The sequence below is a fragment of the Vitis riparia genome, unplaced genomic scaffold (genome assembly GCF_004353265.1).
Source record: "Vitis riparia cultivar Riparia Gloire de Montpellier isolate 1030 unplaced genomic scaffold, EGFV_Vit.rip_1.0 scaffold393_pilon_pilon, whole genome shotgun sequence".
In the NCBI taxonomy this organism is placed as follows: domain Eukaryota; kingdom Viridiplantae; phylum Streptophyta; class Magnoliopsida; order Vitales; family Vitaceae; genus Vitis; species Vitis riparia.
This window is the reverse complement of record NW_023269674.1, coordinates 798-72,886: the sequence shown is the minus strand read 5'-3', so window position 1 is coordinate 72,886 and position 72,089 is coordinate 798.

Here is a 72,089-nt window from a genome sequence, read left to right as displayed (position 1 = left end):
CCAAGCTGAAGGACAATTTTGCAGGCTGCGAAATTAGCCTTTGGCTACGAAATCACAAGAGGATGGCTGCAAAATCAGCCTTTGGCTATGAAATGGTGTCCTTCAGGTTGAGAAATTTCGCAGCCATCTTGCATGCCTGCGAAATTCTCCTGAGTGCTTCCAGATATTTGCGATCGACATTTTTAGATTTTTTTCTTCAGATATTTGATGTCTAAATCCCCATTTTCTCCTTGTAATCCACCAATTATAGGATTTTTTAGTAATTAAGTAAGAACAAAGGGTAAATAGCCTCATATATATGGTTTGTAATTTCCATTATGGTGATATCTTGGGAGCTTGTTCTCAAAGACAACTTTTTGTATAGTTTTGCAAGGAAGTAAAATACAGAGCTTTGCTCTGCCTTACCTACTCAATTTGATTGTATTGTATTTATTTTTTCTTACTAGCCAAACAAACTCTGAGGATGTTTCCTTAGAGAATGAGTTGCTAGGCTTTTAATTCCTTAGAGCTAAGGTAGCTGGGTAAGGCCCTGAATGCAAGAATTGGTAGTTTTGTTGTTTCAGCTGTTAATGAAGAGAAAGTGTGACCCGTTAATGATTTCTATGTTTTTAGTTAACTTAAAATGCCTTCAATTCACCTGGGCCAACACTTGGTAAGGCAAGTGATCTCCATCCATGGAGATGCACTAGTTTATCTCTTGTGAGCCTTTGGGAGGTGACTTAAAGGTAGGATTTTCTAGAATTGCCAACACTTGGTAAGCTTTTGGACTCTACGGAGACATCCATTAGTTATCTCTTGTGAGCTTGAGAAGGGATGTCCAAGGTTAATGATCACCTTGAATGGCGAATGCTAGGTGAGAGGCACGAGCCATTGCAAGTTGTATTAGTGAGAGGGAATTTGTGCTGAAATCCATTAAAGGGAAACATCTATACAACATCGGTTAGAGAATTAACAATATGTTAATTCTCTAATGTGAGGAAAAGATTCAAGTGACTGGAGCTCTGTTTTTGCATGAGGAGCCTGACCCTAGTGAACCTAAAACTCCAAGGAACGCTTTTCTTCATAAGTATTTCCCATTACTTTCTTTTTAGTTAGCTTAAAACAAATCCTTTTTCAACTAAAGTTTATGTTTCCTTCTTAAGCTAACCTTGAAATGAAAAAGCACCAATTCAACTCTGAATTGGTATCAGTTGTAGGTTGAAAACCCTTCCCAGTGAATGATCCTAGAGCCACTATGCTATATTAGCTAAGGCTATCCTAGTGCATGGTGATATAGGTTATAAATTTTGTTGATTACTCCTATCTGAGGACCAAACTCAAGGTACACGAGCTAGGCACACAATTAGAACTCAGGGTTGTCAATGATATGAAAGATTATGGGTCATGAGCTTAGGGCTCTAGATACTATGAATGGCTCAGAGTTATGGTTGACACGAACAACTCTTGGTTATGAGCTCAAGAGACCTGTTGCTATAAATAGTTGAGGGCTATAGATCACATGGGTTACTTTGGGTCATGAGCTTAGGGCTCTAGATGCAATGAACAACATTAGGTTGTGGTTGACATGAAGGATTCTATGTCATGAGCTCACATCTTTAAATGTTATGAACAACTCAAGGCTATTCATGACACAAAAAACTTTAGGTCATGAGATAGGGCTCTAGATGTGATTACTACTCAAAAAGTGCTATTTGATAGCTTGTAATTAATCCTTTTAACCACTTTTGAGTAGTAGTTATTGACTTTTAACCCAATTAACATGTTAAGGACCCTTGCAATCAATTCTAATCAAATTGTGTTAAGTTTTGGTGTTTTGATAGCTTTTTGATCACCAAAGCAATATGAGATTGAGGAGAGTTAATTGGAATCCTTGGCAAAGCAATGGAAAGCTCAGAAGCATGAAGAACCAAAGCTTTGAAGTCCTTTGCCATAAGCAAATCCGGAATGCAAGGAGGGGAAGCAAAGAGAAATCTGCCATGAAGCATTCTTGATGACAGTCATGTCAGCTACTTTTGGAGCACTTCCCGAAGTCCAATTTATGCATGCTATATGTCATTTTAAAGCTTAGGAAGTCAACAATCCAATGCTTTGAATGGGGTACAATTTGGAGTTGAAATGAAGGAGTTACATCCATTGGAAACCGATCACTCCAAGCCGAAGGAAGACTTTTGCACAGTGTTGCGAAATCACCCTTTTGTTGCGGAATGATTTCGCAACCTTTTTGCACAGTACTATGGAATTCCTCTGAAGTTTCACGACGCGATGGAAGCCAAACACCACAAGATGAAAGCCAACTTCGCAGCGCTGCGGAATCAGCCTTTTGCTGCGAAGTAATTTCGCAGCCCTTTTTGTACATCTGTGAAATGTCGCAGACCTCATTTTCACCTGCGAAATGGTCCTTAGCGCTTCCCGATATTTGTAACCGACACTTGGAGATATTTTTATTTAGATTTTTGTTGTTTAAATCCCTAAACTCTCCTTGTAACCCACCAATGATAGGATTCCTTAGTTATTAAGTTTGGAAAAGGGGTGAATAACCTTAGATATTTTGTTTTGTAATTTTCTTTATATATAGCTCTCGGGAGCTTGTTCTCGGGGTGACGGATCCTTTGTACAAATTTGCAAGGGAGTAAAATATAGAGCACTTGCTCTGCTTTTCATATATATTTTTATTTTCTCATTCTTTTTCTTTCTAGCCAATCAAACTCTGAGGATTTTTCCTTAGAGGATGAGAGGCTAGGCTCTTCGTCTCTTGGAGTGAAGAAAGCCGGGTAAGTTTCCACATGCATAAATTGGAAGTTTTATTGTTTTAGTTTTTAATGAAGAGAAAGTGTGACCCGTTAATGGTTTTTATCTTTTTAGTTAACTTAAAACGCCTTTAAATCACCTGGGCCAACACTTGGTAAGGCAAGTGATCTTCGTCCATGGAGATGCACTAGTTTACCCCTTGCGAGCCTCTGGGAGGTGACTTGAAGGTAGGATTTTCTAGAATCGCCAACACTTGGTAAGCTTTTGGACTCCAAGGAGACATCCATTAGTTATCTCTTGCGAGCTTTTGACGGGTAATCCAAGGTTAAAGATTACCTTGAATGGCAAGTGCTAGGTGAGAGGTATGAGTCATTGCAAGATGCATCAGTGAGAGGGATTTAGTGTTTGAACCCATTAATGGGAAGCATCTGTACAACACCGGTTGGAGAAGGAACTATATGTTAATTCTCTAATGCGAGGAAAAGAAACAAGTGACCGGAACTCTCCTTTTTGTACAAGGAATCTGAGCCTAGTGATCTGAAACTCCAAGAAACACTTTTCTTTGTAAGTAAAATCAATTATTATTTTTGGTTAGTTTAAAATCGACCCTTTTTCATTCAAACATTTTTATGTTTTCTTTTAAAGCTAACCTTGAAATGAAAAGGCACCGATTCAGTTTTGAATTAATATCATTTGTGAAGTGAAAACCCATCCTAGTGAACGATCCTAGAGCCACTATGCTATAGTAGCTTTGTCTTTGCTACCCTAGTATATGGTGTAATAGGTTATAAATTTTGTTGATTACTCCCTCAATCAAGGAGCACCAGTTGGACACGAATCAGCTGAGACACCAATTAGGCATGAATCAAGATGCTATGAATAGCTCTTGGCTGTGGTTGACATAAACAACTCCAGGTCATGAGATTAGGACTCTAGATGTAAAGGATGGCTTAGAGATGTGGAAAACATCAGCTACTCTGGTTTGTAAGCTCAAGAGTCAAAATATTATGAACAATGATAGGTTATGGTTGACATAAATGACTCTAGGTTATGAGCTTAGGGCTTTAAATGCTATTAACATCTCAGGGTTGTCAACAACATAAAAGACTACGGGTTGTGAACTTAAGGCTCTAGATATTATGAATAGCTCAAGGTCATGTTTGACATGAACAATTCTGGGTCATGAGCTCAAGGCTTTAGATGCCATGAATGGCTTAAGGTTGTTCATAACATCGGCTCCTCTAGGTTGTGAGCTCATGGCTTTAAAAGTTATAAACAATGTTGGGCTATGGTTGACATGAACAACTCTATTTTACAAGTTCAGGGCCCTAAATGCTATGAACAACTCTGGGCGGTGGTTTACATGACCGACTCTAAGTCATCAGGTCAGGGCTTTATATTCTATAAGCAGCTCTTGGCAATGGTTGACATGAATGAGTCTGACTCATGAGCTGTGGACCATAGATGTTATGAACAACTCAAGGTTGTTAATGATAGGAAAGACTTTGAATCATGAGCTTAGGGTTGTGGATGACATGAATGACTTGGGGTTTTGAGCTAAGGGTTATAGATAGTATAACATATTAAGATTGTGGTTGACATGAACGGGTTTAGGTCATGCGTTTAGGCCTTTAAATGTTATGAATAGCTCAAGGCAGTCAATGGCATGAGCCACTGTAGGTCTTGAGCTTAGGTCTCTAGATGCTATGAATAACACTAGGTTGTGGTTGATATCAATCACTCCAGGTATTGAGCTCATGACTTTGGATGCTATCAAAAGCTTAGGGCTATGGATGACATGAGCTACTCTTGTTTGTAAGCTCAAGGCACTAGATGCTATCAACAACTCTTGCCTATGGTTGACATGAATGACTCTGGGTTGTGAGCCAAGGGCTCTTGATGCTATGAAAAGCTCAGGATTGTCGATGACATAAATGACTATAGGTTGTGAGCTTAGGAATATTAGTGCTATGAACAACTTAGGGCTATGAATGACATGAGCTACTATAGGTCATGAACTCAAGGCTTAAAAGGCTATAAACAGCTCAGTCCTGTGGATGACATGAACTCCTTTTGGTGATGAGTTGAGGTCCCTAAATTCTATGAATAGGTCAGGATTGTGGATGACATGAATGACTTGGGGTCGTGAACTAAAGGTTATATATACTATGAACATCTCAGGGTTGTGGTTGACATGAACAACTTAGGGTCATGAGCTTGAGGCTTGAGATGCTATGAATAGCTCAGGGTTGTCGATGACAGGTGCGACTTTGGGTTTTGAGCTTAGGGTTTCAATTGCTATGAACTACTCTAGGATGTGGTTGACATGAACAACTCTAGGGGGTGAGCTCAGGGTTCTAGGTACTATGAGTAACTTAAGGTTCCTGATGACATGAAATACTCCAGGTCGTGAGCTCAAGGCTCTAGATTCTATTAGCAACATAGGGTTGTAAATGACATGAATGACTCTAGGTTGGGAGCTTAGGGCCCTAGATGCTATGATCAACTCTGGGTTAGGGTTGACATTAACGACTCTGGTATTGAGCTGAGGGCTTTAGATGCTATGAACAGCTCAGGTCTGTCAATGACATAAACTACTCTAGGTCGTGAGCTCAGGGCTTTAGATGCTATGAAAAACTTTTGGTTGTGGTTGACATGAATGACTCTAGGTCTTGAGCTCAAGGCTCTAAATTCTTTGAACAACTCATGGTTGTTGATGACATGAAAAACTCTGGGTTGTGAGCTTAGGGCTCTAGATTCTATGAACAGGTTAGGGTTGTGGATGACATGAATGACTCTTGGTCATCAACTCTAGGCCTTAGATTCAATGAACACCTCTAGGTTGTGGTGACATGAAAGACTTTAAGTCATGAGCTCATGGCTCTAGATGCTATAAACAGCTCAGGGATATCGATGATATGAACCACTCTGGGTTGTGATCTCAAGGGTTAAGATGCTATGAAAAGCTCTAGGCGATGGTTAACATGAACGATTCCCAGTCATGAGCTCATGGCTCTAGATGCTATGAGCAACTTAGGGTTTTTATGACATGACAGACTTGGGGTTGTGAGCACAAGGTTCTAGATTTTATGAACCAGTCAGGGTTGTGAAAGACATAAATGACTCTTAGTCCTGAGCTCTGGGCTCTAAATGCAATGAACTCAGGGTCGTGGTTGACATGAAAGACTCCGAGCCATGAGCTCATGACTCTAAATGCTATGAACAACTCTAGGCTATGGTTGACATGAATGACTCTAGGTTGTGAGCTTAGGGCTCTAGATGCTATTAATAGCTTAAGGTTGTGGATGACATGAGGTACTCTAGGTTGTGACCTTAAGGCTTTAGATGTTATGAACAACTTTAGGTTATGGGTGATAAGAAAGACTCCAGGTTGTGAGCTTAGGGCTCCTGATGCTAAGTAAAACTCGGAGTTGTCTATGACATGAAAGACTATAGGTCATGAGCTCAAGACTGTAGAAGGTTGGGATTGACATGAACTACTATAGGTCATGAGCTCAAGGCTTTAGAGGGCTATGGATAACATAGGCTACTCTAGGTCATGAGCTCAAGGCTATGGATTCTATGAACAACATATGGTTGTGGTTAACATGAATGACTTCATGTGGTGAGCTAGATGCTATGAACAAGTTAGGGCTATTGATGACATGAACGACTTTGGGTCATGAGGTAAGGGCTCTAGATTTAATGAATAGCTATGGGTTGTGGTTGAGATGAATGAATTTGGGTCGTGAGCTCAGGGCTCTATATGCTAACAATGGCTTAGGGTTGTGGATAACATGAGTTAATCTATATTGTGAGCTCAGGGCTCTAAATGCTGTGAACAATGTTGGGATGTGGTTGACATCAACGACTTCAAGTTATGAGCTTAAAACTCTAGACGATATAAACAACTCAGGGATGTCCATGACATGAAGGACTTTGGGTTGTGAGCTCAGGCTCTAGATTATATGAATGGCTCAGGGGTCTTGAGGACATGTACGACACTAGGTCGTGAGCTTAGGGCCCTAGATGAAATAAACAACTCTAGGTTATGGTTGACATGAAAAACTCCGGGTTGGGAGCTTAAAGCTCTAGATCCTATGAACAACTTAGGGTTGTGGATGACATCGGCAACTTTAGGTCTTAAGCTCCGGGCTTGAGATGTGATTACTACTCAAAAAGTGCTATTTTATAGTTTGTAATTAACTCTTTTAAACACTTTCCAATAGTAGTTATTACTGATTGCGTGCCTAGCTGGTGTACCTTGATTTTTGACCCTCAGACAGGAGTAATCAACAAAATTTATAACCTATATCACCATGTTCTAGGATAGCCTTAGCTAGTATAGCATAGTGGCTATAGGATCATTCACTGGGAAGGGTTTTCAACTTACAACTGATAACAACTCAAAGTTGAATTGATGCTTTTTCATTTCAAGGTTAGCTTTAAAAGAAAACATAAACTTTGGTTTAGAAAGGATTGATTTTAAGCTAACCAAAACTAATAGTAACTTAAATTACTAATAAAAAAAGCGTTTCTTGGAGTTTTAGGATCACTAGGGTTAGGCTCCTCATGCAAAGACAGAGTTCCGGTCACTTGAATCTTTTCCTCGCATTAAAGAATTAACATATGGTTAATTCTTTAATCAGTGTGGTACAGATGCTTTCGTTTAATGAGTTCAAACGTTAAATCCCTCTCACTGATGCAACTTGTAATGGCTCGTACCTCTCACCTAGCATTTACCATTCAAGGTGATCATTAACCTTGGACTTCCCTCCTCAAGCTCGCAAGAGATAACTAATGGATGTCTCCTTAGAGTCCAAAAGCTTACCAAGTGTTGGAAATTCTAGAAAATCCTACCTTCAAGTCACTTCCCAAAGGCTCGCAAGAGGTAAACTAGTGCATCTCAATGGACGGAGATCACTTGCCTTACCAAGTGTTGGCCCAGGTGAATTAACGGCGCTTTAAGTTAACTAAAAACATAGAAACCATTAACGGGTCACACTTTCTCTTCATTAATAGCTGAAACAACAAAACTACCAATTCTTGCACTCGGGACCTTACCCAACTACCTTAGCTTCAAGAAACAAAAAGTCTAGCCACTCATCTTCTGAGGAAACATCCTCGAAGCTTGTTTGGCTAGTAAGAAAAATACAATCAAAATGAGTAGGTAAGGCAGAGCAAAGCTCTGTATTTTACTTCCTTCAAAACTATACAAAAAGTTGTCTCTAAGAACAAGCTTCCCGAGATATCTCTGTAATGAAAATTTCAACCAATATATATGAGGTTATTCACCCTTTGTTCTTACTTAATAACTAAGGAATCCTATGATTGGTGGATTACAAGGAGAAAATGGGGATTTAAACATCAAATATCTGAAGAAAAAAATCTAAAAGTGTCAGTATCAAATATCTGGAAGCACTCAGGAGGATTTCACAGGCATGCAAGATGGCTGCAAAATTTCGCAAGCTGAAGGTCGCAGCCAAAGGCTGATTTCATAGCCATCACCTTGTGATTTTGTAGCCAAATACTGATTTCGCAAGCTACGAAATTGACCTTCAACTTGGTGTGATTAGCTTCAAATGGCTATAACTTCTTCATTTCAGCTCTGAATTGCACAGTGTTCAAAGCATTGTATTGCTGACTTCCCAAGCTTCAAAATGACATATAGTATGCATCAAATGGGCTCTATAAAGTGCTCTAAAAGTGTCCAACAGTTGCTATCCTCTTGAATTCTTCATATTAGATTTCTCTCTTTGCTTTCCCTCCTTGCATTCATGATTTGCTTTTGGCAAAGGGCTATAAAGCTTCAAAGCTTAGGTTCTTCATGTTAATGAGCTTCCAATTGCTTTGCCATGGATTCCATAGAACTCTCCTCAACCTTGGATTGCTTTGGTGATCAAATTACTATCAAAAACACCAAAACTTACACAATTTGATTAGAAACGATTGCAAAGGTACTTAATATGCTAGTTGAGTTAAAAGGTAATAACTACTACTCAAAAGTGTTTAAAAGAGTTAATTACAAGCTACAAAATAATACTTTTTGAGTAGTAATCACTCTCCCTAACCGACATATTGCTAATCCATTAGCAATAAATGAGAGAAAAAGTAAAATAAATTGTAATATACTTTACAAAATCATGCCAATCACTTCAAAAAATTTTAAGTAGCATGATGATCAAGCTCTCACATGGGACACTAAAGATATAAAACTCAAATTTCAGCAAGAGTTATCAAATAGTTTGCTTAATCACCATTCATACAGAAAAGACATTATGCGAATTGAAGCTTTAAAATCATTTCCACTTCCAAAGGACCAAACCTTACTCTTCCACAAAAATCTAAGTGTTACTTGATAGTTTCCGAATATAGTATGCTGAAGTAATCTCTTCCCCCAACCTAGTTCGTTTTCAACACTTAGCAAACTGACAAAATTTAATAGGCTAAGAATGCACCCTTTTGTTTCACAATTTTTTTTCATTGTAGGAGTACAAGGCTTAAAGGTATTCTTTTCTAAATTGTCCATGTAACGGGGGTCCATCGATGACTCCCAACCAATGAAGGCTTAGGGCATCAAGCTTTAAGGATCTTTCAACCACTAACTCCTCAGATTTTACCCCGGACTTTTGAGAATGAATTTTAATACCCAAGCACCTATAGTATGTCAAACTCCACCTATTCACCCTTGTAACAAGCATTGAGGTCGATGAGTCCCAACCAATGAAGGCTTAGGGCACCAGGTTTTAAAGATTTTCACCATATACCCCTCAGACCTTGCTCGAGTTTCAAGGCAAGTAAAACATTTTTATTTTATTTTTTCAAAGGCTTATTGGCCTTTTATAAGGTGTCCTAACACTATTAAAATAAGGTCAAAGGTACCAAGTCTAAATTTTCCTAAGTCAAGAGGGAAATAGTTTTTCATCTTATACTCGGAACCTATTGTGCACAGTGTGTGAATAGCTTAAAGTGGAAGAACTAAGGTTGAATTCAATAGAAGTTTCAACAATTCATCAACTTTAGTAAGCATAATACAAACTCTAAGTCAAGTAAAAAAACAAAAATTCAATTTCTCCCATTTCATTTTGAAAATTTTTCCTTAATAACCATGGAGAGTAGAATAAAAAACTTTAAAATTTTTAAAATTAAACAAAAATCAACTAAATTACCAAAATAACTTAGCATTAATAACAAAACTTCCTTCCTCAACTCTCCTCCCTACCAAGCTGAACATTATCCTCAATGTGGTATGAGCGATTGAAATTACAGGGAGGAAGTGGTGCCTCCTGAATGATATGAAGTTCGAGTAGAATAGGAGAAACCACATGTTTCAAAAAATAATAAAAGATATGAGTAAATGAATTAAAATAAAATAATGCTAAGAGTACTCAAAAATTGATAGATTTGTATTACTTCATGAAAGTACACTATAAAGTAAAACAAGTAATACAACCAATCCCAATATATAAAATCTCAAAAGTGTGGGATTACAAGTTCTACTATAGTAAGGAAATACAAAAAGAAAAGTATGCAAATGATTAGATAGTAGTGGGAGGATCATGTGAAGATGATGGCTTGGCTGCAGAGGTCGGAATGCTCGGGGTGGATGCCTCTATCTCTCCTATAGTCGGCTTGTCAGGGGGCATAGTTTGCTCTACGAAAGGAGGGGCCTGTGATGGCTCTATGGGCTTTGATAGGATAGGAATGGGGTGCTCAGGAGTCGATAGAATACCTAGATGGTGCTAAATCTGCCTCAAGATGGTAGTATGTTGGGTCTAAGTGGCGATAATATGCTCCTAATGAGCACGAAGACCTGTCATCTACTGAGTGACGATGCTCTAAGAAGTGGTCAATGCCTGCAAAGTGTGACATAGGCCTTTATACTCGGAAATGGATATGGCGATCCTAGGCTCAGATGAAAGAAGGGGCTCTAATATAGATGGAATAACAGGGGGAGTTCGTGGTGTGGCAAGAGGAGCAGGGGGTGCAACCTCAGGTATAGGCTCTATAGAGGGCACTGCAGGGGTAGGTGCTCTCATGTCAACTGGTATTTGAACCGGTTGTGGCTCCTCTGGCTGCTCTGGATGTGGAATATCTGGATGCTCTTGTCCAGTTGGGGCTCCCGACTTTACACCATATGCTGTCATACTCGTCCATTTGTTGAGAGTGAATATCTCTCGGCAAATGCGTCTACGCTCAAGCTGAGGCTCAGATGGGTATCCTAAGTGCTCCAAAATCTGGCATAACAATCTGGGGAAGAGAAGTGGAATAGCATCCGCTTTGAGCAGCTTCTTCCTATGGACCTTCTCTTCAAAGTACAGAACAACGGCCATAATGAGATGATGAGGGCTAAAGAAGAATCCCTTAGATATCCTGAACAATGCCTCTAGCAAAACTCCTCTCCTTTGCACCCAATGCTGAAGTGGAAAGATGTTATGGCGCAGGAGTGCATCTATAAAGAACATGCTGGGAGGGAGCTCCTTCCTCAACAGATACTGGCATGTGGATGTCCTTCTGGACAGAATATGAACTATGTCGCTCTGGGAAGGATGAGTCCAGACTCGATAATCCTTTGGACGTGCTGGCTTGTAGGGAATGCGCAAGGCCTCTGCTATGTGTCTGGCTCCCAGAATACCATGGCGTCTGTCTATGGTAAAGTGAATGACAGTAGGATCCCGAACCTGCTGTGTACTCATGGACTGATAAAAGTCCAATGCTACACGGGGATAGAAAAAATCCCTGGTAGTCATCAAGTGCTTCATATGGTACCTTTGCAGCAAATGGAAGGAATCCCTAGGGTCATACTTTAAAGCGGATGTTTTCCCAGAGGATGTGTGGCTAGGCTTTTGGTTTTCTTGGAATGAAGGAAGCTAGTTAAGGTTCCGAATGCAAAAATTGGAAGTTTGTTGTTTCAGTTTTTAATGAAGAGAAAGTATGACCCGTTAATGGTTTTTATATTTTTAGTTAACTTAAAATGCCTTAAAATCACCTGGGCCAACGCTTGGTAAGGCAAGTGGACTCCGTCCATTGAGTTACACTAGTTTATCTCTTGCGAGCCTTTGGTAGGTGGTTTAAAGGTAGGATTTTTCTAGAATAGCCAACACTTGGTATGCTTTTGGACTCCAAGGAGACATCCATTAGTTATCTCTTACGAGCTTTTGACGGGTAATCCAAGGTTAAGGAACACCTTGAATGGCCAATACCAGGTGAGAGGTATGAACTATTGCAAGATGATTTGATGAGACGAATTTAGTGTTTGAAACCATTAAGGGGAAACATCTGTACCACACCGGTTCTGGAAATAACTATATGTTAAATCCCCAATGCGAGGTAAAGATTCAAGTGACTGGAACTCTCTTTTTGTATAAGGAACCTGAGCCTAGTGATCTAAAAACACTAAGAAGAACTTTTCTTTGTAAGTAATTTCCGTTACTTTATTATTAGTTTCACTTAAAAACCAACCTTTTCAAACATATTTATGTTTTCTTTTAAAGCTAACCTTGAAAAGAAAGGGCACCAAATCAGCTTTGAACTAATATCAGTTGTAATTTGAAAACCCATCCCAGTGAATGATCCTAGAGCCATTATTCTATGCTAGCTAATTGTCACAGGATGCTTCAAATGACCCTCCCCATGGGCTTATATAGGAGAAGGGAAGCTTCTGGAGACTCCTGGAGCCATCTACACTAAGCCATTGGTGGGAAGAGTGTGGAAGGTTCTAGAAATGCCTAGAGATGTCCACACATCTCTACACTATGGAGGAAGGCATGGGAGGAGTCCAAGGCTTTCTAGAGACTTCTAGGAATATCTTGTATATTCTTGTACATGGGGTTGTACATAGAATAGGGTAGGATGTTCTAGAATATTCTTGATTTGTAAGGAACCCTCCAAGGTTCTAGAGAGTTCCCTTGGTGCCTATAAATAGGTGAGGGCCTCATTTGGCCAAGGCACCACCCAAATCACTTCCTAACCAAGCAAGTGAGCATCCAAAACACTTGTAAAGGCTTTCTTGAGTTAATAAAGCTTCCATTCTTTAAGGAGTTGCCTACCAAGCTTCTTGAGCTTTTGAGTCGCGAGTGTCTTAGCCTAGCAAGCTAAGCATTGGGAAGAAGGCTGACTTAGCAAGATCAAGGGTCTTGGCTTGTCTAAGTGCCGCACGAGCTTAGTGAACGACTAAGTCCGTGACAAGTGGTATCAGAGCGTGGTTAAGAGGTGGGCATATCAAAGGAAGCATGTCGGGCTCTAACGTGGAGGAGAGTAGCGAGCAAACCCGTGGGAGGGAGACCGAGCCTACTGCACGGGGCAGGGGCAAGAAGGATAAATCTCGTGATGCCATTGCCAACATGGAGGCAAGGTTAGCTAAGGTGGAGCTAGCCATGGCGGACACTCGGGAGGGGTTGGACTTGATCGAGCAAGGCATGGAGAAGGGCTTAGAGGATCTAAGGGAGCAGATCCAAGACCTTCGTGAGGGGGTGCAAGTCTCACAAGTTCATCCAGTGTCACACGAGGAGTTCATGTCCTTCCAAGGAAAGGTCTTGAGCATGCTTGCTAGCATGGAGTCAAGGATAGAGGCCTTGGCCACTCGGATGGAGTCCCGAGACCAGGAAGTTAGGCAGGAGTTGGCCATCTACAAGGCCGCTGTGTCGGCACGGGTCATGGCCACACATGAGGCATCTAGGGTGGAGGTGCCGAAGCCACATGGGTTTAGTGGCAAACGAGATGCCAAGGAGTTGGATAACTTCTTATGGCATATGGAGCGATACTTCGAGGCTATCGCATTGACAGATGAGGCGACTAAGGTGAGAACTGCGACCCTCTACCTTACTGACACAGCTACTCTATGGTGGCGTCGAAGGTTTACCGATATGGAGAAAGGCATTTGCACCATAGAGACGTGGAAGGACTTCAAGAGGGAGATCAAGAGGCAGTTCTACCCTGAGGACGTGGCTTACCTGGCTAGGAAAAACATGAGGCGTCTCAAGCACTCAGGCTCGATACGCGACTATGTCAAGGAATTCTCTTCACTCATGCTTGAGATTCCTAACATGACTGAGGAGGAGTTGCTATTCAACTTCATGGATAACCTGCAAGGGTGGGCCGAGCAGGAATTAAGACGCCGAGGTGTTCAAGACTTAGCCACTGCCATGGCAGTAGCAGAGTCTTTAACAGATTATAAGAGGGAAGACTCCCCCAAGGTTGAGTCTTGGGAGGATAGCCACGCCATGGGTGGGGGAGACGAGGCTTCAAGGGACCACAATGCTCCTAAAAAGGGATCAGGCAAGATGCCTAACGTCCGAGAAGGAAGGGGTAAGACGGAAAGGAAGGAGTTCACGCCTAAAACCAAATGCTTCCTATGTGACGGTCCACATTGGGCACGGGATTGTCCAAAGAGGAAGGCGCTTAATGCCATGATCGAGGAGAGGGAGCAGGAGGACGAAGCACATATGGGCTCAATGCAGCTACTAAGTGCCCTCCAATTCAACCCAAAGCCTAGTACGCCTAAGACCTCCTTACTAGCAGGGGTGCAAGTAAAGGAGGAAAAAGGGGAGCGAGCTGAGGTAGCCCGCACACACATGGAAGAGGTCACCAAGGGAAAGGTGAACTCAATGGGTAAGAGGAAGCAGCACTCTAAGCATCGAACGTGCACGGGTCTGCATCCATCTGGAGCCTCACGGGAGAAGGAGGTGAAGAATATCCTGGCTGAACGGGTCACCAGGAGACAAGGGGTCCCTCCTGTGATAGAGTATCTAGTCCGATGGAAAGGACTACCCAAGAGGCAGGTAAGCTGGGAACATGCAGATGCCTTGAGAAAGTTCTGGAAACACATCGAGAGGTTTCAGAACGAGGCAACGACGAGGACGTCGACGGCATAGGTGGGGGAGAGTGTCACAGGATGCTTCAAATGACCCTCCCCATGGGCTTATATAGGAGAAGGGAAGCTTCTGGAGACTCCTGGAGCCATCTACACTAAGCCATTGGTGGGAAGAGTGTGGAAGGTTCTAGAAATGCCTAGAGATGTCCACACATCTCTACACTATGGAGGAAGGCATGGGAGGAGTCCAAGGCTTTCTAGAGACTTCTAGGAATATCTTGTATATTCTTGTACATAGGGTTGTACATAGAATAGGGTAGGATGTTCTAGAATATTCTTGATTTGTAAGGAACCCTCCAAGGTTCTAGAGAGTTCCCTTGGTGCCTATAAATAGGTAAGGGCCTCATTTGGCCAAGGCACCACCCAAATCACTTCCTAACCAAGCAAGTGAGCATCCAAAACACTTGTAAAGGCTTTCTTGAGTTAATAAAGCTTCCATTCTTTAAGGAGTTGCCTACCAAGCTTCTTGAGCTTTTGAGTCGCGAGTGTCTTAGCCTAGCAAGCTAAGCATTGGGAAGAAGGCTGACTTAGCAAGATCAAGGGTCTTGGCTTGTCTAAGTGCCGCACGAGCTTAATGAACGACTAAGTCCGTGACATAATGCTACCCTAGTACATGGTGAAATAGGTTTATAAATTTTATTGATTACTCCCTTCTGAGGACCAAAATCAAGGCACATTAGTTGATTGAACACCAATCAATAGGACATACACCAGCTGGGTACGAATCAAGATGCTATGAATAACTCGAGGCTATGGTTGACATGAATAACTATGGGTTGTGAGCTTAGGACTTAGATGCTATTAATAGCTTAGGGCTGTCACTAACATGAGTTACTCTATGTCATGAGCTCCAAGCTCTAGATGTTGCGAATAGCTTAGGTATATGGATGACATGAAAAACTCTAGGTGGTGAGGTAAGGGCTCTAGATGCTATGAATAGAATTGGGTTGTGGTTGACATGAATGACTCCAGGTCATGAGTTGAGGACTATAGATGCAAAGAATGGCTTAAGGATGTGGATGACATGGCCTACTCTAGGTCACGAGCTCAAGGCTTGACATGCTATGAACAATGCTAGGTTGTGGTTGACATGAATGACTTCGGGTTGTGAGCTTAGGGCTCTAGATGCTGTTAAGAGCTCAAGGATGTCGATGACATGAAAGACTATGGGTTGTGAGATTAGGGCTCTAGACACTATGAACAACTCAGTGATATGATTTACATGAACAAGTCTTGGTTTTGAGCTCAAGGCTCTAGATGCTATGAATAGCCAAGGGCTGTCGATGACATAAAATACTGCAGATCGTGAGCTCAAGGCTCTTGATGCTATGAATAGCTTAAAGTTGTGAATGACATGAGCTACTTTAGGTAATGAGCTAAGGGCTTTAGATGTTATGAAAAACTCAATGTTTTGGATGACATGAGCTCCTCTAGATGGTGAGCTCAGGGCTCTAAATGGTATGAACATGTTAGGGTTTTAGATGAAATGAATGACTTGAGGTCATGAGGTAAGGGCGATAGATACTGTGAACATCTCAAGGTTGTGGTTTACATGAATGACTCTAAGTCATGAACTCAAGACTTTAGATGCTTCGAACAACTTAGGATTGTCGATGAACAGCTGGGTCGTGAGCTCAAGGCTTTAGATGCCATGAACAACTTTAAGGTGTAGTTGACATGACCGACTCCGAGGCGTGAGCTCTTGGCTTGAGGTGCTATGAACAACTTAGGGTTATCAATGACATGAAAGACTCCAGGTCATGAGCATAGGGCTCTATAATATATAAGAAGCTTAGGGTTGTGGATGACATGGATGACTTTAGGTCATGGGCTTAGGGCCCTAGATGCAATGAACAACTCTAGGTTATGGTTCACATGAAAGACTCCACATGAAAGACTCCGATTCGTAAGCTCAGTGCTCTAGATGCTATGAACAACTCTAGATTGTGATTGACATGAATGACTCCAGATCATAAGCTTAGGGCTCTATATGATATGAATAGCTCTAGGATGTGGTTGACATGAACGACTCCGAGTCATGAGCTTAGGGATCTAGATGCTATTAATAGCTCAGGGTTGTGGATGACATGAGTTAATTTGGTTTGTTAGCTTAGGGCACTAGTTACTATGAACAACTTTGGGTTGTAGTGTACATGAACGACTTCGGATTGTGAGCTTAGGGTTCTTAATTCTACAAATAGCTCAAGGCTATTGATGACATAAAAGACTACAAGTTGTGAGCTCAAGGCTCTTGATGCTATGAATGGCTCAGGATTATGGATGACATGACCTACTCTAGGTCATGAGCTCACTATTCTAAATGCTATGAATAACTCAGGGTTGTGGATCACATGAGCTTATTTGGGTCATGAGCTCAAGGTTCTATATGCTATAAATAACTTTTGATTGTAGTTGACCTCAATGACTCTAAGTTGTGATCTTAAGGCTCTAGATGCTATGAACAACTCAAGGTTGTCGATGACATGAAAGTCTTCAAGTTATGAGCTTAGGGCTCTAGATGCTTTGAATAACTCAAGGTTGTGGATTACATGAATGACTATCGGTTGTGACCTCAAGGGTCTAGATGTTATAAACACCTCTAGGTTGTGGTTCACATGAATGACTTTGAGACATGAGCTCAGGGCTCTAGATGCTATAAATAGCTTTGAGTTAGGGTTTACATGAATGACTCCGGGTGGTGAGCTTAGGGCTTTAGATGCTATTAGTAACTCAGGGTTATGAATGACATGAGCTATTGATTACTACTAAAAAATTGCTATTTTATAGTTTTTAATTAAGTCTTTTAAACAATTTTGAGTAGTAATTATTACCTTTTAACTCAATTGGCATGTTAAGGACCCTTGCAATCGTTTCTAATCAAATTGTGTTAAGTTTTGGTGTTTTTGATACCTTTTTCATCACCAAAGCAATCCAAGAATGAAGGAGAGCTCTATATAGTCCATGGCAAAGAAAATAGAAGCTCATTTACATGAAGAATCCAGGCTTTAGAGCTTCATAGCCCTTTGCCAAAGCCAAATCAAGAATGCAATGAGGAAAAACAAAGAGAGGAATTTAACATGAACCAAGGAGAGAAACTTCAGGACACATTTTGAGCACTTCTTGGAGTCCATTTTAACTTGTGAATCCACCTGTGTAATCCCAGATATTTGCAACCGACTCTGTTAGATTTTTTCTTCAGATATTTTTTGTATAAATCCCTATTTTCTCCTTGTAATCCACCAATCATAAGATTCCTTAGTTAGGAAGTAGGAAGGAAGGGTGTATAGATATTCTATTTAATCTATTATAATTTTATTTTAAAAGGAGGCTTGGGAGTTTTTCTCAGAGACGAACACTTTTTGTATTGTTTTTTCAAGAAAGTAATACACAGAGCTTTGCTCTACCTTACCTACTCAATTTGTTTTCTCTTTTATATTTTATTTCTAGCAACTCAAACTCTAAGGATGTTTTCCCAGAGGATGAGTGGCTAGGCTTTTGGTTCTTAGAGTGAAGGGAGTTGGGTAACGTTCCGAATGCAAAATTGGATGTTTTGTTGATTCAGTTTTTAATGAAGAGAAAGTGTGACTTGTTAATGGTTTTTATCTTTTTAGTTAACTTAAAATTCCTTAAAATCACCTGGTCCAACACTTGGTAAGGCAAGTGGACTCCGTCCATTAAGTTACAATAGTTTATCCCTTGTGAGCCTCTGGGAGGTGGTTTAAAGGTAGGATTTTCTAGAATAGCCAACACTTGGTAAGCTTTTAGACTCCAAGGAGACATCCATTAATTATCTCTTGTGAGCTTTTAATAGATAATCCAAGGTTAAGGATCACCTTGAATGGCCAATACTAGGTGAGAGGTATGAACCATTGCAAGATGCATCAGTGAGAGGGATTTAGTGTTTGAACCCATTAAGGGGAAGCATCTGTACCACACTAGTTCGGGAAATAACTATATGTTAAATCCCCAATGCCACGAAAACATTCAAGTGATTGGAACTCCCTTTTTGTATAAGGAACTATAGCCTAGTGATCTGAAACTCCAAGAAACACTTTTCTTTTGTAAGTAATTTACGTTACTTTATTATTGGTTTCACTTAAAACCAACCTTTTCAAACATCTTAATGTTTTCTTTTAAAAGCTAACCTTGAAAAGAAAAATCATCAATTCAGTTTTGGAACTAATATTAGTTGTAATTTGAAAACCCATCCCAGTGAACGATCCTATAGCCACTATGCTATGCTAGCTAATGCTACCTTAGTGTGTGGTGAAATAGGTTTATAAATTTTGTTGATTACTCCCGTCTAAGGACTGAAATCAGAGAACACTAGTTGATTGAACACCAATCAACAAGGCATACACCAACTGGGCATGAATCAGCTACTTTGGTTTGTGAACTCAAGGCAATAGATGCTATGAATAGCTCTAGGTTATGGTTGACACAAACAACTCTAGGTCATGAGGTCATGGATCTTAATGCTATGAATAACTCAAGGTTGTGGATGACATGAGCTACTCTGAGTCATGAGCTTAAGGATCTAGATGCTATGAACAGGGTTGTGGATGACATAAGCTCCTCTAGATTATGAGCTCAGGGCTCTAGATATTATTAACAATTGTGAGTTATGGTTGACATAAAAGACTTCGGGTTGTGAGCTCAAGGCCTTAGATCTACGAATAAGTTATGCTTGTGAATGATGTGAATGTCTCTAGGTCGTGAGCTTAGGGCTCTAGATGTGATGAATAGATTAAGGTTGTGGATGACATGAACGATTTTGCATCATAAGCTCAAGCCTCTAAATGTTATGAACCACTTAGGCCTGTGGATGACGTGAACAACACTGGGTTATGAGCTCGGTGCTCTAGATACTATAAACAATTCAAGGTTGTGGATGACATGAACAACTTTAGGTCATGAGCTTAGGCCTCTATATTTTATTAATAGCTAATTCATGCCTAATTGGTGTCTCAACTGATTCGTGTCCAACTGGTGCTCCTTGATTGAGGGATTAATCAGCAAAATTTATAACCTATTACACCATATACTAGGGTAGCAAAGACAAAGCTACTATAACATAGTGGCTCTAGGATCGTTCACTGGGATGGGTTTTCACTTCACAAATGATATTAATTCAAAGCTGAATTGGTGCCTTTTCATTTCAAGGTTAGCTTTAAAAGAAAACATAAAGATGTTTGAAAAAAGATTGGTTTTAAACTAACCAAAAATAGTAACTGATTTTACTTAGAAAAGTGTTTCTTGGAGTTTAGATCACTGGGCTCAGATTCCTTGTACAAAAAGGAGAGTTCCGGTCACTTGTTTCTTTTCCTCGCATTAGAGAATTAACATATAGTTAATTCTCTAACCGGTGTTGTACAGATGCTTCCTATTAATGGGTTCAAACACTAAATCCCTCTCACTGATGCACCTTGGAATGGCTCATACCTCTCACCTAGCACTTGCCATTCAAGGTGATCTTTAACCTTGGATTACCCGTCAAAAGCTCGCAAGAGATAACTAATGGATGTCTCCTTGGAGTCCAAAAGCTTACCAAGTGTTGGCAATTCTAGAAATCCTACCTTCAAGTCACCTCCCAGAGGCTCGCAAGGGGTAAACTAGTGAATCTCCATGGACGGAGATCACTTGCCTTACTAAGTGTTGGCCCAGGTGATTTAAAGGCGTTTTAAGTTAACTAAAAAGATAAAAACCATTAACGGGTCACACTTTCTCTTCATTAAACACTAAAACAACAAAACTTCCAATTTATGCATGTGGAAACTTACCCGGTTACCTTAGCTCCAAGAGACGAAGAGCCTAGCCTCTCATCCTTTGAGGAAAAATCCTCAGAGTTTGATTGGCTAGAAAGAAAAAGAACGAGAAAACAAAAATATATATGAAAAGCAGAGCAAGTGCTCTGTATTTTACTTCCTTGCAAATTTGTACAAAGGATGCGTCCTCTCAAGAACAAGCTCCCGAGAGCTATATATAAAGAAAATTACAAAACAAAATATCTGAGGTTATTCACCCCTTTTCCAAACTTAATAACTAAGGAATCCTATAATTGGTGGGTTACAAGGAGAAAATGGAAATTTAGACAAAAATATCTGAAGAAAAATATCTCCAAGTGTCGGTTACAAATATCGGGAAGCACTAAGGACCATTTCGCAGGTGAAAACGAGGTCTGCGAGATTTCGCAAATGTACAAAAAGGGCTGCGAAATTACTTCGCAGCAACCGGTTAATTTTGCACCGTTGCGAAGTGGTCTTTCAGCTTGAGGTGATCAGCTTCCAACTTGTCGTGAAACTTCAGGAGGAATTCCACAGCACTATGCAAAATGGCTGCGAAATCATTTCGCAACAAAAGGGTGATTTCGCAGTCGGGCAAAATTCTTCCTTCAGCTTGATGCAGTTGTCTTCCAAAGGCTGTAACTTCCTCATTTCAGCTCCAAATCGTACACGGTTTGAAGTGTTGGATTCTTGACTTCCTGAGCTTTGAAATGGTATATAGTATGTAGAAAATGGACTTCGGAAAGTGCTCCAAAAGTGTGAAGGAAGACTGCAGCTGCTGTCCTCTGTTTTCTTCTTTGCTTTTCTCCTCTTTGCTTCTCTCCTTGCATTCCGGATTTGCTTATGGAAAAGGACTTCAAAGCTTTGGTTCTTCATGTTTCTGAGCTTTCCATTGCTTTGCCAAGGATTCCAAATAACTCTCCTCAATCTCGGATTGCTTTGGTGATCAAATTACTAACAAAAACACCAAAACTTACACAATTTAATTAGAATTGATTGCAAGGGTCCTTAACATGCCAATTGAGTTAAAAGGTAATAACTACTACTCAAAAGTGTTTAAAAGAGTTAATTACAAGCTATGAAATAGCACTTTTTGAGTAGTAATCAATAGCTAAGGGATGTGGTTGACATGAATGACTTTGATTTATGAGCTTAGGGCTCTAAATGATATACAAAACTTTAGGTTGTCGATGAAATGAAAGACTTCGGGTCATGAGCTTAGGCCTCTACATGTTATAAGCAAGTATGGGCTATTGATTACTACTCAAAAAGTGCCCTTTTACTCTCCTCAATCTCGGATTGCTTTGGTGATCAAATTACTAACAAAAACACCAAAACTTACACAATTTAATTAGAATTGATTGCAAGGGTCCTTAACATGCCAATTGAGTTAAAAGGTAATAACTACTACTCAAAAGTGTTTAAAAGAGTTAATTACAAGCTATGAAATAGCACTTTTTGAGTAGTAATCAATAGCTAAGGGATGTGGTTGACATGAATGACTTTGATTTATGAGCTTAGGGCTCTAAATGATATACAAAACTTTAGGTTGTCGATGAAATGAAAGACTTCGGGTCATGAGCTTAGGCCTCTACATGTTATAAGCAAGTATGGGCTATTGATTACTACTCAAAAAGTGCCCTTTTACAACTTGTTATAAACTCTTTTAGACACTTTTGAGTAGTATTTATTACCTTTTAACTTAATTGGCACATTAAGGACCCTTACAAGTGTTATTAATCAGTTTTTGGCAAGTTTTGGTGTTTTTGATAGCTTTTTTATCATTAAAAGAAGCCAAGATGAGAGAGAACTTGGTATAGTCTGTGGCAAAGCAAGATTGAAGCTAAATTACATGAAGAATCCAAGTTTTGGAGAGCTTCAAAGCCTTTGCCAAATCAATCAAGTATGGAAGGAAGAGAATCAGAGAACGAATCTAACATTCAAGAAATTTGCAACCCTTTGCGAAATATTCGCAAGCTTACAAATTGCCCAAGAAAGAATTTCGCAACCCCTTGCGAAATTTTCACAACCTTGCAAAATCTTCCTGTAATCTTTAGATATTTTTGCACCGACTCCGTTAGATTTTTATCTCAAGATATATAGTGTAATTACCTATTCTCTCCTCGTAATCAGCTAAAGATTTTTTTAGATAATTAGGATATCTAATTGAGGGGTTAAAAATATCTCTTTATATATGTTTTCAGATATCTCTTTTTGTTATCTTGGAATCTCGGAAGAAAGTCTTAGGGATCACTTGTACATTTTTAGTAAGAAATATACAGAGTTTTTGCTCTACCTTACCTACTCATTTTGATTTTATTTTCTTTCTAGCCAAACAACCTCTGAGGATGTTTTCTCAGAGGATGAGTGGCTAGGCTTTTTGTTTCTTGGATTAAAGGAAGCTAGGTAAGGGATCCGAATACAAAAGTGGGAGTTGTCCTTGTTTCAATTTTAAATGAAGAGAAGTTATGACCCGTTAATGGTTTTTATATTTTTAGTTAACTTAAAATCCCTTATAATCACCTGGGCCAACACTTGATAAGCTTTTCGGACTCAATCCATAAAGATCCATTAGTTATCTCTTGCGAGCCTCTGGGAGGTGGTTTAAAGGTAGGATTACCTAGAATATCCAACACTTGGTAAGCTTTCGAACTCCTTGGAGACATCCATTAGTTATCTCTTGCGAGCTTTTGAAGGGTAATCCAAGGTTAAGGATCACCTTGAATGGCCAATACTAGGTGAGAGGTATGAACCATTGCAAGATGCATCAATAAGAGGGCTTTAGTGTTTGAAACCATTAATGGGAAGCAATGTAACACACCGGTACGGGAAATAACTATAGGTTAAATCCCCAATGTGAGGAAAAGATCCGGAATCTCCCCTTTTGTATAAGAAACCTGAACCTAGTGACCTGAAACTCTAAGAAACCTTTTCTTTGTAATTAATCTCAATTACTATTTTTGGTTAGCTTAAAACCAATCTTTTTCAACCAATATTATGTTTTCTTTTAAAGCTAACTTATAAAAGAAAAAACATCATTTCAGTGATGTAACTAATATCATGTGTGAAATGAAAACCCATCCATGTGGACGATCCTATAACCACTATGCCATGCTAGCTATGCTACCCTAGTATATGTGAATTAGGATTATAAATTTTGTTGATAACTCCCATCTTAGGATTGAATCAAAGGTACACCAATTGGGGACGAATCAAATGGCGTTGTTGTTGGGGATGATGCCACTTCACAATGATATAACCTTTCCAGAACACTTGTGATCTTCATCACAAGTTTTGTGATTTTTTTTTTCTTTTAGTAACTCTTTATTTTTTTTATTTGTTTTTTTTTTAGTTTATCTTTTATTTAACTTCTAGTTAACCTTAAATTTTATTTTTTCTTTCAAGAATTATTTTTCTTTATTTTTGTTTCAGTTATTGCTAGTTGCGCATGCCATATTGGATATGAGACAGTGAGGGAACACTTGTGAAAATAAAAAATCCTCATGAAACAGAGTTGGAATTGTGTGTGAAAGTCATGGAAGCTACACCTAAAGATCAGCATAGTCAACATGCTCAAGAGGAGAATATCAACGCATATCGATCCATGAAGGACCACATGCATCCACCTCATATGAGTGCACTATCATATAGAGTGCCACCTACAGAGTAGCTAGTGATTCGACCACATATTGTGCCACTTCTACCTATTTTCCATGGGATGGAAAGTGAGAATCCCTACACGCATATTAAGGAATTTAAGGACATTTGTAATGTTTTTCGAGAAAGAGGAGCTTCAATTGACTTGATGAGGCTCAATCTATTTCCTTTCACTTTAAAGGATAAAGCTAAGGTCTGACTTACTTCTTGAAGGCCAAGGATTATCTAATCTTAGACTGATTTGCAAGCTGAATTCCTCAAGAAAATTTTCTCGACTCATAGGACCAACAACATGTAAAGGAAAATCTCAAACTTCTCAGCTAAGGAGAATAAGAAATTCTATGAGTGTTGGGAAAGATACATGGAAGCTATCAATGATTGTCCTCATCATGGCTTTGTTACATGGCTATTGGTGAGCTATTTTTACGATGGTATGTCTTTCTCAATGAAGCAACTCTTAGAAATGATGTGTGGAAGAGACTTCATGAGTAAGAATCCAGAGAAAGCCATGGATTTCTTGAGTTATGTAACTGAAGTTTCAAGAGGATGGGATGAGCCCAATGCCAGAGAAGTGGGAAGAATGAAATCTCAACCTAATGCTTCTAATGCTAGGGCTGGGATGTACACTTTCAAGGAAGATACGTATATGAAAGCAAAATTTGCAGCTATGGCAAGAAGATTGGAGGAGCTTGAAGTGAAGAAGATACGAGAAGTACAGGCCATTTCTGAAACACCAGTGCAAGATATGCCATGTTCAATTTGTCAATATTTTGAGCACTTAGTGGCGGAGTGTCCTACGATTCCAGCTGCGAGAGAAATGTTTCGGGATCAAGAAAATGTTATTGGACAATTTAAGCCCAATAACAATGCTTCATATGGCAACACCTACAATTGAAATTGGAGGAACCATCCGAATTTCTCATGAAAGCCAAGGGCACCTTAGTACACGCAACCTGGCCAAGCATCTCTGTAAGCCTCGAGTTTTGAACAAGCCATTGTGAATCTTAGCAAGGCCGTGGGAGACTTTGTTGGAGACCAGAAATCCATCAATGCTCAGCTCATGCAAGAAATTGCCAATCTAAACAAAATGATGGATGGGAGGCAAAATGATCTATCTTAGAAGATAGATAATCTCCAGTACCAGATCTCAAGGCTCACCAATCTCAACATAATGCATAAGAAAAGAAAATTTCCTTCTCAACCTCATAAAAATCCCAAGGGTATCCATGAAGTGGAGGCTCAGGAGTGAGAATCTTCACAAGTGAGGGAAGTCAAAGCATTGATCACTCTAAAGAGTGGTAAAGAGGTTGATCTGCCTACATCTAAGCCAGAACATGAACCAGAGAGTGAAGCAGAGAAAGAGAAGAGGGTGGAAATTAAAGGAAAGAGGAAAGGTAATAGTGCAAAGAAGGAGAACCTTGAATCTACTGTGAATGAAGAATCGGAGAGGACCATCAACCAGGAAGATCTGATGAAGAAACACACGCCTCCACCATTTCCACAAGCTTTGCATGGCAAAAAGGGAATCAGCAACGCATCAGAAATTCTTGAAGTGTTGAGGTAAGTGAAAGTTAATATCCCTTTGCTATACATGATCAAACAAGTTCCGACTTATGCAAAATTCCTGAAAGACTTATGCACTACCAAAAGAGGGTTGAATGTGAGTAAGAAGGCCTTATTAACTGAGCAAGTAAGTTCCATTATACAATGCAAGTCTCCAGTGAAATACAAAGATCTGGGTTGTCCTACCATCTCAGTGATGATTGGAGAGGCGTGTGTGGAAAAAGCTTTGTTAGATTTGGGAGCAAATGTGAATTTGCTACCCTACTCTGTCTATAAGCAATTGGGACTTGGAGAGTTAAAGCCAACATCAATCACTCTATCTCTAGCAGATAGATCTATGAAAATTCCAAGAGGTATGATTGAAGATGTCCTAATTCAAGTTGACAAATTCTACTACCCATTGGATTTTGTTGTTCTTGATACGGACCCGATTGCCAAAGAAACTAACTGTATTCCTATCATACTTGGAAGACCATTCCTAGCTACATCAAATGCTATCATCAATTATAGGAATGGAGTCATGCAGCTTACATTTGGCAACATGACGTTAGAGCTCAACATCTTCTATATGTCCAATAACAATTCCCTCTGAAATAAGAAGAAGAAGGACCAGAAGAGGTGTGCATGATAGACAACCTAGTGGAGGAGCATTGTGATCAGAAAATGCTAGAAGATTTGAACGAGAGTCTTGGGGATCTTGATGAAGGGTTACATGAACCCTCATATTTACTTGCTACTCTACCCCCTTTGAAGATGAGGGAAGAAATTCTTCCTTTATTCAATGGGGATGAGACACAAGAAGCTATTAAGGAGGAGTCCCTAAAGCTTATTCTGAAGTCATTACCCACAGAGTTGAAGTATGCATACATGGAAGAGAACAAGCAGAGCCATGTTGTCATTTCTTCATCTCTTACAACTATTAAGGACGATTGTCTACTTGAAATCCTCAGGAGATGCAAGAAGGCGATAAGGTAGAAAATTTCTAATATGAAAGGGATCAGCCCTTTAGTCTGTACTCGTGATATATACATGGAAGAAGAAGCTAAGCCAGTTCGTCAACCCCAGAGAAAGTTGAAACCTCATATGCAAGAGGTGGTACGATCTAAAGTGCTTAAGCTACTTCAAGTTGGTATTATGTACCCCATATCAAATAGCCCATGGGTGAGTCCTACGCAAGTCCTGCCAAAGAAATCGGGAATCACAGTGGTGCAAATGATAAGGGAGAAGAAGTTTCTACATGCCTCACTTCAGGTTGGAGGGTGTGTATTGATTACAAAAAGTTGAATGCTATAACAAGGAATGACCACTTCCCATTGTCGTTTATTAATCAAGTGCTTGAAAGGGTCGTAGGCCATCCATTCTACTGTTTCTTGGATGGCTACTCTGGGTATTTTCAAATAGAAATTGTTGTTGAAGATCAAGAGAAAACCACTTTCACATGTCCATTTGGAACCTACACATACAAAAGAATGCCTTTCGACTTATTCAATGCACCAGCCACATTCCAATGATGCATGTTAAGCATTTTCAGTGATATGGTGGAGCATATTATGGAAGTCTTTATGGACGATATCACCGTATATGGAAGTGCGTTTGACGAATGCTTAGTCAACTTGGAAGCTGTGCTGAACCGATGCATTGATAAAGACTTGGTGCTTAATTGGGATAAATGCCATTTCATGGTACCCCAAGGGATTGTCCTTGGGCATATTATCTCAAAGAAAGGTATTGAAGTGGACAAAGCAAAGGTTAAACTTATTGCCAAGTTGCCATCGCCTACAACTATCAAAGGAGTAAGGCAATTCCTTGGCCATGCTGGGTTCTATAGGAGGTGTATGAAAGATTTCTCTAAACTTGCAAGACCTCTTTGTGAATTATTGGTAAAGGATGCTAAATTTGTTTGGGATGATCGACGTCAACGGAGTTTTGAAGAACTGAAGATATTACTGACTATTACTCCAATAGTGAGAGCTCCCAACTGGCAATTGCCCTTTGAAGTGATGTGCGATGCCAGTGACTTTGCTATAGGAGCTATTGTTGGGTAAAGAGAAAATGGAAGGCCCTATGTGATCTACTATGCAAGAAAAACATTGAATGAAGAGCAAAGAAACTACACAACCACAAAAAAGAATTGTTGGTTGTAGTTTTTGCCTTAGAAAAATTCCGCACTTACTTGGTGGGGTCTTTCATTGTGGTTTTCACCGACCACTCATCCTTGAAATACTTGTTGACTAAACAATATGCAAAAGCGAGGCTGATTAGATGGATTCTCTTGCTTCAAGAATTCAATCTTTAGATCAAGGACAAGAAAGGAGTGGAGAATGTGGTAGCTGACCATCTGTCAAGGCTAGCCATCGCACATAATTCCTATAGTTTGCCAATTAATGATGATTTTCCAGAGGAGTCACTCATGTTGATAGAAGGCGCTCCTTGGTATGCTCATATTGTTAACTATCTAGTTACCGGAGAAGTTCAAAGTGAGTGGAAAGCACAAGATAAGATGCACTTCTTTGCAAAAATTCTTGCCTACTATTGGGAAGAGCCATTTCTATTCAAATATTATGCGGATCAAATAATACGGAAATACGTCCCTGAGCAAGAGCAATAGGGGATCCTCAATCATTGCCACAAAAGCGCATGCGAAGGCCACTTTGCTTCTCAGAAGACAACTATGAAGGTATTGCAATTGGGTTTTTGCTGGCCATCACTTTTCAAAGATACCCACACCATGTGCAGGAGCTGTGACAAATGCCAAAGGCTTGGAAAATTAACACGTAAGAACATGATGGGTTGAAGTGATCCCGTGCAAACGAAATGGGTTGAATTATATCCTTTTCCTATGTCCTTTGGCTATTCCTATATTTTGGTGGGAGTGAATTATGTGCCTAAATGGGTTGAAGTGATCCCGTGCAAATGAAATGATCACAGAGTTATTCTCAAATTTCTCAAGGAGAACATCTTTTCTAGATTTGGAGTACCCAAAGCCATAATCAGTGATGGGGGTACTCATTTTTGCAACAAGCCATTTGAAACTCTCTTAGCTAAGCGTGGGGTGAAGCATAAGGTAGCTACACCTTACAACCCTCAGACATCTAGGCAAGTTGAGTTAGCAAACCGGGAGATAAAAAATATACTGATGAAGGTGGTGAATACGAGCAGAAGAGATTGGTTTGTTAAGCTTCATGGTTCACTGTGGGCTTACAGAACAACTTACAAGACCATTCTTGGAATGTATCCTTATCGCCTAGTCTACAACAAAGTGTGCCATCTTCCCGTTGAAGTGCAATACAAAGCTTGGTGGACAATCAAGACCCTCAACATAGACTTGAACAGAGCTGACATGAAGAGATTTCTAGATCTTAATGAGATTGAGGAATTGAGAAATGACACCTATAATAATTCAAACATTGCAAAACAAAAATTGAAAATGTGGCATGATCAGTTAGTCTCCCACAAAGAATTCCAAAAATGACAAAGAGTCTTGCTATATGACTCTAAACTCTGCATCTTCCCGCAAAAGTTGAAGTTAAGATGGATAGGTCCGTTTACTATCCAACAAGTGTATTCAAATGGAGTAGTGGAACTACTCAATGCCAACAGCGCTGGGAGTTTCAAGGTCAATGGCCAATGTCTCAAGCCATTCTTGGAGCCATTTTCTCGAGACAAGGAGGAAGTCAACCTCCTTGAGCCACATCAAGTTTAAACAGACAAATGGTTAAATGGACTTAGTCTATCGGAAGACATTAAGTCCATATTTTTTGTTTTTTGTTTTACTATTAATTTAAAGTTTCATTAATTTGCTATTTGTTTTAACTGTGATTTCTTGCTTAAATTTTATTTTGTTGTGATTTAATTTAATTTTTGATGATCAATTGCAGGTGGATTACAAAACAAATAGAGAAACTTTTCAAATTTTTTCTGAAGAAGGAAAAACAGAGCAATTTGCAAGGGCATGCGAAAAATTCACCTTGCGAAAATTTCCCAAACCCAAAATTCACCTTGCGAAAATTTTGCAAACCTAAAATTGACCTTGCGAAAATTTTTCAACCCCAAATTCACCTTGTGAAAATTTCAGAACCCCAAATTTACCTTGTGAAAAATTCGTAAACCAGCTATGACATGCGAAATTTAAAAAGCCTATGCAAACTCATTTTGGAAACTAGCTTTCCCTTGCGAATACATTGTGAAAGAGGTTGTGAACTTAGTTCGCAACTTAAAAACCCATTTTGCAACCTTGCGAATTCCCACGGTCTCTGTGAAAAATACCATCGATAAATGGGAAAGCCAAGGGTCACTTAAAAAGCCTATTTAAAGACCTCCAAAGCCTCTTTTCATTTCGCATGGCCCATTCTCCATTGCGAAAAACCCTCCACCACCTTGCGAATCAGTTTTCTCTCTAGTGGACATCCCACGGCCAACAATTTGAAGAAGCAACCTACACCTCTCGTTCCATTTTGGCCATGACACGCATCAGAGGAGGCCATACCGACCCTTCAGTATCTTGTGAAACCAGGCCAAGAGCCTCCTCTCCTCAGGAATCATCTCAGGCCCCTTAGGCCCTGACCGTTCCATCTTCTGAGGGTGGAGTGCCCTCTAGCCCTCCTCAGTGCCGATACTCAACACGGAGACCACCGACTTCTCCACCCCCTGAGTCATCAGTACGTCGCATTCCACCTAAGAGAGCTAGGACCTTAGGCCATGGAGAGACATCTAGGCATTCATAGCTTGAGCCTCAAGTCCTAGCCGATTCTCAGCATTCTTCCAGCATCTCACCGGAATCCATCATCAAGAGGCCTATGGTCACCGTGCCTCCATTGAGAGAAATTAAGATTGTAGAGCTAGGCCATTTCATTCTGAACTTTATTTTGACATTGAGGCCATGCGACAACAGCTGGAGCTTTTAGATTCATTTCAACTACTCCAGAGGTACCATCTCGAGTGCCTTATGACTCCCAAGGAGTTTTTCTATCCCAAAGTGGCAATGGACTTCTATCATTCCATGACTACTCAGGGCGCCCAGAGTCTTACCACCATTCATTTTAGCATTGATGGGCGCCAAGGTATTCTAGAGGCTAGGCATATTGTTGAGGCTCTCCACATTCCATATCAGCCAAAGGATCCAGCATATTTCCAGGAGTAGTCCCCTATATCTCAGCGGGACATGGTCCGCATCCTATCCAGGGGGACTTCTGAGATGCATTGCTTCTACGTAAGGAGCTTGCGTCTGGGATGCTCCTAGTAGATGTGATGCCGTGGTCCAACATTTTTCCTCTTCAGCACTAGTACAGAGGTGATGAGCCATCCTGGACGCGTTATTCATGATATATAAGGGCTTCTATTTTGGGCCACATCACCTGATTATGGCCGCTCTCCTCCACTTTGAGGACAAAGTTCATAAGAAGAAGCTACAGAGAGCCGACTTTATTCCACTATTGTTTTCAAAGCTGCTCTGTCATATATTGGAGCACATGGGCTATCCTACTAAGCCCCACCTTGAGCGTCGCCACCATTGTCGAGAGCATTTCACTCTCGACAAATGGACATAGTTGGCAGGCTATTCGGCACCTGTAGCAGCACCACCTAGGCCAGCATTTTTAATGCCACCACAGGTTGAGCAGCCACAACAGGACGAGCTTCCCACGGAGTCTACACCACCAGCCCTTGCTGCACCACCTATCCCTGCTGCACCACTTATGCCTGAGGCCACCTCTATTGATCCTCTTGCTACTCTTCCTATTCCACCAGCTACACCTCCTACATCGGAGGCCTCATTCACCATTTCTGCCATGGAGTTTTGTGCCATGGTACATTTGTTCCAGACATTGATCACTACACACAATGTTTTATTTCGACAGATAGCCGACATACGTGCTCAGTAGGACCAGCATATTGCTATTCTTCGCCAAATTCAATAGCATCTGAGACTCCTGCCACCACCTCAGACTGACATTCTGGGACCATTAGAGCCCATAGCTCTAGCTGAGGAGAGGATTCCAGCTGAAGAGACGGCCAGAGTCGATGTCCCGCTCCAAACCACTCATGAGGCAGCCACAAAGCCATCATCTCCACCAGAAAGAGGCCCGCTACTTGATCATGTCTTTCTTTTGTATTTACTTAGTTTATTACTTGTTTTGACATTTTATATTCTGGGATTGGATGTATTACATGATCACATCTCATTGTACTTTCTCAGAGTAATATATACACATCATTTTTGTTTATACTTGGCATTTTCCCTATTTCCTTTACTCATTACTCTTTAATTTTTTTTTAATCATGTGGTTTCTCCTATACGACTCAGGCTCAATGTCACTCAGGAGGTACCACTTCCTCCGTTTATTTACAATTGCTCTTTCCACATTGACGGCAATGTTGATCTTGGTTGGGGGGAGAGTAAAAGAAGGAAGTTTTGTTAATAATGCTAGGTTATTTTGTTAATGTAGTAGTACTTTTTGCTTAATTTTAAAAAATTTTCTTAACATTAAAAGTTTTTATTTTATTTTATTTTACTTTACTCTCCATGGTTATTAAGGAAAAATTCTCAAAATGAAATAGGAAAAATTGGATTCTTACCTTTTTGCTTGAATATTATAGTCGTATTATGCTTATGGAAGTTGATGAATTATTGAAACTCCTATTGATTTCAACCTTATTTCTTCCACTTTAATCTTACCACACACTATGCACATTAGGTTTTGATTATAAGATAAAAAACTATCTCACCCCCTGAACTTAGGAAAATTTAGACTTGGTACCTTTGACCTCATTTTGATAGTGTTGGGACACATTAATAAAGGCCAATGAGCCTTTGAAAAAAAGAGAAAAAGAACAAAGTGTTACGCTTGCCTTGAAACCTGAGCAAGGTCCGATGGGTATATGGTGAAAATCTTTAAAACCCGATGCCCTAAGCCTTAATTGGCTGGGAGTCACCGACCTCAATGCTCGTTACAAGGGTGAATAGGTGGAGTTTAACATATTATAGGTGCTTGGGTATTAAATTTCAATCTCAAAAGTCCAGCGTAAAATTCGAGGAGTTAGTGGTCAAAAGATCCTTAAAGCTTGATGCCCTAAACCTTGATTGGTTGGGAGTCATCGATGGATCTCCGTTACATGGACACTTTAGAAAACAATACCTTTAGCATTGCACACCTACAAGAAAAAAATTGTGAAATAAAAGAGGTGTGTTCTTAACCTATTGGAGGTAGGTCAATTTGCTTAAGTTTGAGTAAGAGCTAGGTTGGGGGAAGGGATTAGTTCAGCATACTATATTCGAAAACTAATAAGCTCAACACATAGATTTTTGTGGAAGAGTAGAGATTGAGCTTATGAGAGTGGAAATCCTTTTCATACTTAAATTTGCATAATGCCTACTCTTTATGAATTATGATCAAGTAAGATATTTGATATACTCTTGTTGAAGGTTGGGCTTTGCTTCTTTAATGTTCCATGTGAGAGTATGCTTTACATCATGCTTCTTATGATTTTTTTGAGTGATCAGCATGATTTTGTAAATTATTTTACTATCTTATTTTTTGCTTTTCTCTCATTCATTGCTAAGGGACTAGCAATATGTCGGTTGAGGGGAGTGATTATTACTCAAAAAGTGCCATTTTATAGCTTGTTATAAACTCTTTTAAACACTTTTGAGTAGTATTTATTACCTTTTAACTCAATTGGCACATTAAGCACCCTTGCAAGTGTTACTAATCAATTTTGGCAAGTTTTGGTGTTTTTAATAGCTTTTTAATCATTAAAACAAGCCAAGAATGAGGTAGAACTTGGTATAGCCCATGGCAAAGCAAGATTGAAGCTAAATTACATGAAGAATCCAAGTTTTGGAGAGCTTCGAAGCCTTTGCCAAATCAATCAAGTATGCAAGGAAGAGAATCAGAGAATGAATCTAACATTCAAGAATTTCGCAACCCTTTGCGAAATATTCGCAAGCTTGCGAATTGCCCAAGAAGGAATTTTGCAACCCCTTGCGAAATTTTCACAAGCCACAAAGAATTTCGCAAGCCTTGAGAAACTGATGAATTTTAAACCCCTTGCAAAATTTTTGCAACCTTGCAAAATCTTCCTATAATCTTTAGATATTTTTGCATTGACTCCGTTAGATTTTATCTCAAGATATTTTGTGTAATTACCTATTCTCTCCTTGTAATCAGCTAAAGATCTTTTTAGATATTTAGGATATCCAATTAAGGGGTTAAAAATATCTCTCTATATATGTTTTAAGATATTTCTTTTTGTAATATCTTGGAATCTCAAAAGAAATTCTTAGGGATCACTTGTACATTTTTAGTAAGAAATATACAGAGTTTTTGCTCTGCCTTACCTACTCATTTTGATTTTATTTTCTTTCTAGCCAAACAACCTCTGAGGATGTTTTCTCAGATGATGAGTGGCTAGGCTTTTTGTTTATTGGACTGAAGGAAGCTAGGTAAGGGATCTGGATACAAAAGTGGGAGTTTTCCTTGTTTCAGTTTTAAATGAAGAGAAGATGTGACTCGTTAATAGTTTTTATATTTTTAGTTAACTTAAAATCCCTTATAATCCCTTGGGCTAACACTTGGTAAGCTTTCCGCACTCAATCCATAGAGATCCATTAATTATCTCTTGCGAGCCTTTGGGAGGTGGTTTAAAGGTATGATTACCTAGAATAGCCAACACTTGGTAAGCTTTCGGACTCCTTGGAGACATCCATTAGTTATCTCATGCGAGCTTTTGAAGGGTAATCCAAGGTTAAGGATCACCTTGAATGGCCAATACTAGGTGAGAGGTATGAACCATTGCAAGATGCATTAGTGAGAGGGCTTTATTGTTTGAAACCATTAATGGGAAGCAATGTAACACATCGGTTAGTGAAATAACTATAGGTTAAATCCCCAATGCAAGGAAAAGATCCAAAATCTCCCCTTTTGTATAAGGAACCTGAACCTAGTGACCTGAAACTCCAAGAAACCTTTTCTTTGTAATTAATCTTAGTTACTATTTTTGGTTAGCTTAAAACCAATATTTTTCAACCAAAATTATGTTTTCTTTTAATGCTAACTTATAAAAGAAAAAACACCATTTCAGTGCTGTAAGTAATATCACGTGTGAAATGAAAACCCACCCATGTGGATGATCCTAGAACCACTATACTATGCTAGCTATGCTACCCTAGTATATGGTGAATTAGGTTTATAAATTTTGTTGATAACTCCCATCTAAGGACTAAATCAAAGGTACACCAATTGGGGATGAATCAACTATCGACGACATGAAAGAGTCCAGGTCATGAGCTCAGGGCTCTTGATACTATAAACAGCTTAGGGTTGTGGATGACATGAATGACTCTAGGTCATGAGCTTAGGGCTATAGACACTATGAATAGCTCAGGGTTGTAGATGACATGCACTACTTTAAGTCATGATCCTAGGGCTTTGGATGCTATGAATAGCTTAGAGTTGTGGATTATATGAATGACTCGGGATCCCGATAGCTTTGTCAACTAGATGCTATAAATTGCTCGGGCTGTAGATGATATGAATGATTCTATGTCATGAGCTTAAACCTCTAGATGCTATGAACTGCTCAGGGCTTTGAAAGACATAAACAACTTTCAGTCGCGAGTTCAAGGTTTTAGATGCTATGAACAACTTAAGGCTATAATTGACGAGAACGACTCTAGGTCATGAACTTAGGGATGTAGATGTTATTAGCAACACAGAGTTATGGATGACATGATCCACTTTAGGTCATGAGCTTAGACCTCTAGATTCTATGAAAAGTTGAGGATTCTAGTTGACATGAAAGGCTTTGAGTCGTGCGGTTAGGGCTTTACATGTTATGCACAACTTAAGACTGTCGATTACATAAAAGACTTGTGGTCATGAGTTGAGGGCTCTAGATTCTATAAACAGGCATGGGCTTTCGATGACATGAAAGACTCTAGGTCGAGAGCTTAAGGCTCTAGATGCTATGAATAGCTCAGGACCATGGTTGACATAAACAACTCTGGGTTGTGAGCTTAAGGGTCCAAATACTATGAATAATTGAAAGTTATCGATGATATGATCGAGTCAGGATCTTATAAGCTCAAGCCTCTAGATGCTATGAACTGCTAAGGTTTATGGATGATTTGAATGATTTTGCATCATGAGCTCAAGTCCTTAGATTCTATGAACTCCTCACTGTTATGGATGATATGAACAACTAAGGGTCGCATGCTTAGAGCTTTAGATGCTATTGACAACTCAAGGTTGTGATGAATGAGTTCAAATCATGAGTTCGGGCCTCTAGATTTTATGAACATCTTAGGGTTGTGGTTGAGATGAATGACTATGATTCATAAGCATAGGGCTCTAGATGCTATGCACAACTTAAGGTTGTCAATGATATGAAATACTATGCATCGTGAGCTTAGATCTTTAGATGCTATGAATAACTCAGGGTTGTGCATGACATGAACGACTCTAGGTTGCAAGCTTAAGGCTCTAAATACTATGAACAACTCAGGATTATGGTTGACATGAACGATTCCGAGTCTTGAGCTGAGAGCTCTAGATGCTATGAACAACTCAAGGCTGTGGATGACATGAGCTACTCTAAGTCCTGAGCTTAGGACTTTGGATGCTATGAACAACTCAAAGTTATGGATGATATGAATGGCTTAGGATCCCATGAGCTCAATCCTCTAGATGCTATGAATCGCTTAAGGTTATGGATGATATGAAGGGCTCTACTTCCTGAGCTCAAGCCACTAGATGCTATGAACTGCTCAGGGCTATGGAAGACATGAATGACTTGGAGTCATGATCTCAGGGCCCTAGATGATATGAAAAACTCAAGGTTGTGGTTGACATGAAGGTCTCCAAGTCATGAGCTAAAAGACATGGATGACATGACCAACTCGGGTTATAAGCTCAGAGCTTTATATATTATGAACAACTCAAGGTAGTGGTTGACATGAAAGACTCTAGGTTCTGAGCTCAGGGCTCTAAACGGTATGAATAACTTAGGGTTGTGAATGATATGAATGACTTGGGATCTCTTGAGCTTAGGCCTGTAAATGTCATGAATCGCTTTAGGTTGTGGATGATTTGAACCATTCTGTGTCATGAGCTTAAGCTAGTAGATTCTATGAACTGCTCTGGGCTATGGAAGATATGAATGACTCTAGGTTCTGAGCTCAAGGCTTTAAACGCTATGGACAACTTAGGGGGGTAATTAACATGAATGACTTTAGGTAGGGAGCTAAAGGCTCTAGATGCTACTAACAACTTAGAGTTGTTGATGGCATGAATAACTTTGGGTCATGGGCTCAGGCTTCTAGATTCAATGAATAGCCCAAGCATGTGATTGACATCAAAGACTCCTAGTTGTGAGCTTAGGGCTCTAGAAGTTATGCACAACTTAAGGTTATCAATGATAAGAAAGACTTTGGGTCGTGAGCTGAGGGCTCTAGATGTTATACACGAGTTAGAGTTATCGATGACATGAAATAGTCTGGGTCGAGAACTTGGGGCTCTAGATACTATAAACAACTCAAGGCTATGGTTGACATGAATGACTCTACATCTTGAGCTTAAGGCTCTTAGATACTATGAACAACTCTAAGAAATGGATTACATGAGCTATTCTAGGTCGTAAGACCAAAGCTTTAGATACTATAAAGAGCTCATAGTTGTGGATGATATGAATGACTTAGGATCCCATGAGCTCAAGCCTTTAGATGCTATGAACTACTCAGGGTTGTGGATTATATGAATTATTCTGCGTCATGAGCTATCGCCTCTAGATGATATGAACTGCTAAGGGTCATGGATGACATGAACGTCTTCGGGTTGTGAGCTCAAGGCCATAGATGCCATTAACAACTTAGGGTTATGGATAAGATTAATGACTCTGGTTCATCAACTTAGGCCTCTAGATTCTATGAACAACACAAGGTTGTGGTTGACAAGAAAGACTCCATGTCATCAGCTCAAGCTCTAAATGTTATGCACAACTTAAGGTTGTTGATGACATGATAGACTCTAGGTCATGAGTTCAAGGCTCTAGATGTTATGAACATCTCAGGACTGTGGTTGACATGAATAACTCCAGGTTGTGAGCTCAAGGCTCAAGATGCTATAAACAACTCAAGGTTGAGGTTAACATGAACAACTATAGGTCATGAGCTCAAGGCTCTAGATACTATGAACAACTTAGGGTTGTAAGTGTCATGAACGACTATGGGTCATGAGCTTAAGGTTCGAGATGTTATTAACAACTTAGGGTTATGGATGACATGAATGACTCAGGGTCATGAGCTCAGCCCTCTAGATTTTATGAACAACTCAAGGTTGTGGTTGACATGAAAGACTCCAAATCATGAGTTCAAGGCTCTAGATGCTATGTACAACTTAAGGTTGTCAATGACATGAAAGACTCCAGATTGTGAGCTTAGAGCTCTACATGCTATACACAGGTCTATGGTTGACATGAATGACTCCAAGTCATGAACTCAAGGTGCTAGATGCTATAAAAACTCAAGGTTATGGATGGAATGAATGAATTCAGGTTATGAATTCAGGGATTTAGATACTATGAACAACTCAATGTTGTGGTTGACATGAAAGACTTGAGGTGCTGAGCTTAGGGCTTTAGAAGCTATGAACAACTCATAGTTGTGGATGATATTGATGACTTAGGATCCCATGAGCTTAGGTCTATAGATGTTATGAACTGCTCTAGGTTGTGGATGATATGAATGATTATGTGTCATAAGCTCAAGCCTATAGATGCTATGAACTGCTCTGGGCAGTGAAAGACATGAACAACTCTGGGTTATGAGCTCAGGGCTCTAGATGCTACTAACAATTCAAGGTTGTGGATGACATGAATGATTCCGAGTCATGGGATTAAGCCTCTAGATTTTATGTAAAGCTCAAGGTTATGGATGACATTAAAGACTCCTAGTTATGAGCTTAGAGCTCTAGATGTTATGCATAACCTAAGGCTATTGATGACATGAAAGACTCCGAGTCATGAATTGAGGGCTCTAAATGCTATACATAGGTTACAGTTGTCAATGACGTGAAAGACTTCGAGTCGAGAGCTCTAGATGATAGGAACAACTTCGGGTTATGGTTGTCATGAATGACTCTGGGTCGTGAGCTTAAGGCTCTAGACATTATGAACTATTATCAGCTATGAACGACATGATCTACTCCTGTTCGAAGGCTTAGGGCTCTAGATGCTATGAAGAGTTTAGAGTTCTGGATGATATGAATGACATGGGATCCTATGAGCATAAGCCGGTAGATCTTATGAATTGCCTAGAGTTGTTAAAGATGTGAATGATTCTCCATCATGAGCTCAAGCCTCTAGATGCTATGAATTGCTCGGGCTATGAATGACGTGAACAACTCTAGGTCGTGAACTCAGGGTTGTAGATGCTATCAACAACTTAGGGTTGCGAATAACATGAATGAATCTAGTTCATGAGATTAGGCCTCTAGATTCTATGAACAACTCAAGACTGTGGTTGACAAAAAAGACTTCGAGTTATGATCTTAGGGCTCTAGATGCTATGCATAGCTTAAGTTGTCAATGATAAGAAATACTCCAAGTTGTGAGTTTAGGGCTTTAGATGCTATGAACATCTTAAGGCTATGGTTGACATGAACGACTTCGAGTCATGAGCTTAGGGCTCTTGATGCTATGAACAACTGAGGGTTGTGTTTGACATGAACGACTCTGTGTCTTGAGCTTAGGGCTCTAGATGTTATCAACTACTTAAGGTTGTTGTTAACATCAATGACTACAGGTCATGAGCTCAAGGCTCTAGGTGCTATAAACAGCATAGGTTTGTGGTTGACATGAAGACTCTAGGTTATGAGATTAGGGCTCTAGATGCTCTTAACAACTCAATGTTGTAGATGACATAAATGACAATGGTCATCAGCTAAGGCCTCCAGATTCGATGAAAAACTCAGGGTAGTGGTTGACATGAAAGAATCCAGGTCATGAGCTAAGGGTTATAGATTCCATACATAGGTCTTAACTGTAGATTCATGAAAGACTCTAGGTTGTGAATTGAGGGCTCTAGATTCTATAAATAGCTCAAGGTTATGGATGACATGAACGACTATGGGTTGTAAGCTATAGGCTATATATATTATAAACAACTTAGTGTTGTGGTTGACATTAATGACTTCGAATCATGAACTCAAGGCTCTATATGCTTTGAATAACTCAAATCTATGAACTGATCAAGGTTGTGGATGACATGAACGACTCCGGGTCGTGATCACAAGGCTCTAGATGTTATAAACTACTCACGGTGCTAGTTGACATAAGCGACTCTAGGTTGTGAGCTCAAAGCTCTAGATGCAATGTACACCTATGGGTTGTGGTTGAATAACTTTGGGTCGTGAACTCATGGCTTTAAATTCCATGAACAACTTAGGGTTATGGATGACATAAAAGACTTTGGGTCTTGAACTCAATCCTCCAGATACTATGAACAGCTCAAGATTGTGGTTGACATGAACGATTCTAGATCATGAGCTCAAGGGTCTAGATTCTATGAACTGCCTAATGTTGTTGATGACATGAACTACTTCGGATCGTGAGCTCAAGGCTCTAGATGCCATCAATAGCTTGGGTCTATGGTGGACAAGAACCACACTCCGAGTCATAACCTTAGGCTTCTAGATGCTATGAACAACTCAGGGTTATGGTTGATATGAATGGCTCTAGGTCATGAGCTTAGGGCTTTAGATGCTTTTAAAAACTCAGAGTTGTGGATGACTTGAACGACTCTAGGTCATGGCCTCAAGATTCTATGAACAACTCAGGATTATGGTTGACATACAAGGCTTCGGGTCCTAAGCTAAGGGTTCTAGAAGTTATGAAAAACTTAAAGTTGTGGATGATATGAACAACTTAGGATCCCATGAGCTCAGTCCTCTAGATTTTATCCATTGGTCAGGGTTGGGAAAAATACAAATGATTTTGTGTCATGAGCTCAAGCTTTTAGATGCTATGAACTGCTCGATGTTGTGGATGACATGAATGACTCCGGGTCGTGAGCTTAGGGCTCAAGATGCTGTCAACAACTTAAGGTTATGGTTGACCTGAACAACTTTGGGTTATGAGATTAGGGGTCTAGATGTTATGAACAACTCATAGTTATGGATAATATGAATGACTCAGTCTCCTATGACCTGAGGCCTTTAGATGTTATGAACCGCTCAAGGCAGTGAATGTTAATAACGATTCTACATCATGCACTCAAGCCTCTATATGTTATGAACAACTCAAGGTTGTGGATGCTATGAACAACCCTAAGTCATGAGCTCAAGGCTTTAGATGCTATGAACTACTCATGGTTATGGTTGATAAGGAGAAGTTTAGGTCGTGAGCTAAGGGATCTAGATTCTATGAACAATTAAGGATTGTGGATGGCATGAGCTACTTTGGGTCATGAGCTTACAACTTTGGATGCTATGAAGAACTCAAGGTATTGGATGATATGAACGACTTAGGATTCCACGAGCTTAGTCCTCTAGATACTATAAGCAGCTCAGGGCTGAGGATGATGTGAATGATTCTTGGGCGTGACCCCATAGCTCTAAATAATATGAATAGCTTAAGACTATGGATGACATGAACAACCCCAGGTAATGAGCTTGAGGCTCTAGATGCTATGAACAACTTTGGGCTATGGTTGACAAGAAAAACTCTGGGTTGTGAGCTCAACACTCTAAATGCTATGAATGGCTCAAGGCTATGGATGACATAAATGACTCCGTGTCGTGAGCTAAGGGCTCTAGATACTATGAACAACTTAAGGTTGTGGTTGACATTAATGACTCTAAGTCATGAGCTCACGACTCTAAATGCTATGAACAACTTAAGGTTGTGAATGATATAAACTACTATGGGTCATGAGCTGAGGGGCTATGAATGTTATGAACAACTAAGCATTACGGATGATATGAACGAATCAGAATCCTGTGAGGTCAAGCTTATAGATGCTAAGTATAGCTTAAAGCTGTGGATGATATGAATTTATCAGCTTCATGAGCTTAGGGTTGTGGATGACTTGAATGACTTCGGGTTATGAGTTCAGAGTCATAGATGATATGAATGACTTAGGATCTTATGGGCCTAAGCTTCTAAATGCTATGAATAGCTCAAGGTTGAGGATAATATGAACAATTCTTAGTCGTGAGCTAATGGCTTTAAATGTTATGAACAACTCAAGGTTGTGCATCACATGAAAGACTCTAAGTCCTAAGCTTAGGGCTCTATATGTTATGAAAAGCTCAGGGTTGTGGTTTACAAGAATGAGTTTGGGTCATGAGCTCAGAGCTCTAGATGCTATAAACAACTCATGGTTTTTAATGACATGAGCTACTCCGAGTCATGAGCTTACGAATTTGGATGTTATGAACAACTCGAGGTTGTGGATGATATCAACAGCTCGTGATCCTATGACCTTAATCCTCTAGATGCTACGAGTAGCTCAAGGTTGTGGATCATATGAATAGCTCTTGGTCATGAGCTTATGGTTATAAATGCTATGAGTAGCTAAGGGCTATAGATGACATGAATGACTCCAGGTAGTGAGTTCAAGGTCCTAGATACTATGAACAACTCAAGACTATGTTTGACATCAGTAACTATAGGTTGTGAGCTGAGTACTTTAGATGCTATGAACAACTCAAGGTTATAGTTGACATGAACAACTCCAGATTGTGAGTTGAGACCTCTAGATGCTATGAATAACTCAATGTTGTGGATGACAGGAATGACTCTAGGTCATGAGCTCAAGGCTCTACATATTATGAAGAATGAGGGCTTATGGTTAACATGAAGAACTCCAGGTCATGAGCTCAAGGCTCTAGATGCTCTGAACAACTTATGCCTATGAATGACATGAACTACTCTGGCTCATGAGCTCAAGCCTCTAGATGCTATGAATAGCTCCATGTTATGGATGATATACACTATTCTGGGTCATGAGCTCAAGAATTTAGATACCATGAACAACTCAGGGTTGTAGATGATATAAACAATTTTGGGTCATAAACTCAAGGCTCTAGACACCATGAACAACTCAAGGTTATGGATAAATAAACAACTTTAGGTCGTGAGCTTAGGACATTAGATATTATGAACACCTCATTATTGTGGATGATATGAACAACTCGGAATCCCGTGACCTTAGGCCTTTAGATTCTATGAACAACTTAGGGCTGAGGATGATATGAATGATTCTTGGTCGTGAACCTCTGTCTTTAAATGCTATGAAAAACTAAGAGTGGTGGATGACGTTGAGGACTCGTGGTTGTGAGCTCAGGGCTTTATATGGCATGAACAGCTCAGGGTTGTGGTTGACAAGAACAAGTCCCAGTTGTGAGCTCAAGGCTTTATATGCTATGGACAACTCAAGATTGTGGGTGACATGAGCTACTCCGGGTCATGAGCTTTGAACTCTGGATGCTATGAAGAACTCAGGGCATTATAAGATATGAACGAATCATGATCCCATGAGCTCAAGCCTCTATATGTTATGAACAACTCAAGGCTATAGACGATATGAACGATTCTTAGTCGTGACTCATGGCTCTAAATTCTATGAATAGCATAGGGCTATGGATGACATGACTGACTATGAGTAATAAGATCAGGGTTTCAGATGCTATGAATAACTTAGGGTTATGGTTGACATGAACAACTCCATGTCATGAGCTTAGCATTCTAGATGCTATGAATTGCTCAAGGGTGTGGATGACATGAGCAACTCTAGGTCATAAGCTCAGGGCTCGGACGACTTTGGGTCATGATCTTAGGGCTCTAAATACTATGAATAACACAAGGTTGTGGATGATATGCATAAGTCTAGGTCGTGAGCTCAAGGATCTAGATTTTATGAATAGCACAAGGCTATGGATAAAATGAACGACTTCGGGTCATGAGCTCAAAGCTTTAAATGTTATGAATAACTTAAAGTTGTGAATGATATGAACGACTTGGCATCTTGTTAGCTCAGGCCTTTAGAAGCTATAAACAACTCAGGTTAAAGATGATATGAATGATTCTTGGTTATGAGCCCATGGCTCTAAATGCTATGAACCAGCTAGCATTGCAGATGAGATAAACAACTTTATGCCATGAGCATTGGTCTCAAGATGCTATGAACAACTAAGGATTGTGGATGATATGTATGATTCTATGTCATGAGCTTAAAGCTCTAGATGTTTTGAACAACTTAGGGTTATGGATGATATGAATTATTGATTACTACTCAAAAAGTGCTATTTGATAGCTTGTAATTAACTCTTTTAAACACTTTTGAGTAGTATTTATTACCTTTCAACCCAATTAACATATTAAGGACCTTTGCAATCATTTCTAATCAAATTGTGTAAGTTTTGGTGTTTTTGTTAGTAATTTGATCACCAAAGCAATCCGAGATTGAGGAGAGTTCTTTGGAATCCATGGAAAAGCAATGGAAAGCTAAAAAACATGAAGAACCAAAGCATTGAAGCGTTAAAGTCCTTTGCCATAAGCAAATCAGGAATGTAAGGAGGGAAGCAAAGAGAAATCTACCATGAAGCATTCTAGAGGACACTCACTATTAGCCACTTTTCGAGCACTTCCTGGAGCTCAATTTATGCATACTATATGTCATTTCGAAGCTTGGGAAGTCAGTAATCCAATGCTTTAAAAGGTGTACGATTCGGAGCTGAAATGAAGGAGTTACAGCCATTAAAATCCAATCACACCAAGCTAAAGGCCAATTTCGCGGGCTGCGAAATCAGTCTTTGGCTACGAAATCACAAGAGGATGGCTGCGAAATCAGCCTTTGGCTGCGAAATGTTGTCTTTCATGCTACGAAATTTCACAGCCATCTTGCACGACTGCGAAATTCTCTTGAAGCTTCCCGATATTTGCGACCGACATTTTGAGATTTTTTTACTTTAGATATTTGATGTCTAAATCCCCAAACTCTCCTTGTAATCCACCTATCATAGGATTCCTTAGTCTTTAAGCAAGAACAAAGGGTAAATAACCCCATATATAATGCTTGTAATTTCCATTACAGAGAGAGACTCGAGAGCTTGTTCTCAAACAACTTTTGTATAGTTTTGCAATGAAGTAAAATACAGAGCCTTTGCTCTGTTGTACCTTCTCGTTTTGAATATATTTATATTATTTACTTTTTCTTACAAGCCAAACAAGCTCTGAGGATGTTTCCTCATAGAATGAGTGGCTAGGCTTTTAGTTCCTTGGAGCTAAGATTGCCGGGAAAGGCCCCAAATGCAAGAATTGGTAGTTTTGTTGTTTCAGCCATCAATGAAGAGAAAGTGTGACCCATTAATGATTTCTATGTTTTTAGTTAACTTAAAACGCCTTCAATTCACCTGAGCCAACACTTGGTAAGGCAAGTGATCTCCGTCCATGGAGAGGCACTAGATTATCTCTTGCGAGCTTTTGGTAGGTGACTTGAAGGTAGGATTTTCTAGAATTGTCAACACTTGGTAAGCTTTTGGACTCTAAGGAGACATCCATTAGTTATCTCTTGCGAGCTTGAGAAGGGAAGTCCAAGGTTAATGATCACCTTGAATGGCATATGCTAGGTGAGAGGCACGAGCCATTGCAAGTTGCATCAATGAGAGGGAATTAGTGCTGAAATCCATTAAGGGGAAGCATCTATACAACACTGGTTAAAGAATTAACTATATGTTAATTCTCTAATGTGAGGAAAAGAACCAAGTGACCGGAGAAATGTTTTTGCATGAGGAGCCTCCCCTGTGAACCTAAAACTCCAAGGAATGCTTTTCTTCATAAGTAATTTCCATTACTTTCTTTTTAGTTAGCTTAAAACAAATCCTTTTTCAACAAAAGTTTATGTTTTCTTCTTAAGCTAACCTTGAAATGAAAAAGCACCAATTCAACTTTGAATTGCTATCAGTTGTAAGTTGAAAACCCTTCCCAGTGAACGATCCTAGAGCCACTATGCTATATTAGCTAAAGCTATCCTAATGCATGGTGATATAGGTTATAAATTTTGTTGATTACTCCCTACCGAGGACCATAATCAAGGAACACCAGTTGGACATGAATCAGTTGAGACACCAATTGGGAACGAATCAAATGGCGTCGTTGCCAGGGAAAGTGCCAACTTCACAGTGATACTATTTCAGCGTACTTAAGATTTTCATCACAAGTTTGGTGATTTTTCTTTCATTTTACTAACTTTTTTAATTGTTTCTTTTACTTGTTCATATTCTAACATATTTTTAATTTAGTTTTAGTTAATCTAAGTCTTTTTGTAGTCTTTTTTTTTTGTTTTCCTCTATTTTTGTTTTGTGTTACAGTTGATACTAGTTATGTATGCCAAATTGGATACGAGATAGTGGAGGAAGGCTTGTTAAACGTGAAACACCTCATAATAAGGAATTGGAATTGAGCTTGAACATCATGGAAGCTACGCCTGAAGATCAGCATAGTCACCATGGTCAGCAAGGCAATCCCAATGAATTCAGATCAATGAGGGATGACATGCATCCACCTCATATGGGTGCACCATCATGTATAATGCCCCCTACAGAGCAGCTAGTGATCAGACCCCATATTGTTCCACTTCTACCAACTTTCCATGGGATGGAAAGTGAGAATCCTTATGCATATATCATGGAATTTGAAGAAGTTTATAATACATTCCAAGAGGGAGGAGCTTCAATCGACTTGATGAGGCTTAAGTTTTTTCCTTTTACTTTAAAGGATAAGGCCAAGATTTGGCTTAATTCTTTAAGGCCAAGGAGTATCCGTACTTGGATTGATTTACAAGCTGAATTCCTCAAGAAGTTTTTTCCTACTCATAGAACAAATGGCTTGAAAAGGCAAATTTCAAACTTCTCAACTAAAGAGAATGAGAAATTCTATGAGTGTTGGGAAAGATACATGGAAGCCATCAATGCTTGTCCACACCATGGTTTTGATACATGGCTGTTGGTGAGTTATTTCTATGATGAGATGTCTTCCTCAATGAAGCAACTCCTCGAGACAATGTGTGGAGGAGATTTCATGAGTAAGAATCCGAAGGAAGCTATGGATTTCTTGAGTTATGTAGCTGAAGTTTCAAGAGGATGGGATGAACTGAACAAAGGAGAAGTGGGGAAGTGAAGTCTCAACCGAATGCTTTTAATGTTAAGGCTGGGATGTACACCTTGAATGAAAATGTTGATATGAGGGCAAAATTTACAGCTATGACAAGAAGGTTGGAGGAGCTAGAACTGAAAAAGATGAATGAAGTGCAAGTTGTTGCTGAAACACCAGTGCAAGTAAAGCCATGTCCTATTTGTCAATCTTATGAACACTTGGTGGAGGAGTGCCCTACAATTCTAGTTGCTAGAGAAATGTTTGGAGATCAAGTAAATGTCATTGGACAATTCAAGCCCAATAGTAATGCTTCGTATGGAAATACTTACAACTCAAGTTGGAGGAATCATCCAAATTTTTCTTGGAAGCCAAGAGCACCTCAGTACCAACAGCTGGCTCAACCATCTCAACAAGCTTCAAGTCTTGAACAAGCAATAGTGAATCTCAGAAAGGTTGTGGGAGATTTTGTTGGAAACCAAAAATCCATCAATGCTCAACTCAGTCAAAGAATTGACAGTGTAGAGAATACTTGAATGAAAGGATAGATGAGATGTAAAATGACTTATCTCAGAAGATAGATAATCTCTAATACTCAATCTCAAGGCTCACTAATTTGAACACAGTGCAAGAGAAGGGTAGATTTCCTTCTCAACCTCACCAAAACCCCAAGGGTATCCATGAAGTGGAAACTCATGAGGGAGAATCTTCACAGGTGAGAGATGTTAAAGCCTTGATCACTTTAAGGAGTGGTAAAAAGGTTGAGTTACCAACACCTAAGCCACATGTTGAAGAGAAATAAGAAGAAAAGATAAAGAAGAGGGAGGAAATTAAAGGAAAGAAGAAAGATATCAGTGAAGGAAAAGAGGACCATGATTTAACAGTGAATGCAAATCCGGAGAAAGGGCTTATAAAGGAAGAAATGATGAAGAAATACACATCTTTCCTTTTTCTCAAGCTTTGCATGGGAAAAAGGGGATAACAAATGCATCAGAAATCCTTGAAGTATTGAGACAAGTGAAAGTCAATATTCCATTGCTGGATATGATTAAGCAAGTTCCAACATATGCAAAATTCCTAAAGGACCTGTGTACTATCAAAAGAGGGTTGAATGTGAACAAGAAAGCCTTCTTGGCTGAGCAAGTAAGTGCCATCATACAATGCAAGTCTCCTTTGAAGTACAAAGATTCAGGATGTCCTACCATTTCAGTCATGACTGGGGGAAAGGTAGTGGAAAAAGCTTTGTTAGACTTGGGAGCAAGGGTGAATTTGCTACCATACTCTGTCTACAAGCAATTGGGACTTGGTGAATTGAAGCCAACATCAATCACTCTATCTTTAGCTGATAGATTAGTGAAAATTCCAAGGGAAATAATTGAAGATGTATTAGTTCATGTTGATAATTTCTACTATCCAGTAGATTTTGTTGTTCTTAATATTGATCCCTCTGTTAAGGAAGCTAATTATGTTCCTATCATCCCTGGAAGACCATTCCTTGCTACCTCAAATGCAATCATCAATTGTAGGAATGGACTCATGCAACTCACTTTTGACAACACAACACTTGAGCTCAATATCTTTTATATGTCTAAGAAGTTAATCACTCCGGAAGAAGAAGAAGGTCCAGAAGAGGTATGCATTATTGACACTTTAGTGGAGGAGCACTGTAATCAGAATATGCAAGACAAGTTGAACGAAAGTCTTAAGGATCTTGAAGAAGGGTTGTCTGAACCCGCTGATGTGCTTACTACTCTACAAGGTTGGAGGAAGAAAGAAGAGATTCTACCTTTATTCAATAAAGAGGAGGCACAAGAAGCTGCTAAGGAAGAGATCCCAGAGCTCAATTTGAAGCCGCTGCCCATGGAGTTGAAATACACGTACCTGGAAGAAAATAAACAATACCCTATTGTTATTTCTTCATCTCTTACTACTCATCAGGAGATTTATCTACTTGAAGTTCTCAAGAGGTGTAAGAAAGCAATAGGATGGCAAATATTTGACTTAAAAGGCATTGGGCCTTTGGTTTGTACACATCATATCTATATGGAGGATGAAGCTAAACCAATTTGTCAACCTCAAAGAAGATTGAATCCTCATTTGCAAGAGGTGGTGCGAGCTGAGGTGCTGAAGCTACTTCAAGCAGGTATTATTTATCCCATATTTGACAGCCCTTGGGTGAGTCCCACTCAAGTGGTACCAAAAAAGTCAGGGATTACTGTGGTTCAAAATGAAAAAGGAGAAGAAATTGCTACACGCCTCACTTCAGGTTGGAAGGTGTGTATTGATTATAGGGAATTGAATGTCGTGACAAGGAAATATCATTTCCTACTCCCATTTATTGATCAAGTGTTGGAGAGAGTCTCTGGCCATCCTTTCTATTGTTTCTTGGACGGGTACTCAGGGTATTTCCAAATTGAAATCGATGTAGAAGATCAGGAGAAGACTACTTTCACATGTCTATTTGGAACATAAGCCTATAGAAGAATGCCTTTTGGTTTATGCAATGCACCTGCAACATTCCAAAGATGTATGCTTAGTATCTTTAGTGATATGGTGGAGCGAATTATGGAGGTTTTCATGGATGATATCACCATATATGGAAGTACATTTGAAGAATGCTTAGTCAATTTGGAAGCGATTCTCCATAGATGCATTGAAAAGGACTTCGTGCTCAACTGGGAGAAATGCCACTTTATGGTACATCAAGGAATTGTCCTTGGTCATATCATCTCCGAGAAAGGCATTGAAGTTGATAAAGCAAAGGTGGAACTTATTGTCAAATTGCCATCCCCAACAACTGTAAAAGGAGTAAGACAATTCCTTGGCCATGCAGGGTTCTACAGGAGATTTATAAAAGACTTCTCTAAGCTTTCAAAGCCTTTTTGTGAACTTTTAGCTAAGGATGCTAAGTTTATATGGGATGAAAGATGTCAAAAGAGTTTTGATCAATTGAAGCAATTTTTTACAACCGCTCCAATAGTGAGAGATCCCAAGTGGCAACTACCCTTTGAAGTAATGTGTGATGCCAGTGACTTTGCTATAGGAGTTGTACTTGGTCAAAGAGAAGATGGGAAGCCCTATGTGATCTACTATGCAAGAAAAACATTGAACGAAGCTCAAAGGAACTACACAACGATAGAGAAAGAGTTGTTAGCTGTGGTGTTTGCCTTAGACAAATTTCATGCTTATTTGGTAGGGTCTTTCATCATTGTTTTCACTGACCATTCAGCCTTGAAGTATTTATTGACAAAGCAAAATGCAAAAACAAGGTTGATTAGATGGATTCTTTTACTACAAGAGTTCGATCTCTAAATTAGAGACAAGAAAGGAGTGGATAATGTGGTAGCTGACCACCTTTCAAGGTTGGCTATAGCACACAATTCCCATATCTTACCTATTAATGATGACTTTCTTGAGGAATCACTTATGTTGCTTGAGAAAACTCCTTGGTATGCTCATATTGCTAACTATTTGGTTACTGGTCAAGTTCCAAGTGAGTGGAAAGCACAAGACAAGAAGCACTTCTCTGTAAAGATTCATGCTTATTATTGGGAAGAGCCCTTTCTTTTCAAGTATTGTGCAGATAAGATAATAAGGAAGTGTGTCCCTGAAGAAGAGCAACAAGGAATTCTCAGCCATTGCCATGAGAATGCATGTGGAGGCCACTTTGCCTCTCAGAAAACAGCCATGAAGGTGTTGCAATCAGGGTTTACTTGGCCATCACTTTTCAAAGATGCCCACATCATGTGTAGGAGTTGTGATAGATGCCAAAGGCTCTGGAAGGTTACAAAAAGAAATCAAATGCCCATGAACCCCATCCTAATAGTTGACCTCTTTTATGTTTGGGGTATTGACTTCATGGAACCTTTCCCAATGTCTTTTGGTAACTCTTATATCTTGGTGGGGGTGGATTGTGTTTCTAAATGGGTTGAGGCAATCTCCTGTAAACACAATGATCACAGGGTGGTTCTCAAATTTCTTAAGGAGAACATCTTCTCAAGATTTGGGGTGCCCAAGGCCATAATCAGTGATAGAGGTACTCATTTTTGCAACAAACCTTTTGAAACCCTATTAGCCAAGTATGGAGTGAAGCATAAGGTAGCTACACCTTATCACCCTCAAACTTCCAGGCAAGTGGAGCTAGCAAACAGGGAAATCAAGAACATATTGATGAAGGTGGTGATCTCAAGTAGAAAAGATTGGTCTATTAAGCTTCATGATTCATTATGTGCATATAGAACAGCTTACAAGACTATTCTTGGTATGTCTCCCTATCGTCTAGTCTATGGCAAAGCATGCCATCTCCCTATAGAAGTTGAGTATAAGGCTTGGTGGGCAATCAAAAGGTTAAACATGGACTTGATCAAAGCCGGGGCAAAGAGGTGCTTAGACCTTAATGAGATGGAGGAATTAAGAAATGATGCTTACAACAATTCCAAAGTTACAAAACAGAGGAAGAAGAGGTGGCATGATCAATTAATCTCCAACAAAGAATTCCGAAAAAGACAAAGAGTCTTACTCTATGACTCAAGGCTCCATATCTTTCCTGGGAAGCTCAAATCAAGGTGGATAGGTCCTCTTATTATTCACTAAGTGCATCTCAATGGAGTGGTGGAATTAGTGAATTCCAATGGCACAAACACCTTTGAAGTCAATGGTCATCGTCTCAAGCCATTCATCGAGCCATTCAAGCAAGAAAATGATGAAATCAACCTCCTTGAGCCATAGAAAGCCTGATCAGAGAAGGGTTAGATGGACTTGGTTTTACCAAAGTCCATATTTTTTTGTTTAATTGTGTTAATTTATAAGCTTTATAAATTGTTTTGATCTTTATTTTGGTCTTAAATTGTGTTATTTATATGTAACTTAATCTTTTTGAATGATCAAAATCAGGAGGAATTGCAAAGAAATTGAAAGAAGGAAGCTAGGAATCAAAAGGAGCTCAAAAGCATGGTCTGGGAAATTTCACTACCTAAAAAGGGCCCCTGCGAAAATGGCCCTTGGCTGCGAAATAATTTTGCAGCCCCCAAGCATCGCTGTGAAATGATTTTATAGCCTCCATTCCCTTATAGGAAAATTTTCGCAGCTGGGAAATACCCTTTTGGCACATGAGTGCCATTTCGCAGCCTTGTACACCCATTTCGCAGCTACGAAATCGTTGCAAAATCTCCATGCCTTAAAATCCCTCATTTCACAGGTGGTTTCACAGCTGTGAAACCACCCTTGGCACATGAGTGCCATTTTGCAGCGCCGTAACCCCATTTCGTAGCTGCAAAATGGGCTGCAAAATGTTGCCGAAATGCCCCCTCTGCGAAAACGGCCACTTGCTGCGAAATCCGCCCCCCTCCACTGCGAAAATGAATAGTGACCCTTGGCATCCTTTTAAACAGTATAAATTCCATTTTTCCTATTCTAACCGGTCATTTGAACTTTAAAAAGGTACCAAGAAGAGCCAAGCCATAGCACCCTCCCGTCTTGCTCCTCCGCCTGAGCAAGTCGCGCGCACCTCCGGCCGTGTTCTCCGACACAGCCATGGCTAGAACTCGAGGAGCTAAGTCCTCATCCCCATCGACTCTCCTAAGAATTCCAAGAGACACGCCTGTTCAAGGCTCCACATTCGAGCCTTCACGACCATGAGTCGTCCCACTTCCGATTGAGGATGCACCCGTCAGTCCTCCGCCCAGGCATTATAATACAAGAAGGTCACTTACCATGGCTGGTGCAAGCTCTTCTAGAGGCCAAAAATTAGGTAGCGGTCCTCCAAAGAAGAAAACCAAAGTCTCTAAGCCAATTGATCTAACAGAGTCATCTTCAGAGCTTGAATCAGAGCCTACGCCATCTCCACCACCTGTCAAAAAGTCTCCACCACTTGCCAAAAAGCCTCAGCCATCTCAGACACCAACAAAAGAGTCTCAAATTCCCTCAGGCATGACTCCTGAGGTCGTTATCAGATGGCCCATGGTCACTCAGCCACCAATTGAAGGAAATTTGGATTGCAGGGCAAGGTCATTCCACCTCGAGCTCTATTTCGACATAGCCACTTTCAGACTTCAGCCTGAGCTCAAGGATTCCTTCCGTCTGCTACAGAGGTATCATCTAGAGCACTTGTTGACTCCCATGGATTTTTTCTATCCCCGTGTGGCATTGGATTTCTATTAGTCCATGACCACAAACCAGGTCCGGGATCCTACAGTCATCCATTTTACCATAGACGGACGCCATGGTATTCTGGGAACCCAACATATAGCAGAGGCGCTCCATATTCCTTATGAACCAGCACGTCTAGAGGATTTTCGAGCTTGGACTCATTCTTCATAGAGCGACATAGTTCATACTCTGTCCCGAGGGGCATCCTCACGCCACTATATCTTGAGGAAGGAGCTTCCCCCTAGCATGTTCTTCATCGATGCACTCCTGCGCCATAACATCTTTCCACTTCAGCATTGGGTGCAGAGGAGAGGAGTTTTGCTAGAGGCATTGTTTAGGATCTCTAAGGGATACTTCTTCGGCCCTCATCATCTTATTATGGCCGCTCTTCTGTACTTTGAAGAGAAGGTCCATAGGAAGAAGTTACTCCGAGCGGATGCTATTCCACTTCTCTTTCGTAGATTATTATGCCAGATATTGGAGCACCTGGGATACCCAGTAGAGCCTCAGCATGAGCGTAGACTCATTTTTTGAGAGATATTCACTCTCAATAGATGGACCAGTATGACAGCCTATGGTGCAGACCAGGGAGCACCAACTGGACCACAGCATCCAGAGCAACCAGAGGAGCCAATTGAGATACCTGCTGACACTCCGCCACCTGCCCCTGCCTTTACTGAGCCTATATAAGAGGTTCCACCCTCTGCTCCTCAGTCCACACCACAAACTCCCCCTATTATTCCACCCACATCAGAGCCATCTCCTTCAGCTAAGCCAAGGATTGCTATACCCATTATCGAGTATAAAGGCCTATGCCACACTTTTCAGGCATTGGCTACTTCTCAAAGCATTCTCACTCAGCAGATGACAGCTCTTCGTGCTCATCAGGAGCAGATTATTGCCACTCAGGCCCAGCACACTACCATTTTGAGGCAGATTCAGCATCATCTGGCTATTCTATCGACTCCTGAGCATGCCACTCCTAGCCCACTAGAGCCAGCACAAGCCCCTCCTTCGATCAGACTATGCCTCCTGAGGAGCCTACTATAGGAGAGGCAGAGACAGTTGAGCCATCATCTCCACAACATCCTCCACCCACCATTTGATCATTTTGATAGTTTCTTTTATATATATTTCCTTTATATATTTCGTTTATGTACTTCCTTTATGATATCCCATGCTTTTGGTATTATATATATTGGGATTACTTGTATTACTTGCTTTCATTTTGTACTTACATGAATTGAAGTAATACAAATCTATCATTTTTTTATCACTCTTAGCATTATTTTATTCTAATTCCTCTACTCATATCTTTTATTGTTTTTGAAACATGTGGTTTCTCCAATCAATATTCGGAATTGATATCATTCAGGAGGTAACACTTTCTCCCTATAATCTCAATCGCTCATGTCACATTGAGGACAATGTTCAACTTGGTTGGGGGGAGAATAGTTGAGAAAGGAAGTTTTCTGTTATTTATGCTAAGTTATTTTGGTAATTTAGTTGATTTTTGTTTAATTTTAAAATTCTACTCTCCATGGTTATTAAGGAAAAATTTTCAAATTGAAATGGCAGAAATGAATTTTTGTCTTTTCACTTGACTTAAAGTTTGTATTATGCTTACTAAAGTTGATGAATTGCTGAATCTTCTATTGAATTCAAGCTTAGTTCTTCCACTTTAAGCTATTCACACACTGTGCACAATAGGTTCCGATTATAAGATGAAAAACTATTTCCCTCTTGACTTAGGAAAATTTAGACATGGTACCTTTGACCCTATTTTAATAGTGTTGGGACACCTTATAAAAGGCCGATGAGCCTTTGAGAAAGAAAAGAAAAGAAAGAGAAAAATGTTTGCTTGCCTTGAAACCCGAGCAAGGTTTGAGGGGTATATGGTGAAAATCTTTAAAGCCTGGTGCCCTAAGCCTTAATTAGTTGGGAGTCACCGACCTCAATGCTCGTTACAAGGGTGAATAGGTGGAGTTTAACATACTGTAGGTGCTTGGGTATTAAAATTCATTCTCAAAAGTCTAGGGTAAAATCCGAGGAGTCAGTAATTGAAAGATCCTTAAAGCTTGATGTCCTAAACCTTAATTGGTTGGGAGTCATCGATGGACCCCTGTTACATGGACAATTTAGAAAAAAATACCCTTAAGCCTTGTACTCCTACAATGAAAAAAAAAATTTGTGAAACAAAAGGGTGCATTCATAGCTCATTGAATTTGGTCAGTTTGCTAAGTGTTGAAAAAGAACTAGGTTTGGGGGAGAGATTAGTTTAGCATACTATATTTGGAAACTATTAACTAACACTTAGATTTTTGTGGAAGAGTAAGGTTTGGTCCTTTGGAAGTGGAAACGATTTTGAAGCTTCAATTTGCATAATGCCTTCCCTTTATGAATTGTGATTAGCAAAGTATTTGATAACTCTTGTTGAAATTTGAGTTTATATTTCTTTAATGTTCCATGTGAGAGTTTGATCATCATGCCACTTAAATTTTTTTGGAAGTGATAAGCATGATCTTGTAAAGTATATTACTTTTTAGTTTACTTTTTCTCTCCTTTATTGCTAAGGGACCAGCAATATGTGGGTTGGGGGGAGTGATTACTACTCAAAAAGTGCTATTTGATAGCTTGTAATTAACTCTTTTAAACACTTTTGAGTAGTAGTTATTACCTTTTAACCTAATTAACATATTAAGGACCTTTGGAATCATTTCTAATCAAATTGTGTAAGTTTTGGTGTTTTTATTAGTAATTTGATCACCAAAGCAATCCGAGATTGAGGAGAGTTCTTTGGAATCCATGGCAAAGCAATGGAAAGCTCATAAACATGAAGAACCAAAGCATTGAATCTTTAAAGTCCTTTTCCATAAGCAAATCAGGAATGCAAGGAGGGGAAGCAAAGAAAAATCTACCATGAAGCATTCTAGAGGACAGTCACTGTCAGCCACTTTTGGAGCACTTCCTAGAGCTCAATTTATACATACTATATTTTGTTTTGAAGCTCGGGAAGTCAGCAATCTAATGCTTCAAACGGTGCATGATTCGGAGCTGAAATGAAGGAGTTATAGCCATTGGAAGCCGATCACACCAAGTTGAAGGCCAATTTCGCGGGCTACGAAATCAGCGTTTGGCTGCGAAATCACAAGAGGATGGCTGCGAAATCAGCCTTTGGCTGCGAAATGGTGTCCTTCATGCTGCAAAATTTCGTAGCCATCTTGCACGGCTGCGAAATTCTCTTGAAGCTTCCCGATATTTGCGATCGACATTTTGAGATTTTTTTACTTTAAATATTTGATGTCTAAATCCCCAAACTCTCCTTGTAATTGACCTATCATAGGATTCCTTAGTGTTTAAGCAAGGACAAAGGGTAAATAACCCCATATATAATGCTTGTAATTTCCATTACAGAGAAAGAGTCAGGAGCTTGTTCTCAGACAACTTTTGTATAGTTTTGCAAGGAAGTAAAATACAGAGCCTTTACTCTGCCTTACCTTCTCGTTTTGATTGTATTGTATATTATTTACTTTTTCTTACTAGCCAAACAAGCTCTGAGGATGTTTCCTTAGAGAATGAGTGGCTAGGCTTTTAGTTCCTTGGAGCTAAGGTTGCCGGGAAAGGCCCCAAATGCAAGAATTGGTAGTTTTGTTGTTTCAGCCATTAATGAAGAGAAAGTGTGACCCATTAATGATTTCTATGTTTTTAGTTAACTTAAAACGCCTTCAATTCACCTGAGCCAACACTTGGTAAGGCAAGTGATCTCCGTCCATGGAGAGGCACTAGTTTATCTCTTGCGAGCTTTTGGTAGGTGACTTGAATTTAGGATCTTCTAGAATTGTCAACATGTAGACCCTCAATTTTGTCCCTCGACACTGACATTTATCCTATGGGTGTCACCTGCACCCATCGTTCTCATATAACACCACAAGGGCCCCTTTTGGGCTTAGTCGGTGTCTGAGCCTCGTGTGGGCTTGTCTGTGGTCCATTATGGTGTGTATGTGGTGCATTTTGGAGGGTCATCATGGCCATTTTCCTAGTCGTTCACATTACCCTATAAGAAGGAAGTGGGGTCATCCCGATGTTTTAGCTTAGTTGGAGTTTATAGGGGCATGTTGAGGTTCAGAGCACTCGGGCTTGTTTTGATCATATCTCCCTTTTCTGAACTCGGAATTGTACACCGTTTTTTTATTGATTCCTCACTCTTCCAGGAACATTTTGTCAAATTTTCAAAATTTTTTGCAACCGGTTTGACTGGTTGGCATCCAGTTCAACCGGTTCATCGAGTCAGCCGGTGTAAAACACTGATTTTGGTAATTTTGGGACCAAAATCCTACATGGCTCAGGCCCATAAGCTCCAGATCGATTTTGGGCAATGTTGTGAGCCCATTTTGGGCCTTGGTTTGGGTTCCTTGCAGCCCACCACGAATCCATATGGATTCTTGGTGGTTAAGCAAGCTGAAAACTGAAGGGAGTGAGATGGCCTCATAAGTGCAAGAAAAATAACGAGGGGTGTGTTTTCATGCTGATGGAGGGGATTTAGGTGCTAAAGGGGAAGGAACCCAGGAGGCTCAAATGCTGAGAGGGGTATAAGTATAAAAGAAAAAAAGAAAAGAAAAAGGAGGGCACGATGGGAGAGGGGATACTTTGCTGGTGAGAAAAACAGAAGGTCAAGGCACCTTCTAAGTGAAGAGTGTGGGGGAAAGATTCAGCACTGTGGTTATTTCGAAGAGGAGGGCTATAGCATCTCATTTTTTGGAAGTCATCATCAGCATACATGGATCATATCTGGTGGAGATTATGAGGTAAGTAGGCTGAATTTTTTTTTTACCTGCAATTTATCTTCATTTTCTTCATATGCGTTTTCTCCTTCCGCATCATCTTTTATTTCCATTGATGTGAAGATTGTATTGCTTGGGTGTGGGTAATAAAGGCCACGCATGATTGTTGTTGATTGGTTGTGAATGGTTTAGAAACTTTCTGACCAAATTTAGGATTTTTCATCAACCGGCTAAACAGGTTCAGCGCCATAGCTGGCTGCCTCTGTCAGCCATGAGGAGCCCCTGACCTTTCTTTGTCCGGTTCTCACTCATCCGGGCTCGGAATTTAGAACTGTTTCTTTTGTTTGTTTCCTTATTCAGTTAGAAACGTTCAGGCAAAATTTGGGATTTTTTATCAACCGTCCAAACTAGTTGGGAACCGGTTCAGCACCATAGCTGGCTGCCTCTGTTAGCTATGAAAAACCCCTGACCTTTCTTTGTCTGGTTCTCACTCATCCGGGCTCGGAATTGAGAACCGTTTCTTTTGTTTGAATCCTCATTCATTTAGGAGTTTTCTAGAAAAATTTGGGAATCCTTCTCAATAGGTTGTACCAGTTGAGAACTAGTTCAACTTGTTCTGCTGGAGGACTTTAGGTAGCCCTCGATTTTGGCATTTTTCGAGCCCTTATCCATTGGGGCTCAAACCCATTTGCTATAGGGCACTTGTGAGCCATCTTGAAGGTTTAAGTCAGTGTTTGATTTCAGTTAGTATGGGCAATTTTGAAGTTATGGGTGGTGTGATCTAGATGAGTCTAGTTCGATTTGTATGGCATTTGGGGAGTTCCTTACCTCATTTCAACCAACTATCTTCCTTTTTGGCACAAGCTTTGATGCTTGATTTTGAATACATGTTGCATGGTTGACTCACCCTCTGCTGTAGCACATGGCTAGGGACCACAAGTATGCATCGTTAGTTTTGATTGTTGAATCATATGCATGCATGGTGCTTAATCCTGAATGTTTGTTATGTGTTTATCTGTGTTTGGTTGACCTTTTATGCAGCGCATGGCTGGGGACCACAGGTACGCACCCATTGTTTTGGTTGGTTGAATTCATATGCATGCCAAATACCAATTAGGATTGTGTGATTCATGACATCTATTTAGCCTAGGGTTTCATCTTTGACCCTTATGCTCCCACATACCCCAATTCATTAGTAGAGATCGAGTTCCGGGCCTAGAGGGGTGCTACCTCGCGTGAGGTACCTTCCCAATGGGTAACCTGATCCCCGGACCCAGAATCTAGTTTTCGCAGACCGCTTTTTCCATACTAGGGTCATTAGGGGTTTTTGTTCTTACTTAATTTTCCCCATTTTAAAAATAAAAATAAAAAGTAAGTGGTGACTCCATACAACACTGTTCCTCACCGGCGGCGGGTTTTTAAAAACTGGAAAACTCAACTTTTTCATTATTTCTTTTCTTTTAAAAGCTAGGCGCGCCGGTCCGATGGATCGGGTGAGGGTCCACAAATTGGCGACTCCACTGGGGATCGAACCCAAAATCTCTGGTTTCAAAAGAAGATCAAGCTTGAACTTGAGTTGGGTATATTAGAGCACATGGTTCATTGATTAGTAGACTCTTAGGCTACATAGATGACTGATGATCACGTACTTGGTTGATATTTGGCTTGCACCTGTGATGTGTTGTTGTTTGTGTGTTCACCTGTTGGATTCTAGCATGCTTGCTCATTGTTGATTGGTATCTAGCTATGACATTTGGGATTAGACTTAGATGATTAGATTGTGTGTAGATGTGTGGTAGGCTATCTCTTTGTGCATGACTATTTGCTGTATGACTATTCCTTTCCTTGCATGACTGCTTGCTGCTTGTGTTTGTGGGGCACGTGTGTATCCCCTTACTTCCGAATCACTAGTCTTGGTCAACTATTCCTCATAGATTGCTTGTGTTTCTTGGGAGTCGTTCCCAATTGTTCGCCTTTGACCAAGCTAGGGGTTTGGAATAGGGTCTAGCATAAGGGCTATATTGATGTTTGGGAGCACTATGGAGAAGACGGATATCTGAGCAATGAAGACCTGTATAGCCCTGAGTTGGATTTCATGGATCCATGCGTGGCCAACATGTCACTTTGATTGTTGATTGATTGTTGGTTAGGACCTTAGGTTGTGTATCCCTGTGGGTACAGTCATCTAGTCTTTTAGGACTTACCTCTTCTCTTTTTTGACTTTTGAGCCACATTACCCCTAAGGTATCACCATGTCAGAATCCGGTCCTGCCTGCGGAACCGTATATCGGTTTAGCTATTGATATCACATGTCAGTTCATTTTCTCGAAAGATTTTAGTCATACATTCCTAGTTTGATGTCATGATTGATAGTCACGGGGACTAGCGTACCCCTTACCTTTTGTAGGATTATTGATTGAGGTCGACCTGGGTTCCTGAGCTTGGATTCGGATTGGAGATAGACTGGTTAGAGGATCAGATCCACACAGCCAGTTAGAGCAGATATCAGATCATAGAGATATGGACCCTTAGCACGCTACTGTTGACCAGTTGGTTGAGATTACCGATACCATGACGTCACTCAGGGACGCTATCTTAGGATTAGGTCAGAGGATTGATGGGCACCAGGCCCAGCCATTACTGATTTCGGGAAGCACCCCGCATGACTCTACCACACCACCACCACCACCTGGGCCATCTGGACCTACTATACAGCAGGACTACATAGTTCCACCACCACCAGTTCAGTCAGCTCCCTAGGCTGGAGCACTTGTGTTGCACGGCCGAACTGAGACTACGCCGCATTCTGTTGTGGCACCTGCACAGATTGTTGATGACACCCAGGCTCGTATTGACAGGATTGAGCAGAGGATAAGATCACTACATGTTTCTAATGGGATTATGAGTTGGGATGGATATGATGACCTACCAGTAGCAGCTTTGCCTGTTGAGTTCCGCATGCCGGACATTGAGAGATACACGGGGATAGGGTGCCCCCGTATTCACTTGCAGTTGTATAGCTATGGACCCTCACCCGATCCACCGGACCGACACGACTCACTTTTAAAAGAAAATAAGGAATGAAAAAGTTGAGTTTTCCAGTTTTGAAAAACCTGCCCCCGGTGAGGAACGGTGTTGTATGGAGTCGCCACTTACTTTTTATTTTTATTTTTTAAATGGGGAAAATTAAGTAAGAACCAAAACCCCTAATGACCCCAGCATGGAAAAAAAGCGGTCTACGAAAACTAGATTCTGGGTCCGGGGCTCAGGTTACCCATTGGGAAGGTACCTCATGTGAGGTAGCACCCCTCTAGGCCCGAAACTCGGTCTCTACTAATGAATTGGGGTATATGGGAGCATATGGGTCAAAGATGAAACCCTAGGCTAAATAGATGTCATGAATCACACAATCCTAATTGGTATTTGGCATGCATATGAATTCAACCAACCAAAACAATGGGTGCGTACCTGTGGTCCCCAGCCATGCACTGCATAAAAGGTCAGCCAAACACAGATAAACATGTAACAAACATTCAGGATTAAGCACCATGCATGCCTATGATTCAACAATCAAAACCAATGATGCGTACCTGTAGTCCCTAGCCATGTGCTACAGTAGAGGGTGAGTCAGTCACGCAACATGTATTCAAAATCAAGCATCCAAGCTTGTGCCAAAAAGGAAGATAGCTGGTTGAAATGAGGTAAGGGACTCCCCAAATGTCATACAAATCGAACTAGACTCATCTAGACCACACCACCCATAACTTCAAAATTGCCCATACTAACTGAAATCAAACACTGACTTAAACCTTCAATATGGCTCACAAGTGCCCTATAGCAAATGGGTTTGAGCCCCAATGGATAAGGGCTCGAAAAATGCCAAAATCGAGGGCTACCTAAAGTCCTCTAGCAGAATAGGTTGAAATAGTTCTCAACTAGTACAACCTATTGAGAAGAATTCCCAAATTTTTCTAGAAAACTCCTAAATGAGTGAGGATTCAAACAAAAGAAATGGTTCTCAATTCCGAGCCTGGATGAGTGAGAACCAAACAAAACCCGATCAGGTGCTCCTCATGACTGATAGAGTCATCCAGCCATGGTGCTGAACCGGTTGAACCGGTTTCCAACCGGTTCATCTGGTTGATAAAAAATCCCAATTTTGGTCAAAAAGTTCCTAAGTGATTAAGGAAACAAACAAAAGAAACGGTTCTCAATTCCGAGCTCGGATGAGTGAGAACCGGACAAAGAAAGGCAGGTGTTCCTCATAGCTGACAGAGGCAGCCAGCTATTGTGCTGAACCGGTTTCCAATTGGTTCAGCTGGTTGATAAAAAATTTCAAAATTCAGTCAATAAGTTCCTAAGTGATTAAGGAAGGAAACAAAAGAAACGGTTCTCAATTCTGAGCTCGGATGAGTGAGAACCAGACAAAGAAAGGCAAGTGTTCCTCATGGCTGACAGAGGCAGCCAGTTATGGTGCTGAACCGGTTGAACCGGTTCCCAACCGGTTCATCTGGTTGATAAAAAATCTCAAATTTGGTCAGAAAGTTCCTAAGTGACTAAGGAAGCAAACAAAATAAACGGTTCTCAATTCCGAGCCCGGATGAGTGAGAACCAGACAAAGAAAGGCAGGTGTTCTTCATGGCTGACAGGGGCAGCCAGTTATGGTGCTGAACCGGTTGAACCGATTCCCAACCGGTTGATCCGGTTGATAAAAAATCCAAAATTTGATCAAAAAGTTCCTAAGTGATTAAGGAAGAAAAAAAAAGAAACGGTTCTCAATTCCGAGCCCGAATGAGTGAGAACCAGACAAAGAAAGGCTGGTGTTCCTCATGGCTGACAGAGGCTTCCAGTTATGGTGCTGAACCGGTTGAACTGGTTCCCAACCGGTTCAGCCGGTTGATAAAAAATCCAAAATTCAGTCAGAAAGTTTCTAAGTGATTAAGGAAGCAACAAAAAGAAACGGTTCTAAATTTCAAGCCCGGATGAGTGAGAACCAGACAAAGAAAGGTAGGTGTTCTTCATGGCTGACAGAGGAAGCCAGTTATGGTGTTGAACCGGTTGAACCGGTTCCCAACCGGTTCAGCCGGTTGATAAAAAATCTCAAATTCGGTCAAAAAGTTCCTAAGTGATTAGGGAAGCAAACAAAAGAAACGGTTCTCAATTCCAAGCCCGGATGTGTGAGAACCAGACAACAACAATCATGTGTGGCCTTTATTATCCACACCCAAACAATACAATCTTCATATCAAAGGGAAGAAAAGATGATGAGGAAGGAGAAAAAGCATATGAAGACGAGGAAGAAAAACTGTAAGTAAAGAAAATTCAACATGCTTACCTCAGAATCTCCACCAAATATGATCTGTGTATGCCGATGATGACTTCCAAAGCTGAGATGCTGTCACTCTCCTCTTCAAAAAAAAAACCACAGTGCTGAAGCTTTCCCCCACACTCTCAACTCAGAAGATGCTACTGACCTTTTTTTTTTCTCACCAGCAAAATTTCCCCTCTCCAAAATGTCCCCTCTTTCTTTTGCTCTCCTATCCTCTCACCTTTTATACTCATACCCCTCTTAGCATTTGAGCCTCCTAGGTTCCTTCCCCTTCAGCACCGAAATCCCCTTCATCAGCATGGGAACCACACCCCTCATTACTTCTCTTAAACTTACAAGGCCAGCTCACTCGCTTCAGTTTTCAGCTTGCTTCACCACCAAGAATCCATATGGATTCGTGGTGGGCTGCAAGAAACCTAAACTAAGGCCCAAAATGGATCCAAAACATTGCCCAAAACCAATCTGGAGCTTACGGGCCTGAGCCATGTAGGATTTGGGCCCCAAAATTACTAGAATTAGTGTTTTACCTCAGCTGACTCAATGAACAGGCTGAACCGGCCAAACCGGATGCCAACTGGTCGAACCGATGGCAAAAAATTTTGAAAATTTTACATAATGTTCCTAGAAGAATAAGGAATCCATAAAAAGAAACAGTTCTTGATTCCGAGTTTGGATGAGGGAGATACGATCAAAACAAGGCTGAGTGCTCCGAACCTCAACATGCCCCTATAAACTCCAACTAAGCTAAAACATCGGGATGACCCCACTTCCTTCCTATAGCATGATGTGAATGACTAGGAAAATGGCCATGGTGACCCTCCAAAATGAACCACATATGCACTACAATGGACCACAGACAAACCAACATGAGGCTCGGACACCGACTAAGCCCAAAAGGGGCCCCAGTGGTGCCATATGCGAACGATGGGTGGATGTGACACCCGAATGATAAATGCATGTGTCGAGGGACAAAATTGAGGGTCTACAATAGCACTATTATGCACGGGCATAGACTAGATGAGGCACAGATGATTATGTTATTCCCTCTGTCACTGTGTGGTGCTGCTCAACGTTGGTTTGCCTCATTGGACCCTTCAAGACGTAAGACATGGGCTGATTTGGGACAAGAGTTTATCAAACAATATTATTTCAATACTGTAGTGGATGTATCCTAGAGAGAGCTAGAGGCCCTCAGACAGGGGCCAGATGAGTCAGTCACTTCATTCATTTCCTGTTGGAGAGAGAAGATAGCACAGATTATTGATAGACCTTCAGAGTGCGATCGGATCACTATGATTATGCGTAGCCTTCAGCCCCGCTTTGCTAGGCATCTCATGGGCTTCCCTCAGACAGACTTTGGCTCGTTAGTGTAGGCCCTCTATGGCATTGAGGAGGGTATATCTAGAGATTTATGGGCAAATTCTTCCCATTCGGACTTAAAAGGGAAGAAGTCGGGATCAGGACCCAGGTCCTCAGATGTTGGTACTATTGGCATGACAGGACACAGGCCCGCACATCGTCCTCCGTTTTAGAGTCAGTTTTTAAGCACTCCTTATCAAATGATACAGCATGATCGGTACAAACCAGTTGCTCCCATTAGGCCGACAGGGACTACTTATCTGCACCCACCACCACAGCCGGTATATGCTACACAAGCACCCTAGAGGCTGCCTATGTAGTTCCATTATCAGTATAGAGCACCGCCTCCACTGAGGTCGGTTAGACAGGTCACACAGCTTGGGATGCCACTGAGCCGAGCTTTTCAGAGATTGGTTAAGGGAGGACTAATTGCCCCACTACCCCCTAGACCACCATTACAGCCTATACCCCCAAGATTCAGGACAGATCTTCATTGTGCCTACCATCAGAGAGTAGGCCATGATACAGACAGCTGTTCAGCACTAAGACATGTCATTCAGGATTTGATTAATCAGGGCTTGGTTGATTTGGGGCACCCGGGTGTAGCCACAGACCCACTACCTACTCATGACACTAGAGCAATACCTCCACCCTCGGAAGGGGTACATTTGATTGAGTTTGCAGGAGATGAGATATTTATGATGGGTTGGGATGGAGAGGCTCTCAGCCGATCAATCTATATGAGGAATCAGATTTTGTTGGATATATACCTAGACAGCAAATCCCCAGGCCATTTAGTTTGACCCCGGACAAGATTTATGGGCCACCTCCATAATCACCAGTATACTTACAACGTGCGCCACCTATGACACCCTTCATTCTATTCCCAGAGGAATATAGGCCCCCTCATAGAGATGTTCAGATAGTTACACGGAGTGGAAAGGTAGCACAACCTCCACCTGTTGACAAGCCATTTGCTGGTATAGCTTCCAGAGATGAGGTTCAGAGGGAAGATGATGAGATATTACGCCAGCTGCGCACTACTCAAGCTCGCATATCCATTTGGAGCCTTTTGGCTTCATCTAATACACACAGAGATGCATTGGTCAGAGCCCTTAGCCAGATTAGGGTTGACACTGCTACTACCCCAAAGAGGCTTATTCACATGTTGACAGCTGATAGAGCTACATGTATAGTGTTTTCTGATGATGACTTGCCACCAGAGGGATCAAATCATGTTCGACTCTTATTCATTGATGTTGTTTGTTCAGGCCGTCGGGTGTCGTCTGTTCTGTTGGACAATGGTTCTGCCCTGAACGTCTGTCCATTGGTTACTACTATTGCACTTGGGTTTTCGCTAGTCGATTTTAGGGCTTCTACACAGACTGTTAGAGCTTATGATGGGACTCAGAGGATAGTTATGGGTACACTCAGTACACATGTCATGATTGGGCCAGTTAGTTACTCCATAGTATTTCAGGTTTTAAGGATTCATTCATCCTTTAACCTGCTCCTTGGTTGCCCATGGATTCATGAGGCTGGTGTTATACCATCTTCCATTCATCAGAAGGCGAAGTTCATACACAAGGGGCGCATTATCACGATACAGTATAATAGAGATATTATCACTTCGTTTGAGTCAATGTTACATATCAGTCACAGTGAGAATGACTTACATTTGACCGGGTTTACGTTCGATGAGGTTCAGGTTGTCAGCTTAGAGGATGGCAGCAGAGATATGGTACCTATGTCATTCGATCAGCACAACAACACTTTGGTGCTCAACATGATGAGAGGCATGTCTTATTTGCCTGGCATGGGATTGGGTCGCCGCCAGCAGGGGTCCCACGAGTTTACTTTTGCAGTTGATCATGACACACCCTATGGATTGGGTTACATCCCCATAGAGGCTGATGCACGTTATATGGCACGACTGTGTATGGATAGAATGAGGGCTCGCATGACTGGCATTCCATTTGATTATCCCCTCCGCCCATACACCTTCCAGTTGGCTGACTACTTCATCAGGGGTTCAGAGCATACACCTCGCACAGAGGGGACTGTTTGCATTCCAGAGACAGTTGAGATTTAGGACATCCAGCAAGCCCTGGGTCAGATGCATTTGGACACCGGGACTATTGAGACGCCTGGTGCCATGATAGTTGCGCCCCCATCACCAGACCGAGCTAGTGTGTTCTCTATGTGCTTCCCCGAGGAGGTCCTTGACTATGACCTACCTATGGATTTAGGAGATGACACTGGCGAGATGGACATGATCGGCATAGGCCGTATCTTCGATACAGCCCCACGCGGGCCCCATACTACTTTCGATATGTTCGGAGTTTCTGTACTCGAGAATGATGAGGATGACTCTATTCTTGATGCCTACAATGATGACATGGATTTTATAGGCATTGGTCGTATCCTTGATGTAGCCCCACGCGGACCCCATTCTGCTTTTGACATATTTGGAGTTTTTCGTACTTGATGATGACTTAGCCCTTGATGTTGTTACTTCTGATTTTACTTCTGTTGAGGGAGTGTCCGACTCTGTGGACCCGCCTCTTTCTTCTGACACTATGTCCGGGTTTGTCACCCGCTTTGATGATATTTTTTATGATAATAATGATATGAGTATTTTTTAGTACTTGACTGTGTCACAGCATTTTCCTTTGATTGCACCACCAGCACCCACGACACATATATATGATGTTGATGATGTGGGAGATACGGATGACCCACTGGGTGGTCAGTCAGAGTGTGATTCTGACACAGAGGACGAGAAAGTCACACCCATTTCTGGTAGCACAGAGTTGATAGATTTTATGGCACCAGATCAGCCCAGAGAGATTAGGATTGGCTCTTCTCTATCTCCTGAGGAGAGGAGTAGGTTGATTGACCTGCTCAAGTCATACTTGGATGTATTCGCATGGTCATATGAGGACATACCGGGCCTTGACCCCTTCATAGTGCAGCATCACCTGCCCATTTTACCACATGCTAGGCCCGTTAAGCAGAAATTAAGGAGACTACACCCTCGATGGAGTTTGCAGGTTAAGGAAGAAATTCGAAAGCAACTCAGTGTTGGCTTCTTGTAAGTGGTTGAGTATCCTGAGTGGCTAGCTAATGTCGTCCCTATTCCCAAAAAGGACGGCAAGGTTAGGGTTTGTGTTGACTTTCGAGATCTGAATAAGGCCAGCCCTAAGGATGATTTTCCTCTCCCACACATTGATATGCTGGTTGATAACACTGCAGGGCATCCGATGTTGTCCTTCATGGATGGCTTTTCTAAGTATAATCAAATTCTGATGGCTCCAGAGGATATGGAAAAGACTTCTTTCATTACTGAGTGGGGTACTTACTGCTACCGGGTTATGCCATTTGAGTTGAAGAATGTAGAAGCCACTTATCAGAGAGCTGCTACTACTCTGTTCCATGATATGATGCACACAAATGTCAAGGTATATGTGGATGACATGATAGTGAAGTCCTAAGACAGGACAGATCACTTAGCAGCCCTACAAAAGTTCTTTGAGAGGATCAGACAGTTCAGGCTGAGATTGAATCCCAAGAAGTGCACATTTGGGGTGGCTTCTGGAAAATTGCTGGGACACATTGTTAGTGAGCAAGGTATAGAGATTGATCCAGAGAAAATCAGAGCCATACTTGACATGCCTGCCCCAAGGACTGAGAAAGAGATTAGGGGATTCTTAGGCAGATTGCAGTACATCAGTCGTTTCATTGCTAGACTGACAGACATTTGTGAGCCTATCTTCCGCCTTCTGAGAAAGAATCAGCCTACAGTTTGGAGTGATGAATTTCAGCGCGCTTTTGAGAGGACTAAGGAGTGTCTCCTTTTGCCTCCGATTTTAGTGCCTCCCACACCGGGGCATCCTTTGCTTTTGTACTTATCAGTTTCAGACATGGCCTTAGGATGCATGTTAGCTCAGCTTGATGATTTGGGGAAGGAGCGTGCCATCTATTATTTGAGTAAGAGGATGCTTGAGTATGAGTGCAAGTACATTATGATTGAGTGCCTTTGCTTGGCATTGGTTTGGGCCACTAGGAGACTTAGACATTACATGATAGAGTATTCCGTGCTCTTGGTCTCACGAATGGACCCATTGAGGTATCTATTTGACAGACCTGTTCTGACCGGTAGGCTCATGAGATGGCTGGTATTATTGACAGAGTTTGATATTCATTATGTCACACAGAAGTCAGTAAAAGGAAGCATTGTTGCAGATCATCTAGCTTCTTTGCCGATGACAGATCGGTTGATGATGATTTCCCTGATGAGCAGATCGTTTCAATGACTAGTATTATGAGATGGCGGTTGTACTTCGATGGTGCCACCAATCAGTCGGGGTTTGGCATTGGTATCTTGTTAATATCACCACAGGGTGATCATATCCCCATATCAGTCCGGTTAGCATTTTTCGATCATCACCAGTTGACGAATAATATTGTTGAGTATGAGGCTTGCATTACAGGTTTGGAGACTGCACTTGATCTTGGCATTAGACAGTTGAAGATCCACGGGGATTCCAATTTGGTTATACAGCAAACTCAGGGTATCTGGAAGACTCGAGATGAGAAGCTAAAACCCTACCATGCTTACTTGGACCTGTTGATTTATGGATTTGATGCGTTAAGGTATATATATCTGCCCAGGGCAGAGAATCAGTTTGTCGATGCATTAGCCACCTTGGCTTCTATGATTGTGATTCCCACGGGGGTGACTGTTAGGCCATTGCTGATTGAAACAAGGTCTGAACCAACTTACTATTGTCAGATTGGGGAGATAGAGGATTAGATTGAGTTTCCATGGTATCACGATATTTATCAGTTTCTGTCATGCGACACTTACCCAGAGTCAACCTCGGCCAAGGATAGGAGAGCATTGAGACAGTTGGCCACCAGATTTGTTATTTGCAGGGATGCACTGTATAGGAGATCACCTGATGGCCTGTTATTATTATGTCTAGACCATACATCTGCAGATCAAGTGATGAGAGAGGTTCATGCAGAGGTCTATGGCCCACATATGGGAGGTCATATGCTAGCGCGTAAGATCATGAGGGCTAGCTACTTTTGGTTGACCATGGAGATAGATTGTTGCCAGTTTGTACAGAGATGTCAGGAGTGTCAGATGCATGGAGACTTGATACACGTGCCACCTTCTGAGTTGCATGCACTCACATCCCCTTGGCCATTTTTAGTATGGGGTGTTGATATTATTGGGAAGATCTTGCCCAAGTCCTCCAGTGGCCATGAGTACATCTTAGTAGCCATTGACTATTTCACCAAGTGGGTGGAAGCCGCTTCCTATGCTAGATTGACAGTGGCCAGGGTGGCCAAATTCATCAGATTGCACATTATCTGCCGATACGAGGTCCCTCACGAGCTGATTTCTGATAGAGGTGCATTTCAGGGGCGAGGTGGACACGTTGATTCAGGAGTATGGCATTCAGCATCACAGATCGTCTGCATACAGGCCGCAAACTAATGAGGCAGTTGAGGCCGCAAATAAGAATATCAAGAGGATTTTGAGAAAGATGGTCGAGACTTCTCGGGATTGGTAAAAAAAGCTCCCTTTCGCATTGTGGGCTTATCGTACATCTTTTCGTACCTCTACTGGAGCTACCCCATATTCTTTGGTGTATGGTATGGAGGCAGTGTTACCTGTTGAGATTGAGATGAGATCTTTAAGAGTAGCACTAGAGCAACATGTATCCGAGGCCGAGTGGGTCCAGTCTCGTTACGATCAGCTTAGCCTGTTGGATGAGAAGAGATTGAGGGCAGCAGATCATGCTCAAGCCTATTAGAGAAAGATGACCCGTGCATTCTGAAAGAGGGTTAGGCCTAGGAAATTCCAAAGAGGTGACCTAGTCATGAAAGTCCTTAGGGGATTGATCAGCGACCCTAGAGTCAAGTTTAGACCGAGTTGGAGCAGGCCTTATGTCATCCGAGATCTGACTCGAGAGGGAGCTGCCTGGTTGACAGACCTAGACGGAAATTAGTTCACAAAGCCAATCAATGTGGATCAACTGAAGAAGTTTTATGCGTGAGATCATGGTCAGAGGATGGGTGGCCATCTCTTCGAGTAGCCATATTCCCTAGTGCACACCCATACATCGATATACCCTATTGCTAGCCCTTTGAGCCTCACGCGGTTTATTATGGCCCTTTCTTTCATTCAGCCTTGCATACCTTTTTTGACCTAGGTTGGGGGCTTGCCCCTATGCACTTTGTATTATTGATTAGACCTATAAGCATTGGGAGCATTGTGTTATTCTTCGTTTGTTCTTTTTTGCATCATTGCTTGTTTCTTTTCTTCTTTGTTTTGCATCTTCACACCGTATTCATTTCGCTTATGTTTTCCCTTGTGTGATGGTGATGCACTCTCGTCTCAAGGCTACAAGTCAGGCTTGTCACATCTTTCGTTCCACCCTTAGGTTTTGATCCAAGAGTTTTAGTTTGAGGAGACCATTTGAGTTTGAGATTTGAGGTTCTTTTGATTGGACTATGCTAGTGGGGTATTCAACCTACTTTGAAAAAAAAAATGAATGAAAAAAAAAGAAAGAAAAAAATTGAAAAAGGAAAAATAAAATAAAAAATGAAAAAAGAAAAAATTGTGCTTGTTTGGTATTCGTTGATATACTTGGGATCATCAGAGAGGGTTTTGGGTTTGAGGGATTTCTTTTTCCTTTAAGAGTCGGGTGAGAGCATTGAACGATCCTTCTCACCATGGATCCGGGTGACACATTGGGAGTGAGGTTTGGGTTTCCTTTGCACTAGGTTTCCTGGATCATTATCTACATCACCATTCCCATCATATAGTGACTTGCTTTGATTTGCCGTTCTTAAGATGAGTTGTTCGTCATTGTCACACATTGCTACACTTGTTTCTCAGCTTGTTTCTCCATTTCCTATAACTCCATTCATTGTTTGTCTCATCCCTCTTCATCTTCAGCTACCCTCATTGATCGTCATCTCGCTTCATGAACGATGAGTTCTTTGGTGCATGTATTGTTAGATTTTTTTTATCTATTTAGATACATGGTTGAGTCACCTCACTCACATGGTTCTGCGATATTTGACATTACGCACACAAGGGTTTGGCACTATCTATTTGGAGATTTGAGCCTTTGTTTCCCATCGTTTCATTCACATTTTACCCCTGCCCTACATTACGGTCCAAGTCGTAAGACCACCCTGAGGCCATGAGGTCTCATGTTTGCTTCGATGCGGTTCATTCGGACAGGCCTCGTCTATTGATTGAGTATGGGATGTTGACAGGTCTCCATTACTTCGGGGGATATCGAGGGTCACATATTGTCTTTCCATTCAGTTTACTTGCCTCAGGCCCGTGATCAGAGACAGATGATACAGACAGTGGGGACCATTGAGGGCACCTTTACTCGATGTTTTGACATGTTCATACTGGGCATGCCCCCATCCTTGCATGTTGGCTATGGTTTTTGCACATGTACGTAGGCATTCCGTTTCACCTAGCGATGTTATGGGCATCAGAGTTTGAGTAAGCCCCGCATTCAGCTCAGTTTCTTCATACAACAGAGTGCTTCTAGGATCTGACTCGAGATCAGATTCATGGTATTCATCGACCCATTAGGGGTGCATACTCCATTCATTGTCTTGTTCGTTAAGTTCAAACGAGTGGGTCTTCAGTGATGTGTTTCAAA